Source organism: Labrus mixtus, chromosome 21, assembly GCF_963584025.1.
Source record: "Labrus mixtus chromosome 21, fLabMix1.1, whole genome shotgun sequence".
Classification (NCBI taxonomy): Eukaryota; Metazoa; Chordata; class Actinopteri; order Labriformes; family Labridae; genus Labrus; species Labrus mixtus.
The window spans coordinates 5,008,111-5,080,199 of NC_083632.1; the positions used below are offsets into that span (position 1 = coordinate 5,008,111).

Here is a 72,089-nt window from a genome sequence, read left to right on the forward strand (position 1 = left end):
ACCTCCTGGTCAGCAAAATGTTATTGTTCAAGGAAATGAAACTCTGCCACGAAACAGATGACCATACTGTTTTTTATTATCTTTACTTCAATGAAGCAAGGCTGCAAAGTGAAAGCAGTGGAGGGAGTATTAATCAGAGGGTTTCCATCTTGTTGGCCGTGGCAGCCAGGGCCAACAAGATGATCACACACATAAATAACAGGCCAAACAGCATGGGCCAGTCAGAGGACACACAAGGGCAGGAGACAAAAGGCCAGACGTTGAATTAGACAGCAATTTTGAAATAAGTGAATCATGTCTACAACTCAGATTTATTGGTCATTGGCACAGGTTTTTCTGGTATTCTGGGTTTCTATGGAAGTAAAACTCCAGCTTGTGTTTATTTTTAAGTAAACACAGCTGAACTGAGTTAAGTTTCTCAGGTGTTAAAGCCATAAAAAAAGCATGGCTTTCTCTACTGTTTCAGTGTTGTGAATTAGTGGATATGAGGACCAAGATGTGAAAGGTATTCATATACTTTTATGACATTAAATGTTGCGCTCCAGTGAAAAAGAGCGGAAGCGCTATTTCACAGAAAATGTCATGTAGCCCATTTAACAAGTGTGGCTGCTTTTTATCCTGTTATCGTTTAACTATGAGATGTTCTGCAGTCATTTTTCACAGCAGATATTTTGTTTTGTCCACAGAAAAACACTAGTAAAAATTGATAGCTGCATTCTTTTCAAGTGTGATATTAAGCCACGGTGTTTAGCCTGCATGCAATAGTCAAGACGTAAAACGATGATTACACCCCTTAACAATATTTACACATCGTGAACTATGACACATAAAAAAGTTCCTACATTGCAGTGTCAGGTCGGGGCTTAAAGAAAACAGAAATAAAATCACTGAAGAATTAAGTTAATTCCTGATGACATAAACACAATACAATATATAATTTAACTCAAACTAACTTCAGAGCATTATTTCCCCCTGAATGTTTAGGCTTACAATTTTTTTGTCTATTATTTAATGAACATAATTCCTTATTAAATCTATTAGCTGTTTTTAAGCAGTAGCGATTTGTTATTTGTTATTTTGTATTTGTTATATAATATAACTGTACGGTTTAGGTTTTAATAAATATATGCACTTTGTATTCAGGAAATATGATCGATGGAGTTCCTTTTTTTATTTTATGCTTGGATTAAGTTTTAAAACTCTTTAAAACTGAAAATATGTTACACAACAGGTAGCCTAATATCAGCCTATAACACAACAGCAGACAAAGAGGAATAATAAGAAAGTAAAGTGCAGTGGCACTCCGTCTCTTTCTTCGTCCTCTGTACCACTTGTTGGAGTCAACTCACAGTATTTGCAACGCGAGCGAAAAGACAGGACAACTTTCCTTCTTTTTAAAAGGTTTACTGAAAAAACTTCAAAGTAAAATACAGGTCTAATGCACGGTCAAAAAACTGTATAGCTTCCATCAATATCAGACTCGGACTGTCATAACATAAACATCCAAAAACATAAAAAAAATAACCTTTTTATCATTTATAAATGACTAAATTATGCCTTTAAAACAATTTTAAACATTATGAATTTACATTAAATTACTGTTATCAGATTTTAATCATTTTCAACTAGATATTTAGTATGAATCAATTATTTGCATAAAGAAAACAAAAGTCTTCTTTTATGGTAAGTAAACTGTATAATCATAATTATTTTTATATAATTTATTTATTTACACTTACATAACATAATTCATATAACTGTATCAACACTTGTTGTTGTGTTTTTACTTTAGATTTACTTAAAAAAAAAACCAATTACTGCACAAATACGTGATATTCCCATAGACACTTTAGCCTTTACTATGGAAACGGGCAGGCTGACGTCACGTACCCCGGAAGTCTTTCTCTTTACCTAACGAGGTCACAATGGCGGCGCGCTGCATGTGAAGCGGGGTCGGAAGAGGTGAACGGGAGCCGGCTTTATGATACGAGAACATGTTTAAAACGCCATGTAGCAGACTGTCAGGTAACGCACCGTGGGATGGGATATCACATTACATTTCAGAGTTATTTATCTTTCATAACATCTGTAAATAGACGTTGAAGCTAAAGCGGAAGCTAGCAGCTAGCACATAGCTGTGCCTGAGATGTTTGTTTGGAGGCTAACAGTGACCTTAAATAGAAGTCAGACACATCTGCAGACACTAAAATTAGCCTATTAAAGCCTGTTTTTATAATGACATCGCTTAACCCATGAGTTAACATGTAAAGTGAAATATTACTGTTACATGTCCAGTACACTTCGACTGTCTCCATTATGTTATAATGTGGTTTAATTTGTGTATAAACTACAAGTTAAACCTCACAATATAACTGCAGGAAGAACTTAGGTTGAAGCAAACACATGTTCAGCACAAGTCTTACATTATAGCTCTTGAAAAAGTGAGTTATTTCCACTCTGGGGTTACTTTGAATTCCTTATAAGACAAGTTTACTCCATAAACTAGAAGCTCTTAGTTTGTAAATCGTGCAAATAAGTACATATCACAACAGTAGTTTTCAAGTTTTGAGTATCAACAAAATCTTGACATGAGCTGAGGACGTATCAGAAGGTTTAAAGTGGGCATGATGAGGATTTAAAGTTATTATAAGATAAGATATACTTTATTTTATTAAATTTAGGTGTTCCAGCAGCGAGCATACATACAAACACACAACACAACACATATATACATACAAACACACAACACATATATACACACAAACACACAACACATATTTACACACATATCCCACCCATACAAAAAAACATGAGCCCACAATACATAGTCAGGATAAAAAAGTGGTATGGATGGTCCATGTGCATAAGTAGCTGTTACTCATAGATAACAGTATAAAATAGTAGCTCTGCCAGTGCATAGTATGATAGATAAATAAAGAATTATTATAAAAAAGCAGTCAAGTGTGTAAAATACAGTTTGATATATGCAGCTCAGGCTAAAGTTTAAAAGTTTAAATGTCTTCTGTCCTTACTTAAAGGGGAGTTGTTATAAAGTGCAATTGCAGTAGGTAAAAAAGTATTTTTAACGAATCATTATGATTTGATGATGATGATGGTAATGACGATGGTTTTTGTTTGATAACGACGACTTATAAGATGCTTTCTATACTGATTAGAGCTCTCAAGAACTGCCCTCAATGTTGTGCTTTGCCTCTGGTCACTTCCTGTCAGCACCTGTGTGTCCAATCAGACTCAGAGCTGATCGTTTGCTCTTACTGACATTGTTCCCTTTTTTCTAGATCCTTGCTTGTGTTGTACTCACTCTCTGATGTACGTCACTTTGGATAAAAGCGTCTGAACAGTGAATTGTAGAATTGTAGATTTGCTTTTATGAAGGATGGAACCATCAAAATAAGTTAATCTTAAAGGACCAATCTGTAAGATATCGACTGACTTAAATCACAACTTGATGTGACTACATAATGAGACATTAAGGACAACATGCTGTGTTGAAGTGTTAACTACACAGCAGCCAGTTTGTCCTCCTCCTAAGTTTTGATTCTGGTGTAGAATGGTTTGTTTTTGTTTTGATCAGAGAAGTTAGGCAGCTTTAAGGCATCCCCTCTCAGCTGTTTTGGACACCTGTTGGTTTGCCAGGCAAACAGCAAACAAACAGGTGTTGCAGCGATGGAAGCGGGCAAGAGAACTGATTTAGATACAACTGAATCTACACGACTTAAAAAGCCTCAGCATCTTTCTAAAATGCTCTGGAGACGTGGTAAAACTAGGATAAACATTGGAGATGCTTTTGAAAAATGGAGAGAGGTTTGAGCACAGAAAGGTTTCAAGATTCAAGATTTTTATTTGTCACATGCTCATACAGATGTGCAGTGAAATGTAAAGACTGTTCCGCAAGGCCATGCAATAAACACTCAAATTACTAATACACATAAATACAGTAAAAATAGAAATATAATGTAAAATTAAAAAAATAAATATTTGAATATACAAAATATAGAATAATGTAAACAGTGTAACGTGTCAGTGTGTGAAGTGTCCAGGGTGTCAAAGTGCAATGTGCAGATTGGAATGTGTGGTGTGTGTGCATCATGTAATCACAGTTCTGTTTTGTTTTTAACTGAGGAGAGAGAAGTTAACAGTGACTGATGCAGAGCTGGCTAAACACTGAAGCATCCTTGTAATAGCAACCTATGTGCACATCAGCTCTATGGCAGAGAGGGCGGGGGGGAGACAGGTCACTCCAATGTTTTGAATTTGGACTGCGGTACAACTTTTTAAACGCTACGTCAGGGTTACAAAGTCCTCCTTGAAGTTACTTGTTGCGTGCATTGAACACTGTCTGTGCATGCTGTTTATTGTTTGTTTTTTGATGCTGTGTATATCTTTGCATGTCCATGTTCTAAGTAAGATTGATTCTGTTCTTTAGTCTTATCTATTTTCTTTTTAGTATTTGTCTTTAAAGAAAGTGTAGACACACATAATTGGCGGTGTTGATAGTTTTCACATCTTATTGCTTAGTTGCTTGGTCCAAAAACATGACACAATGCTGAAAATAAATGTTGTTGACCACAACCAATATATTTTAATTTACTGTATTAGAGCAGTATAGAAACCGGAAGTGACAGCTCTATCTGTTTTATAATAGAAAGTATTAAACCAGTATATATAAGTGACTTTACTTTTTTTCTTTCAACATTTCTTGTAGGTTTAGTCGGTGTAAGTGTGAAACAGAAACTCATTCGATGTAACCAAAGTGCTCGCAGCCTCATTCAGCTGCACAGAAGAGATCCGTCAAACTGGCTGACGTACCAGCATCTCAACTTCCTCAAACGCCAGGTAACTTTCACCGTGCTCTATATCTCCTTTTTTTTTGTCTTTTAACTGTTTGCATTGTGTGATATTCAATTGATTTATCCCATAAATCTCATCGCCCTCCTGTTTTCTTTTCAGTATGTAACAAAGAAGAACAGCGAGCTTCACCAGCGGGCCATCCCCAAACAGGCTCCCGTTCTCACCATCGTGGACGAGAGAGAGGACAGCATCGAGCGACAGGTGCAGAGAATACCAACTATTGATGCTGAGGTCACAGATGCAGTTTCACATCCAGCAGACTTCACCAGTAAAGCACAGCCAGAATTATCCTCCTTGAAGGATGCCTCCTCAGAAGATGGGGCACTACAAAACGATTCTGTGTCCAGTACGGATTTGAATTCAGACGAGACTCCTCATGTCCACGTGGAGACGGACGAGGCGAGGGAGGCACGGCTGGACAAACAGTGGAAGATGCTGAAAGTGGATGTGGCTGACTTGCCAGATGTTTACGCCAAGCTCGCCAAAATCAAACTTACAGGTAGATTGTATAGATCGTATTTAATTTGTCATAAAAGATAACATATTTTATATCTATGAAAATACTTGTGTTTGGTAACGAGCCCAAGGAATATACCATGATTGTGATTTTTATCTTTGGTATTGATTTTTCTGTGAAAATGAAAAATGATTTTCCCACCAAAGAGATTAATGTCACAATCAAAACAATTACAATTACAAAAATATATATGACCCCTCCCCCAAATAAATCTTGAATCAAAGTAAAGTCACTGAGAAAAATAAATTACGCTGAATTATACATTTCTCCACTTTTGATCCAAATACTCGTTGGATCCAATCTACTCTTGTTTTCGTAATAAATCATTAAATGTGTAATCTAAGGTGCCACTTCAGAGCTTCAGTAGCCCCTGGATAGTTGTATAAAGACTGATATTCATTTTAAAATAGATAAGTCCATAAAGAGGCATTTCAGTTGATATTTTTTAAAAGATATTTTTGCCCTTGCAAAAAAAAAATCCTGCTTGGCTGCCTTCTGTTTCAAGTAAACCTGACTTCTACAGCAATGAAACATTTCCCTTGTACCTGTAACTAAAGAAAGGTTACTCTTAAAGACATCATGGGTTTTTATTTTATTCTCGTTTGCTTTGTGGTTTCAGCTCTGGTGGTAACAACTGCAGCGGCTGGCTATGCGATGGCTCCAGTGCCGTTTGATCCTCTCATGTTCTTTGTGTCGTGTCTGGGAACCGGCCTCGCCTCGTGCACTGCCAATTCAATCAACCAGGTCAGTTATCCTGAAGGAGCTTTTACACCTGTAGAGTGGGTGATGTGGTCTGCATGGCTACTTTTCACACGCACAGAACTGAAAACCAAATGAGCCAGCCAATGTGATAAGTATCACTGAAGTAGGAGACACTGCTGGTACAGGTGTATTTAATAAACTCTGTGTTAAATGAATGAGTAAACACAGCTTATTTACTCACACTGCAAACATCCCACACAGTATTCAACACATGGTTTGTGTAATTGTTTCAAGACTTCCAGTAAACAATACAGATGTTCCTGCTCATAAATCTGTGTATTTATAAGTACCAATCCATTTCCTCTTGGAAAGAAAATGTTGATGATTAGAGTCAGAACTGGCAGGATATCTGTTGGTATTATAATGTGTAATGCATTTGAGTTGACATGTCATACAGTCGTGAATTTGCTTGTTGGACGCTTTCATCCACTGTTATAACAGTTAAAATCATTTCTTTGTTCTTAAAGAATCAGCACATCCCCTCTTTTTGTTATCACTCTGCATTCCTCTTTAGCTACGTATTTCAGAAATGCACCTAGCTGACTGTAACGCTGTTATTATTTCTCTGCTGAAAGCATTTTTTGGAGCTGCAAACCAAGGACAGCTAGTGAACAAAGACACTTAGAGCTAGTTCTGTAGGTACGGCCCCCTTGTGCCGTCTAGTGTTGACGTTGTTTGGAAGAATTTGCTCCATAACTCAAGAATATTACTATCACGGGTGACCTCTCCCTCAGCCTCAGATTGAACTCTTATTGGAGTCTTTGGTCTGTAATTTGGCAAATACCTGGATTTTGCTGCTAGTTCTTGCCCTTGGGGCCAACCCCCACCCACCCTCCACGCACACAATCTCTCCACAATGTTCCAGTTGATGTCTATATTGTTTTTAAGAGATGTTCCTGTACTCCAATACAGCCAAAAATGTGGAGTCTGGTATTGGCAGATACATTTTATAAATAATCAGCATACCCCCGAGAGTGCATAGGGCCGAATTTTACTTACCAAATGTATCCAGAATTTCCTGCCATCCTCGTAGTTGCATTTTTTCCAAGAAGTCAGGGTGCGCGGTTGTGAAAGCAGCTGGTAATATTCAGGAACATTTACCATTATGGAGTGAGCAGGGGTGATGATGTTTATCATCTGAACGTATGCGTTTCTGGTTGGAATCCCCGTGAGCATCGGGATGCTGCTTCGTTCTCTTTGTCTGCTCACCTGTGTGTTCTTTCCCCCTCTTGTTGGTACTTTGGAAACGTCCAATCAGATGTGGCGTTAATATAGAGACAAAAACTTTCATCATGGCGAGGGACTCTGTTGCTTTGTCCAACATCTTGAAACGGTCGATAATGTTAACCTGTGACTTTCAGGGGCTGGCTGCCCTGACATTTTCTGGAAACCATCAGGAGTGCATGTGTGAACGGGGTTTATGATGAAGCACAGTGATACAGCTGATCCTGATCCTGAACTTGCTTGCTGTAATGTAGGTACAGTGTGACCCCCCCCTTTGTGTCACCTCAGGGAGTCAGACAGTGGATATAAATGTGCAAATGTTTGCACACTTTTGTTGTTGTAGTCGTGTCTGAATAGTGTCAATCAGCCCAGCGCTCAGGTTGAAAATGTGTTGGCTCTCCTGAAACAGAGCCGCTCTAACTCCTCGGTGCTCCTCCACCTCACACTGAGCAGGTGTGTAAATACCCTTCAGGTATTTGAAAAATGTCCCCCCCCCCCCTCTCCTCATGCCGCTGAGAGTAGCGGTAGACTCGAGCTCCGAGACGTTCAAAGCGATGAGTGATGAAGAGGCGGCTGCCTCTGTTCTTCCCCTGCTCGTACCCTGGGTGTCCCTTATTGCGGGCCCACCCTCACATCAGTCCTGTCAGTCTTCATTTTCCCCCACTTACGCAGCCTGAGGTTAGGATGCCCACACGGCTTCACATTTCACATCGAAACAATGTTGTTAGCATTTCCCCGCGTTTCTTTTTGGCCTCCTCGAGTCCGGTCCAGCTTCAAACCGACAGAAAAAGGTGAAGTTTAGAGCACGTGTAGCTCAAATAGCAAATTACGTAAGTGTGTGTTAAAACCTGCAGGAAGTACAGAAAGTCAGGGCTTCTAAAAATCTGGATTTTTGAAGACCTTTTGTAAGATCTGCATCGTTAGAGAAAAAGATTATTCACAGCTTTCAGAAGTATAATTATAAGCTTTAATTTGTGGGATGTAGAGGCAACATCATGTATTACTTCTCAAGCTCTAGAATGAAATACAACTTTTTAAGTGTTTCTTCATGAAGTCAAGCATTAGAAGATATGAGAGCTTTTAATATTTGGTAGTATGAATCGACCCTCTTCATCATGTTGACATGAAAGAGGCTCAACTACACAAAACTGCATAAAAAAAATGTCATTATGAATTAAACATGTGCGGGAAAAAAGCACTCTGTGTATGGCATTATAGGAATGCTCCACATGCTTTCTGTAGATAAATATACTTTGAATTGTAAAAAGATCTTGGTGGAATATCTCTTCCAACATTTCTCTGTGTTTTCACAAATGGTCTGGGGCGTTTTAGCCTGAAATTCATCAGTGCTCGCTCCGTTTGAGGCCAAGAACTCCTTTTTTTTTGTGGCTTGTATCTGGTATGTGAGCCCGAGCCTTCCCATTAGCCGGCTTCATTCTGCTCCCTAATCCCTCGTTCTATGAGGGGGCATTTTGCGTGTCATCATAGTCTTAATTTGCGAGAATGTAAAATGGGTTTATTGTTTCAGAAAATGAGCCACCTGTTTTGAAGTGAGGCTGACTTTGAAGTTTCTTTTTTTTTTTTTTTGGGACAATGTCGTGCAAAGGTAGATCTTCGGTGCAAAGGATAAACATCATTAAGAAAGGTAAACGTATTTGTTGTTGGTTGTTTCTTGTCTCGCTCGTCTGGTATGAAAAGTATTCGTCTTTGTACACACGATGCTGGTGTTGCTTTGTTTGGAGAAGAATGTCATTTTCCTTCGCTGTAATTACACACACACACACACAGCGGCTCCAAGGATGTCATGTGTGACACATAATTACCTGTTGCACCGCCACAGTGGCCGTACTCTGCACTTTTTTTTGCAACAGACCAACACACGCTTTTCAGCTCTTTTTTTTTTGTCAAAGACACACCCGCACCTGTGTGTGTGTGTCTGATGCCAACACTTTACTCATCTGTTTGTTTTCATAATCCCTTAAAGAGAAAAATCAATCTACAATTTACCTTCAGATCTTCGGCCAGTTTTCTTTTTGATTTAAATTTTCCTTTCATCGTGCTTTAGCATTAGTGCGTTTAATCCCGATTAAAGCTTGATGTCTATTTCATACGAAAAAATCAAACAAAACCTTGACAAACAAAATCAAAGCAGAGAAAGTCTCCAGTGAAGATCACTTCCTATGGATTCTCTCGCTCGGCCCTAATCCCTTAATGCTCTGCATCTAAAGAGGCAGAGGAGTGTGCGAGTATGCGACCACACAGCTGTCGAATTACCTTGAGGAAAGGCGGAAAAGGGCCTGGAGGGAGAGAAAAATGATTTGGCTCTATGAAGTGGCAGCCAGACCTTCAGCAGAAGCTGTCAAAAGCCAAGGCTGCTCTTTGTCCCATCGGGGGAAGTGGCCGTAGGGCAAACAGAAATGTTGTGGTTTCCCCTTTAAAATGTTTCTCCATTTGGGAAAACTGACGGAAGGGTGTAAGCGCTCGCAGTCACGTAACAAAGGCATTTCAGCGTCTACGGTTTCTCACCACAGTCAGAAGTCTTTACGCTGTCATGTCTTGACTTCAAATCAGGGAGGACAGTCAGCTCCGACAGCAAAGGGATGTTATTATCTCAACATCCCGTTCAAGACGCTCTCGTGAGTTGGCAATAATGAAATTCTTTTTGGCAAGCAGTGTTTTTTTTTAAGTTTATGTTTTGCGGCTTCGACCGCCTTTGAAATATGAGGAGATGTATAAGTTTTGATTTCAAATCCAAGATTGATCAAAATGATTTCTGTCATTAAAATTGAAGGCAGGATCGATGAGTTTCAGTATCGTTTTCCTCAGCTCGTTTGTTAATAACAAGCCTATTTCAGGATATCTAAACAAAATGCTCTTAAAGTTCTTCACTTTATTGCTTCTCATTTTAGTGTTCTACTCGTCTTAATTGACATTCTTCACATCTGGGATATTTTTTAGATACTTTTCTTGATTCCACATCTGTAGTGTCAGAGTCACAACTCACGATCATATCTCAGATAATCAATTTCTCTTAATAGTTCAGATAATGTCTGTGAGTTTATTCGTTTCTGCCACTCTTTTCAGGCTGCTGTAAAATACCCTTGTGGCTAATTTTTACAGCAATGTATTGCTCAGCACTTCCATTTAGAATTAAAAAAAAAAATCAACCAATATAATAAAAATTGAGACTCCTGAAATTCTAGAAATGCATATATTTATATTAGTATTGGAAAATTAGGTTGCGTTCAATTTGTGTTGTGCTTAAAATAATGTTGTTTATATTCAGGCACTTTTCAAGATAATCAAAGTCAAATCAGATTTACATTTAGAGACATGACACCTTTAGATTTAGAGGCACTGGTCACCTCTAGAAATGAGACATGCTTTTTGGATGAGCAGTATTTTATTCAGTCATTTTTGAACAATTCCCCTCCTCCAGCCAAAAATACACGTCAGATTTGACATAAAATATATATTTAGGGATTAACTTGAACAAAGGACAACCATAAATGGCTGACAGAAAAGGTGTAGGTTTGAGTTTAATACAAAATCTTCACATAACATATTCTCGTAGGAAAACCTCACATGGTTTACTCTGAGAGAAATAGGTCGGCTGGTAAAAAGTCTCACCAGAGGTTTCACTACAGAGCTCCTTCTGTTCTAGCTAGTATTGGGATTCTGGTTGTTCTGGTCTTCAGGACCCGCGGGCCCCACACCGGGCGTCACCTCCGCAGGTGTTCCAGCCGTCATCGCCTCACAGTCTGGTCCCTGCTCGAGCTAATTGGATAATTGGGTCAGACGAAAGTTTCAGTCTCAACCTTAAAGACCCGTGGGCAGTCAGAATACCCCAGCGGTGTATCAAAAGACCCGATCGGGTGTTTGACTGTCACACAAGTCCTGCTCGACTGTTTTGACAGCGGCTGCAGTGTAAGTCGCACTCTGTCAGCCCCACGTTTGTTTTGACGAAAATTCGAGCTGGCGTGCTCTGTGGCTGCCGACTGTCATTCCTGCCTTCGTGACCATGACAGTCGGTCTCCTTTTGTGTCTGCGTCTCTCTGGCGGTGAGCTGTCTGAGGCTGGCACGCACAAGCGAGCCCCCACAAGCCCCCAGCCCATCCTCTCCTACCTCTTCAAGCTACGCCCTCCTTCTCTTGTCCTGTGCAGACATGTATTATTTACCCTCCTGCATGCCTCCTTCTGTCTTCTTGGTCAGTCCCTGACACAGTGTGGGTACATGACTGAACACATGGGTAGGTTATGTGATGATAACATGTTTTTACTTTGTAAACACATTGAAAGATTTATCCTGCCATCAAAAACCATTCTCTAAACATATTGGAACAGGGTGATAGGATTTCATAACCTTTTACAAGAACAGTTCCTTTTTTGAGTAAACCAGGCATAAACTACGGAAGCCCTAAGCTGACATGCATCAACACATTTTATTTACTTCATTTTCAAGTGATGACAAGTCCTGGTTGTTTTCTCAAGGTCGTAACTAATTTTTCTTGTGATCTTGGGATAACAGAAGTTGTTTTCCCATTTTAATAGATTAATTAATTTAGTCATCTCGAGATAAGGAAGCTTGTTTCCTCAGGAGACAGGATATGTTTCTGGCAGTCTAGTAAACAAAACCATCGGCTAGTCACTCTAATATGTCAGACCAGGACATGCCATTTTGCCATTGAGAACACTAATGATGTTAGTTAAGCCTATATGATTGATTGATAGACATGGTCTGAAATTTGTCTTGCATCACAGCGGCTACATTTGCGACATAAAAATCAAGACAAGATACAAAGATCCAAACATTTGACCCAAGATTCAACTTGCTTTGCTCGGGGATTCAGCTCTGCATTCAATTTCAGAATTGACTGGTGAACAAAGGATTGTTTCAGTCTAACCTTATTAAAACGTGGGGCCCTGTATCTCCAGTTTGATGGTAATAATTCCGATGTATGTGTGCCCATGTTTGTTATATGCCTTCGCAAACCGTGGGGTAGGAAAGTACAAGTCGAGATCTCAAGAAAACAACTCGGATGCAGAAAAGCCACTTTTTGTAGCACACCAAAGCCATGAAAAAGGTATTAAATAAGCATTTAGACCATGATTAAGATGATTTGTACAGATGCATTTAGAAGCTTTTATCCATCCAACTAGTAAAAGTGATTTGAATTGATAGCTCTCTGGCACTCTTCTCGTTATACAAACTGCCCTGTCATATAAAATCAAACTATCAAGTGGTAGCTTATGCTTTAAATTTTAAAAGCGGTGTCAGGCGCCTCAGAGTCTAATGATGGCACAGAAAACCATTTTAAGAACACTCTAATGCAACACAGGCTTGTTGTCACAGTCGGGAGCTTCATCCTCACCATATTACTCCCCTATTGTTTGCAGTGGCAGTCGTCTTCGTAGACTCCACATATTTGGAGGTCAGGCTGGTGTGCTTCCACTCAAAATGAGATTTTAACTGAGCCAGGAAATTCCCGTTTTGTTATGTTTCATTTTAAGTCCACTCTTGAGTCATATTGAGTGTGATATATGAATGTGCAAATTTACAAGCTGCACTTGTTGAAAGTCCTTCAATTACACTCGGGTAAATTGGTCAACATTAGCATGGTGTAATGTTTATATTACAGTACAGTCACTTATGACACATTTTCTCTGTTTTGGCGCTGTACTGTAAGTGTATTTGATCTAAAATGAAACACTTACTATGAAATTCAGACGCTTGCTGTCAGCGACATATTGGAATCGTACCCTCTGGTATATTGTCCTCGGTTTCAGGGTGAGTAACATTATCAGACATGTCAACATCAACTGAGAGCCTTTTCTCGCTCCTTAGTCATCAAATAACGACACTTTGTCATGCCCCTCTGCAGCTCATGCACATATGACATGGAAGCATTTAGCTGTGAGCCATCTTGGGGAACACTTAAGAGAAACAGTGAACTCAAGTGACATGGTAGAAGACTGAACCTTGAGTGCTGTTTCTCTACATGTTATATTGAATATTACACCTTTGTGGAATCAATATGAAAGTACAAAGATGTAATGATGGCGAAGTTTTGTTTCGGCGCTGTTTTGGAATCTTACTCTGAAACTGGCTGGTTAGAAAAAATATCCCATCCTGAATAGTTGAGCATATTTACAGTCGAGACCATGTCAACGAACTATGGGAGCAAAAACCAAAAAAAATCTTTCATTAATTGTAATCGAGGTAAAATGTTCAATCAATCGTGATATCGCTCAGTCCGTTGGGACTTGGGTTGGGAACCAAAGGGTCTGGATGCGGACCATTATATGGAAGTTGGTCTGGTAGCTGGAGAGGTGCCAGGTCACTTCCTGAGCAATGGCGAGGTTCACTTGAGCGCAGACCGCTCTGGTGCGCTCCCTGCATAGCTGCAGGTTTTATGTTCCACTGATACATGTGATCTATTCCTCTGACTTCTTAAAGAGTTGGCTATTACTGTAATAATTCTTGCCAGCTTTACTACCCCAGTGTTTTCTGCAGACCGGAGGTGTAGATAGCGCTCCATCAGCTGCACAGCATGCGGTCGTCGTCTACATCAGTCCAGGGTGGCGTCACATTTTCTGCGCCTCAACAGTCAAAGCTGCCTCGACAATGTTCCAGCCTCGCGCTCTGCTCGTTGTAGTTTGGGGTACCTCACATAACACGGTGCCTCTTAAGAGGATCATTAGTTGTAACAAGACCTCATAGCCGCTAAAAACCCCACCAACTACGGGCCCTTCAAAGACGATGAAAACCTTCCACCGCTGGATTCGCGTCTGTTCCCTGCTGAGAAAGAGCGACAGAAGATACGGTTTCAAACGCACGCTGTAGAATACCTATGCCATGATGACATAGTTGTATTTTTGTGCAACTTATATCTCTTCTCCTTGAGAACTACCCCCCACTGTACTACTACCACTGTCCATATGATGAATAGCAGGGGAGACCTTCTAAATAACCCCCATAAAATGTGTTCTGTATTTGTTTCTGAAGTCCAAAGATGTTTCAAATCGGATGGAGTTGTAAAAGTGTCGGTGCTTGTCATGTTGGTTCCACTAGCTGTGTGCTGTGACTGACTGGTTAAAAGTGTTTTTCTATAAAAAGGATGTTTTTTGGGGTTGCTTCTTCAAGTCGAAGGCCAAACACATCAAAGTATTAGCCAAATGAATGTTTTAACAAAAACAAAACCCTTTCCTTGGTGCAGATGCTGCCCTTAAGCTCCTTCTTCTGACAGCTTTGTTAAAACAAAAGAGCTAGCTGATCTTTGACACTGACACTTGACAGCTTTTTGTTTCACACTCTCCACCAAGCTGTTACTTCAGCCCGGGAGAATGACGAAACTCCTTTTTTAATTGCCAAGCAAGATGGCACTGAAAGGGCTCGATGGGTATCTTGTCTCTCAGCGCTGGATTAAACTGAATATTTAACCAGACAGCCCTGTTTAATAGTTAATTTCTTTAAAGGCTTTTGTCTTTGTCGACCACGGGGTGCCAATCCGCTTCAAACTGTACAAATGAATCTCCTGCAGCCTCAGACGGAGACAGATGCTTTCCTCTGATAAAGTCATGAAGGGTAAATCCATCTATTAAATACCCCCATGATAATGCCTGAGGGGGGGTCAGAGCAATCACTGTTGCCAGGCAGAGTGTTGGTTAGCAGCAAACACAGAGATGGTAATACTCTGGTTTCCAGTTATTTCTATTATTTTTAATGGGTTTTTAATTGGACTATTCCATACAAAAGAAATTGCACTTATTTCAGAATCTCATCAAACTTGAACATAGTTCATCTGTGTTTAACACAAACGTAAAGTATTAAGAAACAGGGCCAAAGTAGTCGTGATTCTTTCATTAAACACGGATAAAGAAAGCTGTTTGTGATTGACGTTTCCCAGATAAGATCGGTCCTTTGCAATCCTAGAGAAGGGATCAAAACATCTAAATGTGAAGGAGAAACTTAATGAAGTGGGTGGACACAAAGCGAGAGGTGATTAGTTTAAAGTCGAGTTTAGTTTTTATTCAATCCTGCTTTATGCTGCTTCTTTACTTATAACAGCCTCGCTTAGTCACCGGTATGAGTCATATGAATATCTGTCCATCTCATGCAGTTAATAGAGCCTTTCATTTCAAATTTACAGATTAAAATAGAGGGGATTTATAGACTTTTAGTAGAAATGTCTTACTGTCACATTATTTACAATAATTCCGTCCTTAAATGGGGACAAGGACTGCAACTTAGCCGTGGCTATAAGTAGAGATGGGACTGATCCGATCTTATGATACCGACGTAATTTACGGATTGGATATCCGACTGACAGCGCTGATCCCGACACCGATTAAGAGAGATTTTTGGGAACTTTAAACATTCTCAACTCGCACAGTCTCGCTTTGAAGACGTTCAGACTGAACTGTAAGAAGTGACCACAAATCCTCATTATCATATTCAAGACATTCAGACAAGATCAAATGATCATTTTAATCATTGCAGTTGAATTTCAGCAGCTGTTAGATCCACATTAACATTTAGAAGAATGCTAATAGACGTAAAGCTGATATTAATAGTTGGGCAGATCCACAGCAGCAGTCCACACCAACGATCCAGAGCAATTACATTACATTTCTTTAATTCAACCCTTGTTTCATATCAAAGAAAACAAGATAGCATATAATACTATGAGCTTGATCTCGGTATTTAAAGACCCGCCAAAATTGTTCCATAAGTAACATGTAAATATGGCATGTAAGACTATACTCTGATTTTCAAACTCATGAAATTAAACTCTTTCAGTTGCCATTTAGTTGTAGAAAAATCTACTTCTAGGTGTTAATAATTATTTTACTTCAAGATACGCTCTTGGCCCCAACGAATTTCAAACCCTTCATTTTCCATGGAGACAAAAGAAAAGAAAAGGCAAAAATAGTCCCTATGACATAACATACCTTTCAACACAATCCTCATTTCTGATTGTGTGTCTTATAGGGTAATACATGTTTATGGGTTTTTTTTTTCTCTCTTTGATCTCTGTATACTCCAACCTTGACAATTAGAGAACAACCTTCAGTGACTTCAAAAGAAGACAAGAACGTGGCCCGTCAACAACATGTCGTCATCCTTTTGTGAAGATCACACCGCTCACACGCGAGGTGTCTCTCTGAGCTTTCGGTGCTGCAGCTTGTTTGGGCAAACACGCCTCACCACAATACACAGACCTCCACCCGAGGGGATGAACATGAGTGACTGATGGGGCAGGTGGAGTGCCTCCTCTTCAACTCCCTGATTAGCCTTTAGTTTCTGACAAAACACTGTGATTATGGGCTTCAGTGGTCGACAAGGGGGATGCAGACACCATTGAGACCTGAGTCAGAAGAAGAGGGGGGGGAAACCACCCACCTCAGCTCTGTCTGGCTCCACTGAACCTTTCTACACCTCTGCTGTATGAGGGAATGCCTGACCTCATACAAGCTGAGTAAATGCTGTTACAACAATTACCACACGCCATCTGATGTATTTGTTTTCTCTACTACTACTTCATGCTTGTAGCGGTGTTTTTCTGGGTTAAATACAGTCTGGATGTTTATGGTCTACAAATGAGGACATCATTTCTTTCTATCAGAATCTATCTTAAACCCTGAGTATACTTCCATTACATCAGACTTGTGTATCCTGCAGTAGTTCGGAGCATTGGTTGTGCATGTCCTTAGAAATAAATGCTACTCGTCCATGAGATGCAGTATGCATGTAACGGCCAGTAGCAGTGTAGAGATGAATGGTGATGAGACCGGAAATTACAACATCAGAGACACCAGAGTGCCGCTACAACAATGGTGGAAAGTTTTGAAGAACAGTTAACAAATCGAGTCTGCAACTACCCGCACTATGATGTGTTATTGCCGTTGCATTGCATCCAAAAATGCGTGCCAAAATATCTGGCGATAGATCGTTTCTACTTTGGTGTTTAACGCCGTCTTATTTATGTGGTGCTCCCTCTAGAGGAATCCTCCACTAACACGCGTTGTACATAGGCAAGTTGTTTACCCACATGCGTGGTTAAAAAGCAAGTATATTTGAGCCCTTAGATTCACCGGTTCAGTGTAGAGGTTCTTGTATGTCTATAGGACTCACTGTTGCCCTGGTACCAGTCCCTGAACTCATCAGCTACTGTCTGATGTCGACCGACAATAGCTATATTTATGATGTGATGACATCACTGATGTGTGCACAATCTCTTTGTCTTACACCTTTTTCAGGACTGAAGTAGTCAGATACAAAAAAAAATATTGCTTGAATATAAAAAAACATGGAAGTTTAATAGTTTTACAGTATAAAACCAATGAAAATAGTGGTGGTTTTTTTGTTGCAAGAATGAAGACTGCACTGTTTCAGGAAAAAAGACATGCATTCAGGGCATCAACCTAAGTCAATACATTCATGTATTTGTCTGCATTTTGTTGTTAATTTTCCACAAAATTCAAGACTTCCCTCTCTATCTGAAGGTAACTTAGCCAAAGGCAAGTTAGAACAGTCTTTGTCAAGCTGAGATCCGTGGATAATTAACAAAAGCTGGCCTGTTTATGGCGTGCCCGTGAGCCAACACTGAATGCTAATTTCATCCTAATGGAGGAGCGTTTTTGGGGCAGGGGTAATCGTTGCTGGAAAACAAATATGGTTACCAACAGGCACCAAGAATGAAAGGTTTTACGGATTGTAAATATCTCAGTTTAACAAAGTCTTGGTTTAATAATTTGATGATTAAATCGAATAAGGGCTTCACAACAAGTACAGCAGACGACATTTTAGTTTCTAAACATAATTGGTTTGATATGATGTGATCATTGGACGGCATATGGAGGATTAAATGAATTAGCCTTTTCATCCTTCCAATGGTAAAAGAGGAATATATTATTCCACAGCTTGGTAATAGGGATATTAATTAAACCCAAATTTGCATTTTTTTGGTCATTGTCATGTCTCAAATCAACACATAAAGTAAATGTGTTTTGTTGGTTATTATCTACAACTTTAATTCCTTAAATAATTTTCTCTATCGCAGCCATTGGTCCCATCTCCCTGTAGTCTTTTAATAAGTATGCATTACAATGCACCTCATCTATTTATGAAAAGTCTCAAAGTAACTATTGAAAGTGCTCTGTATTGCTGAGTATTATGGAGGCCGAAACCCTCGATTTTAGGGTTGGGAATCTTTGGGTGACTCATGATTCCATTCAATTTCAATGCTTGGAGTCACGATTCAGAATCTGTTTCCGATTTCCGATTCTGGATACATGGATTCAAAGTCAATTTTTTAATTAGAACATAATTCAGGATCTACTCCAGTCCTCTGTGAGACTGGCTGAATTTCTAGTTGCTCCATTTGGCATTCTACTCAGTTAAAGAGCTATCCTTAGCACTTAGCAGTGAGTGACTGATTAGTCAAACTTCCCAAAAAAATGTTTTTTTTGGAAGTTAGGAATCTATTTAAAAATCTTGATTTTTACATGAATTGATTTTTCCCCCACCTCTACTCGATTTAGACTGTCATTGCTCACGACTCTGTATTTTATGTAATTGCCTCCGTGATTTCAGCTCCTGTACTCTGCCTTCTTGAATTTTAAGAAAGGCTTTTAGCTGTTCTCCAAGGACTATTATTCAGACTGAATTCCCTGAATCTTAACTGCCACCCATGTCTTTAGTCCTTCATTATGTAATCACGCAGCATACCTTGAAGAGTTCAGGAAGTCACAGTTGATCTTTGGCATACAAAAAGAGGTTTTGCCTGACATTGGCTTTTTTTTTTTTCTCATTACAGTCACGTTAAAAAGTAGATTTTAGATAGTGCAAAGACTTGAAATATTCCACACTTTATGAATCTAACTCGTGAATTTAAGATTGCAGCACAGTTTGATGTACTCAGATCTCTTCCACTTATTCTTCTGTAAACACAGCCACGATGTAGCTTCTCATCGCCTCCTTTTATAGGTTATAAGCCCTTAAATCAATGTGATCCATTCAATAAAATGTGCTTTTGCACTAAACACACTGGAATCTTTTTACTTTATAGTTTGTGAAAAACTTTCCAATGCACATTTGTTCTGAGAATGGCAGCACCCACAAGCACAAAAGGCTTAGTAAGTCTGCCTTTGTGTGTCTACCTCAGTGTAGCATTACTGTTGGTCCACCTGTCGTCTGTCACTAGCCAATCCTCTCTCACCTGCGGAAGTCATCTTGCTTGGTTGGGTGTGGACCCCCCGTCTTTCTGTCTGTCAAAGGAAGCACTTCAGATGATGACACGGCAGTGTGTCAGACTCTGTCATGTAATAACGGATGATTACTTTTCAGATGACAGACCAAAGTGTGTGTCTCTGGGTGTGTGCTGCTTGCACCAACTCTGCCTCACTGTACCAATGGGTGTACATATCCTCTTCTTCTCTTCATATGTTGCAAAGCTGGCTAAACCAACATCGAGGTAAAATGTAGAAATCTTGTGGAACTTAACCCCCTCTATGCTTTCCATCTTGATGACTTTTCTTTCTTTGCCCAAACAACCTGAAAACCAGCCTTCAGAAATATCGCTGCATCATCGGCATACATACCATACCAAATATGCTTTGAAGTGGCTTCTGCCATTAATATCTATATCAAAGATACACAAAATTTCTCCTCTTCCTGTACAATATTGTTCCATGCTGTGAAGGAGACCATGTACACTTTTTTAATATCCAATTTGTGCTACACTCTTCTTTTACGGCGTCATTTATCTGCCCACATGCATCAAACACAGCAGCTATCAAAAGGGCCTTGAAGCTCAGCATGTGTGCGTTTTGTCTCTGAACACTGTTAATATCACCACACAGCCGCTCAATCAAGTAGAGGGAAGTAAGCACTGCTGTTCCCATTCATTTTACACCCACACAAATACAATCAGCCTGAGAATGATAGACATCGAGGTGCTCGAGTAGTTATAACCCACACTTGTGTGTATTTACCCTGAACCTCTTTGTCTCGCTAATCCAGATCCTGGGGATTAAACGTTTCCGTTGTGCTCTGTAGTGGTACTGTGAGGGGAGGGTGGGGGGGGGTTTGTCCTGTTCTTTGCTCTTTCTCCCACTTGTAGACCTTTTATCTGTATGTGCTCTGCTAGTAATTGCTTATGAAGAGACGGGGTGGGTAGAGGAAGAGTGGCTCCAATTTCACCAGCCCACAATTGATAATGGTACTTCACTGCTTTGAAATGCTGCCTCTGTTTAGGACTGCTTCATCCTTTATTCAAAGATACATTGATCTTTAAGCTTTATTGGTGAAAAGGTTGTACGACTAAATCGTTGACGGGACTCGACCAAAGCTCAAGATTTATGCGCTCAAACTGTACGACCAGAATGTGCAGCACAACCTGAGAGCTCACGCTTAACCAGAAATCTGTGACGGAGCATTCACAATCGTCAGTAAAGTTTCCTTTGAAATCTCCCATAGATGGAGATTGAAGTCAGTTGTGTGTGTATTACAGATTTAAAAACATATTTTCTACTTTTCAAATGCAGCTTACCTCAGGGTATTCTTGGCTGATTATTTTTAATTGTTGGCTGCAAGTGGGGAGACAAAAGTTACTTTTTTCTCTAACTCCGACAACATTGACCTCTAGCTTTGTAAATTCTGTATAAAATGATCTTCATATACATATTTGGAAGACTTTTCTGATGTAGTTGTCTTTTGTTAATCTGTTCTTGTAGACACATTTTAAGCATCATTGCGAGTCACCTTAAGGAACTGTGCAGCCTCTAACTCTTCCCCATCCAGACACACTGAGAGCTGTCTCATGTGAAATCCTGCCAAAAAGAATTTGTCTCACATTTTAAAGGAAAGATGGCTGACATCTTACTTTCAGACCCTGTCTAGCAGCTAACTGGTTTGCTTTTCTACTTAAGGGGATAACAAGGGAGGCGTGGGGACAGAGAAGATGTCAGAAAGAAGGATAGTTCTCGGGAGGGCAAAGCTCCAGTGGTGAAAGAGGAAAGACTCTGACAGGAACTTTGTCACTCTGTTCACACACATTCCCATCCCATTTCCTCCTGCAAACAAGACTGGAACTCGCAGATAAATTATTTACTGCTGCCTTTTGTCGCTGTTTACTATCTGTTCCCTAGCGTTGAGCGTGTCAGCAAATTCTCCAGCTCGATATCAAAAAGGGGATATCTTTTACTTCTTCCAAGTTTGTCTTCTTCAAGTGAGAGGAAAGGGAATAAGAAGTTAGACACAGCAGGAGAAGTTTTAAGGTAGAAAACCAAAACTTATTTCTAGTTGAAAATCAGCGATGAAACGCTTGGAAGAACTTTTTTCTAGTTCTTGGGGCCAGTTCAGAGCGTGTTCTTTATATTAACTATGAGCTCTCTTTGTCTTTTCATACTTGGATCAAAAAGTTTGTGAAGCTCTGTAAAACTTCTCTTTTAACTTTGCTGCAAAAACTCAAGATTTGAAGCATGCAAATTTACCAAACTGTCTTTGCACACATCTTTCCAGTCTTCTCTCTTCTTGCCCGTAACCCTCACTGCTTTGCACTCCACCATGCTGAGCTGCACGTGCATTATCAGGAGTCTAGTTTACGGAACATGCTGGCGAGGAGAAAGCGAGGGAGAATAAAAGACGCTGATTGAAGAGCGTAAAGCCCACCTTGTGTTCAGTTTGTTGCAGCTGCAGGATGTTTTCACAAACAACCTTTCCTTGGACAAAGCAGGCGGTATAAGACCGGTGACCCATGTCCCAGAATGCAAAGAACTCACCGCAATCTGGAGATGAGTGAAAACAAAACCTCCAAAACAAACTGAACAGTTGTCACAGATTTGTTTGAGAATGTCCAAAGCCTCAACTGCTGTGTTGTTTTTTTTTTGCCATTGGCATCTTCACAAATCCAGGTGAGAGTGAAATTGAGCTAGTTGAAGCTCCCCAGCTCAGTCAAAGACCCATGTGATGGATACATCAGTTAAACAGCTGAGATGAACTCCCATGCAGCAATCATGACTTGTGTTCTAAGTTGAGTCCAAATAAATTTGATACCTGGGCATGCCTCTACATGTTAATATCTACTGGAGACCTGGGCTTTTATTTTACAAAGGTCTATGAAGATCAAGTGGCCGTTTCAGGAACTGCAGGTTTTGATATCTTGCATTTGCTCTTTTGTTCAGATTGGTTTAAAAACCTGCTTTTCTCATTACAGGCATCCTGTGTTGTTCCTTAAAAAAAGGAATGTATTTTATGTATAAGACGACATTAAGAATTTGAACTAGATATCCTTACATGTAGAGCTCTGAATAGATGACACTGTCTGCTCTCTGCACACAGAGAACCTGGACCTCACTATGAGTGATTGTCTCTTTCTGAGGTCCTCCTCATTTTGATTTGAAAGGCTTGTTGAATGAGCCCTACTGAATGAAGGGTAGGACTTTACCACGGGGTCACTGCCTCAAATACAAATCTGCCAGAGGTGCTGACGGCTACTGTCATGTTTAAGGGAACAGTGAGGGCCTTCATATGCAGCCACACTTTTATCACTTCTCATATCCAAGAGGTGCATTTCTTCAGGATCATCGGGACTGGAGCAGTGTCGGAGCAGTATTAGAGCAGACACACACACACACACACACACATACACACACTCAGTCTTTTTGTGGTCAGACACAGCTGCAAAAGAAAAACCTAAACACTCACATTCCCTCAAACATACACACTGTCATGCACATGCCTCTTTTTCCAACTGCAGCCAAACTGTTGAGAGGCTTTCAAACTGTATGTCATGTCAGTCACACCCGCGCAGATATTTGGGAATACCCACTGATGGCGGAAAAGGACTGTTTATTTCTCTTTAAACAAGTGACCACACACTCGCACACTCGGTTTTTATGTATTCAGCTTCCACAGATATCTTCTTCCATAGTGGGTCAGACTGAATAGAGAGCAGTCAAGAGTGTGCAGAGTTTATGGTGATCGGGAACTGGATTCAAATCCTCTTCATAATTTAACAATACAACCATGTGCGCACATTTCCAGGTGGATTTTGATTTCATTATCTTTTATCTTTTTGTGTGTGGGGGTGCCATGGAACTGAATATTCACTGTCATGCCAAACTGCCTCCTACTTAGAGTTTAACTTGTAGTCTGAATCCTCCCTCACACTAGGAGGCACTGTGGCCTGACATGCAGCAGCATTAATGATACACACGCGCACACACTCTCACACTCACACAAACACTCAGACAAGCTAGGGCAGCACTTCTCAAAAACCAGACCTCCTGCCTTAAGAGCTTTAAACAGTCTTCTACACCAAACAGAAATAGACAACACTAATTTATCTTCAGCTTTAAATCAAAAACTTGTCTTTATTTTTGGATGAAAAGAAGCCGTCTGTCGGTGCTTACTTTGATCAGACGAGTTGGAATAAAAAAAGCAGCATGCAAGAATAATCCTCTCCTTTTAAACATTTTTTTTTCACTTTGAAGCTCTGTCTGTCCGCTGCTCCTTTCGTCTCTTCATGACTTAGACATTTAGACTACAGCGTGCCTCCACAGTGCAGTAAGCGTTCCCAGATCCAGCCCATATCTCCACAGGCAGAGGGACTGATTGGGGCAGAGGTAACGTGGCTCTGCTCAGCATTAATTGGCTGATTAACATAAGGACAGTTTAGCACTTCACTGTCCCACACTCAGGCCATTAATCAAGGGAGAGGCTGTGCCAGCTGAACCGCTGCCAACGGCTCCACACAGACCACTAAAAAGAGAGGGAGGAGAGGTGTGGGCTGAGCTCAAAGGGAGATGTGATCCGCTGTTTGGCCAGACAGGGAACTGCAGTCTGTACAGCGGTGCCGAGGAAGAGCGGAAGGAGACTTCAGTGTGTTATTGGAAAAGGAAGAAGTTTGGGTAGTTTACTCTTGGCCAGATGCAAAATATAACAAAATGTCAGATGATTTTTCACACATAAGAGTCATACTGCAGACGTGGAAACTGGAAATTCTGTACCATGATGAGAACGACATAGATTGTGAATATTTTTCTGATTTCTTCTCTCAGGAGTTGCACAGACAATTTGAGCTCTTCATGTCAGATCACACCTTCTGATCCCCAATCATTTCATCACGTTAAAGCTTCTCAGAGGGCGAGGAACCCTCGAGAAACATCTACCAGCTGTCAGACACGTCTCATGGTTTTATCCTCACCTCTGTAGTGGGAACTGATTATTTGTACTTTTTTGCTCGTTGACATAAGGCGAAGTAAAGGAGATGTCCTCGGCCCACTTTTATTTCAGAATCCAGTTCTATTTACATTTAAGTTTATTGAAATTTTGTTTAAAAAAAACTTTGCAACCAAACAATGCAGACTGAGGAAGAAGAAAGGCCCGACCTGAGGTCTTCTTCAGGTGATAATTTTGCTGCTAAGTAGGGGCGACCACACCCATATATAGATTTCAACGTCTATAGGCTCACCGGAAGAAGACCTTTGGTCAAAGCGTTGGAATTAAAACATTTTTGTGGCATTTAAAGATGTGTGCGTGTCTATCTTCTTCCTCAGTCTGTTGTTTTTTGCACTGCCAGCACTTCCGTGATGGTGTGTGTGTAACTACCTCGTTTTTGTAACCAAGCAATGCAACAACAAAAATTCTAAGGGGTCCTTCCAGTATCATGCTTAAAGTTCTCCTTTTTCCTCATTTGAAGATTATAAAATGTGTTTGGTACCTGAAAACATTCAGGTAAATCTATTTGAAAGAGCAGATCTATACTATAGTAACAGTTATACTAATTATAAGCCACAGTTAGTCTTTTTTTTTTAAATGACAAAGCATGCTGCTCGTCTCTTCCTCTGAACTTTTTTCTTTCCACATCAGACTTTTGAACACCTCTGCCCTCCACTTAGACATGCACATGTTCTTGCTAACAGTAAAATGAGTACTTTTAAAAAGTGTTAAACAGGTTCTTCAGGTAAACAGTGTAAAATCAAAGCATTGCTCGCATAACTCTGAGACTATTCATTTGACTCCAGACACATCAATAGCATTTTTGTGAAACACCTTCAAATGACCTCAATCTGCCATACCGATGTTTTTGTGTTTGCTGCATGTGTCGCCTGTTTTTGTTTGGTTTCTTTTCTTTCATTTGACTTCTAAACGTCGTGACTGTCTGCCAGAGCCTCTGAACCGACTTCTGAGGGGGAGCTTAATCTATGTAAATCTTTTGGCTGCTTGTTTGTCAAGTGGCTGATCAGAGACGGTTCACAGTCGGCGTCGAAAGAGGGCTTTGAGAGCCCTCGTGCTTTTTCAAGTAGACTTGGCTCGCCATGCATTGGAGAACCCACCCGCCCCTGTGGATGTTTGATTCTGTGGTTGAACTCCAGTGTGCAAACAGGTGACGAGTCTGACAAGTGTCTTTTTTTTGTTGGGCTGAGCTCGTGCACCTGGGTTTGTCTGTGTGAGCCGAGAGAGACGCGCTGTTTAGACCAGCTGATGTGTCTGTGAGTGGAAGCCGTACAGCTGCTCAGAAAATAAGGCTGCTCAGAGCTGTGTGTGTTTTTGTCTCTGTGTTTCGGTACAGTCTTGCATTTTGGGTAAACAGAGTATGCATAATTTATAGTAACTGTATTGCCCTTTTTCTGAGCTTTGCTGCAGTATTATTGCAAACATTAATTATCACTGCTTCATAAAATCTGTTAAAATGTGTTTTTTTCCCCTCATATGGGGATAAAAAGTAATTTTCTCTCCCCATTAAAGTCAACTGTACAAGTTTACTAACTGAAATAATACACTTTACACTCTTTGACAAAACCATGCAGTCCTTTAACTCCTCCTGTTCCAGACACCATCAAGCATATCATGTTACAAAACCAAGAGATCCTCGTTTTCTTCAGTACAAGAAGAGGAAGTGCCCGCCTGCAGCCTGTTATCAATCGAGCCCCGGTGGTTGGCGCTGGATCACGTTTGGTCTTTGATAGCTCCGAGGATCTGGCAGCTGAACACCCCCCTCTTTTTTGCTTCTCGCTTTGGTCTCGCCTCCTTTCCGTCCTCATCATCTGGCTGATAATTGTTCCTATAGTTATGGGTTTAATGTGTGTGTGTGTGTTTGTGTTCATAAATGAAAGCAGCAGCAGCAAACGCCATGGCTTCCGGTTCAGCCCACACAGTCACCTCTGTATTTGGCATTTATTCAGACATCTTTCCGCAAACTATTGTTATCCGATCCTTTCTTTGTTTGCTGTGGTTACATGGAGCTCCACAGATCAGTGCTTTGTCATAGAGTGAATCATGAATAAACTGCAGAGTGCTCAATGTTAACAGTAGCCAGCTATTCAATATGACGTGTCATGGTGTCAATGAATGATGCAAGCGGAGATGGGGTTATAAAAAACACAGAAAACTGAATCACTCTCCTGCCACTCCCACAGCTCTGTGTGCATATTCAAACAACTGGATACATCACTAAAAATAACTACGAGGGTGAGATATCAAGTTCCAATCCATGCAATAATCTTCATTTAACTTTATAAAAATCTAACGCTTACGGGGAAAAAAGATGTGCAATTTTTAAAATGTAACAAACTCACGACTTAGTACAATACATTTAGCTTTAAAATCATTGCTCCGTGATCATGTAACGATTACAGATTTTTTGGTATAACATTTTTATTTCAAATATGTCTTGGCCTAAATAGTTATAGCAACGTGTGACAGTATTTGCAATGTAGAAACTTCAATTATGAGGGAATGCCTGCTTTGCTTTTTTGCATTTTGTGTGGGCATTGTAAAGGGGATTTTATTTTTTTTGGGTTGTGGGGGTATATTTAGGGACAGGACAGTGGATAGAGTCAGAAATCGGGAGAGAGCGAGTGGGGACAAGCGGGAAAGGATCCACAGGTCGGATTGTCGCCCCCCCACTGGAGGACTACAGCCTCTGTACATGGGGCTTCCCCTGTATGGACATTGTAAATGTTAAGTTTAGGGTGATACTAAGAGCTAATACTAAATGTTATTGTGGTTAATTAAACAGTGAAGTTACCTTGACTCAATGCAGTTAAAGGATTAGTTTTGAGGTGTAAAAATTGATGGACCCTTGAACCCGACCTGCAGACCTACCTGTAGCAGCACACGTGCATGCTCACAAAGAAAACACAAATGGTCCGATCGTTTTCATGCCATCGCTGTAACACATGGCAGTGTTGGGCGGAAATAGTGACATGTGGCTGAGAGAGCTGCTGATGTGAACCAGATGAGGAGCTCTGACATAAAAAGAGAGAGAGAGAGGAAAGAGAGCAGAACTGGACAAACTGTGAAAAGACAACATAGCACACACAGCAGGGAGGACTGTTTGTCTTTGACGTTGACATCAAATCATCCATATACACGAGATACCACTTCATCATAACAATGGCAACACTGTTGTTCTTCTCTTTGGGAAAGTTCCTCCACTTTCTTCTTTTATTTACTGCACAGGTGCATTAAAAAACCTGTGGGGGCTTAATGCACAGAGCAGCGCTGGACACAGAAACAAGCTTTTTATTTATATGATGTTCTTGGAAACTAAGTAGATCCTTTTTTATGGCAGCGGTGTTGCAGCGGGTTTGGCCCCGGGCCCGTCTGTGAGGCCTGGTTCAGCACCACTCTGCTCTGGCTCGGCCACAAAGTGCATTTCTCTCTCTCTCTCTCTCTCTCGCTCGCTCGCTCGCTCTCTCTCTCTCTCTCTCTCTCTCTCTCTCTCTCTCTCTCTCTCTCTCTCTCTCTCTCTCTCTCTCTCTCTCTCTCTCTCTCTCTCTCTCTCTCTCTCTCTCTCTCTCTCTCTCTCTCTCTCTCTCTCTCTCTCTCTCTCTCTCTCTCTCTCAGGCAGCCCCTGACCTCCTGACGCATTTCCTGACCCAGGAAATAGAATTAACACCTCGGCCTGGGCTTTTGGGGTCCCACAGACTCATAACACAGCTGTCCATTAGCCGGGCCCAGTCCAGTCAGAACAAGCGAGCAAGTGCTGCGCTGCAACTGAACCAGAGATGGAAACGGGAAGCAGGAGATTGGCTTTGGAGCTGCGAGAGAGCCGAGCCCATCGCCTGTTTTTAATGCCTTCCAGTGCTTTAATGGTTCAAGTGTCTCTGCAATTTAAGCAGAAACTGGAGCCAAATAAGGAGTATTGTTTATATTCAGTGTTCTTCATTAACTCCACTCTATGGCTGCTGAGGGATTCGACAATCACAAAATCACTGACCGATTGAACTACAGAGTTGCTATTTCAAACTTCAGATTAGGGTTATTGAGCATTAAAGTTGTCTAGCACATTTTTAATTGGAGTATAATTCAAACCAGAAAAACACACACTAAATAAAGCATTTTAAAACTACATTTACTTATTCAAAGCATGTTCAAGGGGGCTGAAAGCTGAGCTGCCACTTAAATGGTCTCAGCTGGTTTCTATGGATTCACTTTTTCAAGTTATGATTACCCAGTGTTCATGGTTCAAAGATCAGTAAAACACTAAGAAAGCAGTTTCAGGTCTCTGCAACACTCCTGGTGGACACAGGATGTCCAACGAGGAGGGCTGCCAGCTGAGCCATTTAAGTCTGATTATTGACATCATGTAAGCATTTGCAGTTAAAGATATCCTCGTCTGGGTAACTAGTTGGCCCAGTGGTTATTTTGCACGCTCCATGTACAGAGGCTGTTGTCCTCGAAGCAGGCGGCTCGGTTTTGAGTCGAAATATCGTTCCCCATTCTCTCTCTCTCTCTCTCTCTCTCTCTCTCTCTCCTGGTTCCCACTCTATACACTGTCCTATGTGAATACAGGCATACATACACAATTTATTTATATATTTTTTTCTCTGTCAATTTGAGTACATTTCCAAAGTTAATCCTTGTTAACGCTGTAAATATGTCCGTATTTGAAACTCACCTCCAGGTCCCGCTCGGTGTTGTAACATATCTTGTTCATCCAAAGTTAACGTTGCAGCCCGCTCTAATGATCCTTAAAATACAAATCTATACCATTGAAATTCTGCACCTTCCTCCAGAGGTCTTTAATATTATGGTGGCTTTCAGATTTTCAAATGTGCGGTATATCTGGGTCTGGGGGTTTTAAAAAGAGAAAAGTGGATTATCTGTTTATTAGATATTTAATGTGGACCATATATCTGAAGATATGGATCTAGATATGCTGCAGTTTAAGTGCTTTATCTGGTTTCTTCATTAGTCAAAGGCTCTTATGCTGGCAAGCAAGCGCACACATCTATGTGCAATTGCTCACTTACACACACTATTACACACACGCACACACACACACACACACACAGATTAGCCAGTTCCTGCTTTTAAGCACCCCATGTGTTTGCATTTTAGTCACACATTGCCAATCTCATGGGAGCACTTTGAAGGGACTCCTCCAGAGCAGATCATAAAACGGGAGTATAAGTAGTTTTTCACATAGTTGTATCCCAGAACGCCCCCAACCACCTCCACCTCCACCTCCCACCCGACAGCTCCGCGCTCCACCTTCCACCTCCAGTCCATTTACTCCTCAAGCAAAAGGGTGAAAACTTGGCTCCCCACTTTATGTTTCTCTCCAGATGTTGCCGGAAAAGATTCACAGAGACAGCTAAGGTGGAAGTCATGTGGTCTTAATAAATTCACACGGTTTATGTACATTTCTGTGAATGTTGAAAGGACCAACACCGGGGAGTGTGAAGGCAATCCACTCCTTCTTGATTGTTTGCATCTTCTCAGTGAGTGCTATAAAAATGTTTGGTTGTGTGCTTTCCTGTAGCCAACATTATCACGTCAGAATTGCTGAAATGTTGCATTTTCTCTCACCACATCTGTGCCTTCTGAGTTGTCGTGCAGAAGATGTGCAAGAACCACATCCAAAAAAACAACAGCAGCATCTGTAGCGTTGTCTGCTCAAACACAGAATTAGACATTATCGCTGCTCTCTGGTGAAGTGTTAGCATCTTGAAGATGAACATGTTGGGGGTTGTGCATTAAAACATGTTTTTTTTGTTTTTGTCTCCACAGTACTTTGAGGTGCCATTCGACTCCAACATGAACCGGACAAAGAACCGTCCACTCGTCAGAGGACAAATCAGGTACCTGTTTTTTAGTATTTGCGGGTGTTTTGGAAAAGCCAGCCTATTTTCACAGTGGTTGCGTTTTAAAAAGACAGTAAATGGTGAGTAGACAATGACTGAGAGCAGAGTGACACAACAGCTCAGCGTGAGTCGGAGTTCAGCTCAGTGCAGAAGCAGCTAAGCATCACTACATGACAGCCAACGAGTCTCCAAAGCTGCCCTTTTTTAAAAAAAATGTACAATTCATCCTGGACACATGACAAAGTCTGCTCCTGTTTTCACACTCACTGACCTTATTATTACCTTGTCCTGCTGAGGGAGCATGAACTAACAGCTTGTGATGCCAAAGAGAATGTGTGTATCCAGGCAGTATTAGATCGCAGCTTAAATAAGATGCCAGCCACATCTCCCAGCTTTCAGTTATTCTGGCACTGATACCAATTACAGCAGTGCACGCTAGAGCAGTAACCATCCACGGCTTTACATCTGTCAGGTGCAAAAAAAACAGCATGTTATCAGATAATGTGGGTTGAGGTCAGAGTGTAGTTTACCTCCTCTGCTACTTCCTCTGTTTAGATCTCAGATAACCTCTGTATCAGTGCTCAGTGAACTGCGTGTAACTCTGGATACGCTTGTCTCTAAATGCCGCTTTAGGTGGACTGCCACCTTTAAGCAGCAAGACAAATAGATATTCACTGATGCATGGACTAAAAGAACACACACACACACACACACAAACAAACCAACAACATGTCACAGCTTGTTATCGTCCATGTCAGGAAACTGCTTTCATTGCAGTTTACTCTTACAGTGAAAGCTTCTTTTTTTATTTTCAGTTAGGCACAACAACCTACTAACAAGAGAATGAATAACAATGAACATACGCCTCAGTACCTCTGGTTCCTATTGATTTATACCAGCAACATATAGCCATTATTGCATACTGATGTTGTTTGTAGATTTTGGTTTAAAATGTAAAGCAACTGTTTATGTCGACACTGATTTCTAAAGCACTTTCTAAAATAATCAAAAGGGGAGTTCATATTTATCTGATTGTCTTCATTGATGAAAAAGTAGCCATGTGCAGTAATAAAACATGTTGAAGATGCAACCCATCGTGGTGCATCGCGATATGGAATCGAATAATTGACAGGATCATTGAATCATGATTCCGGTGAAGCTGCACAGCGATCGGGTCTTTATGACTCAACAGCTTGTTAGTGCCATAACTGGACTTTGACCTGCTGCCATCTCATCCCAGTTTGAGGAATTCTTCCCTGACATGCTGTTTAGAAGTGCTGGTGCTCTTGAAATGTTGATTGAAGACGTTCTCTCTATCCAAACACGTCTCTGTAGCTCTCAGTCGGTCTCCTGACGAGAGGCGCGTGTCTGTCTCTAAGAAGAAACATTAGCTCTCTCTCTCTCTCTCTCTCTCTCTCTCTCTTTGTCTCTTCGCTCTCACTCGTCTAATCTTGTGTAGAGACAGCGAGCAGATGTGAGGCGGGACTGTCCTGTCAAACAGAACATCAGAAGGACACATTTTACATCACTGGGCCACATGTTAGCCCAGTGATGCCCTCCACCACATCTGTGTTACTGCAGAGTCTGTGTGTGCATGATGGTAGTCTGTCTTTGTATGTCAGGACTACAATAGTGTATCATCTTTCCCACCTTTTGAGTCTTCATCTGTATTAAAGGCATGGCAGCCCCACCCCCACCCCCCCCCCCCCCCCCCTCCTCTCTTTGTAGTGGTCTTGTTCAGCCACTTCCTAACTGACTACCACTAAGCAGTAAGTAGGAGGGTACTGAGGGCAAACTCTTAGTCGGTCGGGACCCAAAGGTGGGCTGGCATGTGCCTGGAAAAAACCTGGTGTCAAATAGTTTGTCAAGCGCTTTAAAAAAAACAAAAACATGTTTGTTTTGTTCAGTTTGTTGCATCCGTCAGATGTTTCGCATCGTCTGAGCTACCAAACATTTGATGGGAGCTGCAATCTGAGATTTAGTTTCAGATTGCGGTTTTTCAGAGAGGAGTTGGTGGTGGGTCCTGAGGCTAGACGAGTTGAAAACTACTGCTGTAGAGTAAGGTACTGATAGGAGCTAAATAATGACTAATAAGCCAGTATGCTACTAACTAGCATGCTAATAACCAACTAGATATTGTGACTTTAATTTCAAGTTTAACCAAAAATACATTAAGAAAAAAGAAACACAGAGACCACACAGGTACTTTGTCATGTTTCTATTTTAAGCACTGTTGCTGACAGTCAGAATCCTGCAGATAGCAGAATGAATAATACATCATTTAGCTTTTACTGGAACTGCAAATGGTTCAACAGTGCATGATGCAGTGATTTGATTTGTAATTGTTTTAGTTGAAGTTTGAGAACACAACCACAGACCAGCTAAATGTTTCCTCGGTCTTATTTAATTTTCTCACCTCAACCTCTCTCCTCTGAGTTTAACCATCTCATCCACACGTAACTTTGTCTTTGTCTCGTTGCTATTTTTAATACATTTGGGAAGGGACACTTTTTCACGGGATGTCTTGCAGGATGAGACAAGAGTTTCCTTCTTTGCTGTCATCACCAAAAAAAAAAATCTGCGTATGGTTTTGTCCGTCTTGCCTTTGTAGGTTTTATAGTCTATCCCCAGTTTAACGACGTTCCCTTGAGCTGCTGTATTTGAAGTCTTTTACAGATTTGCAAAGTCCAGAACTGTTGTTTTGCACAGTTTGTTTTTTCCCTTTCATGACTACTCGACCGATAACAATAGAATCATCCTGTTTCTTTAAGAAATAAATCCTCTTGTGTTTTACTTTGTAAGCTCTGGTCTTCCTGTTGGCTCTAAGGATAAACTGTAACATAGACGTCGTCTCAGTGACTTCAGACCTAAAAAGTTATTTGTATAGATTTTTATTTGTACCTGGCAGGAATCTTTATTTCTGCTTTAAAAGTGGACATTCTTTTTTTTGGGGGATTCTTTATCTTTTTGAGTCAGCCTCATGTGGGCAGTCAAGGAACTGCAGTTTTTTTTTTGCACTTGCACTTGGTTTCATTTTTCAACTCTGGAAGGTTGCTGCTTGAATCTAACCAGAGGAGCACATGTTTGCCTTTCTTAAGACTCTGTTTCACAATGTAAGCATTGGCCATTACACCCACCTCAGGCTGTGTGACACACTTTCCCCCCCCCCCCCCGACCCCCACTGAGCTAACTCACAGCCACATTGTCGACAGCCCCTCGTCAGCCTGCACGGCCCCACCTCAGCCCACATGAAACAGACATAACACCACTAATCACATTAATACCCCAATCTCTCTGCAGGGCGACACCACCACCAAAAGAAAAAAAGAAGAAGCCGCCGTGCTTGCTTTTTGAAGCAAAAGGCCTGCGTTTGGTCAAGATTTTAATCTAGCCCTCTCTTTAATTTATGGAGCATTTACTGGTGAATTTGAACCAGACCTCGCCGTCACTGCTTTCAATAAAAGACGTGAAGAGGAGGAGGAGGAGGAGGAGGAGGAAGTCTTCATCCGGCTAAAAGCCTGAGCCTCAGTGGTTTTTCCTCAGCTAGTTTTGATCTCTGGAGTGTGCACATGCTCTTCATCTTGTAGGGCTACTTTTATTCCTGGCAACATCTTATCAGATGAGCTTCCTCTGAGCCTCCCGTTTTGAGACTCAGCCATGCACGGCTGCTGACTGTCAGTGAGTGTGTGGCCCCCATGGGTCTATATATGTGTGTGTGTGTGTGTGTGTGTGTGTGTGTGTGTGTGTTGACCATGTGGAGCTATCTTTGTCTTATCTGCAGTCTGCACAAGCCCACAAAACTTTATCATCCTGAAGTTCCCATGGCGGTGATGGGCTTTTGTCTGAGCCTGATCTTTATATTGTATCCCACCTTTCCCCTCTCCCCCCCCCAAACCCTCATCTTCTAAACTTGCCAACTGTGTTTTTCCCGTCTCTTTTCATTGAACCGATTCTTATATTCTGTACTTCTTTCTTTTGTCCCTTCCTCTTATCAGTCCCCTCCATGCGGTCTGCTTTGCTCTGGCCTGTGGAGTTCCCGGAGTCACTTTGCTCACGCTGGCAGTAAACCCCCTCACGGGCCTCCTGGGCGCCCTCAACATCTTCCTCTACACCTGCTGCTACACCCCACTCAAGAGGCTCAGCATCGCCAACACCTGGGTGGGAGCCCTGGTGGGTGCGATTCCTCCCGTCATGGGCTGGACGGCTGCCACAGGTTGTCTGGAGCCAGGTACGACTCACAATGTCAGATACCAGGAAGTCACAATACCAGATCTTTTTGAACCAGGCCCCCTAGTAAGATTTCATGCGTGAAGTCCGTGCAAGATGATGAAAACAGCAGGTTATTATCAGGAAAATTCACAGCAGGGTAGCGTGTGAGGTGACGAGGTTTATATCCAACCTTAGTGCATGTGAAGCTGCTTTAAACTCTTCTCTGCTCACAAGTATTTACCATTCATTTGTTGATACTATGAAAACACATCCAAATACTCCAAATAACACTGATATAAAGGTACAATTCTTGTAAAGCTAAAGCGTCGAGCTTCAGTTATAGACGTACTCATTGATCACTATGGAAAGATAAAGATGTTACTTTAAATCCCAAAGTTCACACAACTTTGATTCCAGCACTTGGCCTTTAATTCTGCTTGCTGAGAGTGAATTAGAGGCGCAGCACATTAGTTTAAGTCCTTCACACTCGCTTCATTAATCCTCTCCCTCCCCCCTTCCTTCCTCCAGGTGCCTTGTTGCTGGGTGCTTTACTGTACAGCTGGCAGTTCCCCCACTTCAACGCCCTCAGCTGGAACCTGAGGGAAGACTACTCCCGCGGCGGCTACCGCATGATGTCCGTCACCCACCCGGGCATGTGCAAGCGGGTGGCCCTGCGTCACAGCGTGGGTCTGATCGGCCTGTCCTCCCTGGCCCCCGTCTTGGACGTCACCACCTGGACCTTCCCCGTCATCTCCCTCCCCATCAACCTGTACATCAGCTACCTGGCCTTCAACTTCTACCGCAAGGGAGACCGCAGCAGCGCCCGAAAGCTGTTCTTCTGCAGCCTGTGGCACCTGCCCATGCTGCTGCTGCTGGCGCTCACTTGTAAGAAGCCCCGCAAAGATGCAGAGGATCCAGCTCTACCTCCAGCTCCTATAGCCATGACACTGCAAAGCTAGTTAGCCTTACACAGTAGATAGAGACCCCTCGATTTAACGAAGGTCTTTAACCACTTGATGTTCTCAGAGCAGACACATGTGACAGACACATTATTTAATCTGCGTTTAATTGAATCCAGAGGTGCTCGGTGCAGATCAGGAAATGATCGGATCAAAATTAACAGACAACACAGAATTATTGCATCAGGTTGTAATCATTTCACCACTCACTGTATATATTCTGTATTTATTTATGTAAGGGTCCAGCTGTTCCCTCTCCATGTTGTACATGACTGATGTTAAATTACCTTGTACAGTGTAAATTGCTCCTCTGATTTCTCACAAGGAAACGCTGTCTGCAGACCATGTATTGTACAAATGCAACACAGAGGAAGAGAATATGACTATCAAAGTTAGGGCTGCACCTGACTACCTATTAAGTCGGTCGTTACCAGTTCAGCGCCACACAGAACTCCAGTTTAAGTCTTCTCAAATCTTCTCCTGACTCATGTTTATTGATGAGCAAAGGCTGTCAGACAGGCATTCATAATATTCTGTCAAGTGAGGCTCTCGTTGTTGGATATTGAACCTGATAATGGATTCAGCAGCTCAGCCCCCAGTCCCCTAAAACACTGCCAAAGAGCATCAGAAAAATCACAGATTTCAATGTGACTCTGCTTCTTTGAGTAGTTCTATCAGTTACATTTACAGTGTTTGTTTCTTTTTGGGGATGTGTGGACTGACCTGGATAAATCGGCTTACTGTAAAACCTCGTGAAAGAGAAACACGCAGGGAGACTTAACCGTAAAACATTCTCGCTGCAGCTCGGCTCACAGCCCCTCCTGACGTCCTGAGCCGACTGAAGGTATCAAAGATGTTTGATTGCTTAATTGAGTGTTTTTTTTTTTTTTTTTAAACCAGTTTTGATTAACTGGTCAGCTTTTTTTAGGAGGGAAATTTGGCTCCTGGTGAAAAAAAAAAGTTTGTGAACAATGAAACTTTGCCTGTCAGGCTGTCGATTTAGAACTAACACAAAACGCGAGCGTACTCTGGGTCTTCTCCACTTATTCTTCCAATCATGGACTTTTAGGCGACAGCCCTAATGGAAATGTTATGTAAGGATGTAAAGTTTGTTTGAATATAGTACACCCATATAAACTTATTGTGGAGCAGCTGTGGTTTGAAAGTGACCTCAGCCCTGTTACTTGACAGTTCGGATGCCTCATTGTATTTGTGCTGCTCTGCAAACGCTCTGATGGCTCATTTATCTAATGCAACACGGTTAATTCAACACGGTTGTGATGCACCAAAACAAAGGGGGGATACTTAACCTCTGTGAGAAACACAGCGGGGAATATTCTCCTAACAATAAAAACACGTCATGATTGTGATTCTGTCTTCTGTGTCATCATTTACTCCTCCGATGTTTGCCCTTAAAAGTCTATTTAAAAGTCATCAATTGTGCGGCGTATGGTAGAACCACACACACACCTCCAACACGCCTCGTTAGGCGGCGGTGCAGACTCCACCTAATATTTGGATTTAAGTTTCAATTAAAGCCTTAGTGGATCTGCTGCCTTTAAGCACCAGGGCCACCTCTGCACCTGTCACTCAACATGTGCGCCCCTTCCGCCCTTTACCCCTAGTTTTGGTATTTGGTTACATTTCTATCACCGCACTCGCAGAAACAAGCGGCCCCTCTTCCCCCCCCCTCTCGCTGCCATCCTCCCTCCATAAAAAGGGGGGGGGGGGGGGTGAGGGATTTAGCCAAGGCCGGGAGACCTGAAACAGGCTTCGACATCCTCGTAAAGTGTCCGACCGGATATCAGAGGGTGAAAGGCGAGCGATGGAGCCAGCTGTTACAGTCAGGAGAAAAAACACACACATGTACACCCAAACCTGCGCTTGGATTGAATGTCGGATACAAAACCTCCACGGATCAGTGTGTGACGGTCCGTCCTGGTTTACGACATCCGCTCCTGCAGGGACCCAGTGGTGGCTTTTGGTGCTGTCTGGTCCTGTCAGCCAGAAAGTACAACTTCCACTCCATTTTTCAGAGTTCTTCAGTGTTGCACTTTTGTTAAATATCACTTTTGTTAAATATCACTTCTGATGCGGATATGGTTGAGCTTAAAAATTTATCTTAGTCGTGAGTGATCGGCCTGAAGCTGAGTGGTGTCTTTGAGCTGCTGAAAGTTCAGTTAAAAAATGTCATGGAAGTTATTCAGGAACTTAAAGAAATTCAGATGTGTCTCAAAAGTTTTAGGACAAAGTGGCTTTTTTTTTTTTTTAAAGGCCCCTCTCTGCTCTAAAATGTGTTTTCCATTTTTGCAAATTCACTTAGATGCTTGAGCCTTATTTTCCAGAATTGTACCCTGATGAAGTCAATTTAAATCTAAGATCATGTTGCATATCTACGGTCAGAAATTTGTGACATCACATCTAGTTTTGGAAGCCGGGAATGGCGAGATATACACAAGTGCAAAATGGAAACTTGAAACCTTTACTGCGCTCAAAGAATGGACTTTAAAGTAAAGTTGGAAACAGCCTTTGGTCACATAATTAAACTTCTGAAAAAATAAAGATCAGCATATTTAAGTATTTTTTAGTAAAGCTAAAGAAATAAATGTTTGATTTTATTTTTTTTGTGAGACACAAACTTATTCAATCACTTTTATATGGACATTGAATTCACTTTATTTGACAGGGACGGTGTCATTTAATATAGGAGTATTAAACTTATGTACTGCACAGAGTAGCTTTTACTATTTTCCAACTGTTGTCCCTTGTTGGAATATAATTCAGTGTTTTAGTCAATTATGCATTAAGACCATAAAGCTCTGCAAGGCACCATTTATCACCTAACATTAAAGAACAATTCAAGACTTTTTTTTATTTTGCTAATTCATGACCAACATTTCTTACTTTTCTCCTTTATTAAACTTCCTTCCATGCATTAAAAACACTGAGGTCTCTCTCTTTCCCTTTGCTAATATGAGGTCATTAAATCACTCGTGTTATTCGCCGGTTCACAGTCTGAGTTTTAACGCCAGAGTCAACAAAGTGAAGAGTAAAACATATGATTGTGTAAACAGGAGACGGTCCCCGAACAGCCCCGGAGCCACAGCTTTTAATGCCCGCACTTCACAGGAGGAAATACAGTACAAGAGCTCCGATTCCTCCAAACCCAGCTCTGAAATCTCAGGATGACGGATGACCTCTGGCCTCTCTTCAAAAAGGTTGGTCGTTGCGAAATAGAACCCAAAGAGCTGCAGTGTAATCGTAAAGCAATATTTAGACTGAAGCCGAAGAGTAAGCTGAAAGTATCCTTACTGGAATAGTAGAGTGAAAGTTTGATATTTAGGAAAGTTAAACTATCGAACTTTATCGCATGCAACAAGTCGTCCTACTTGGGATTTTTTCTGATTAACAAAATAGACCATTCAAACCAAACCTCATTTTAAAAAATCACATTTTTACAGTTCATTCATGTCGCGGTTTATTTCCACATAATGTCGTCATCCAGTGTTCTTATAATGACGCAGGACGTAATTCGGCGTCACTTTAAACTGTGTTAACTGCAGCCAAAACTGCGAAAGCAGAAGCCTACATGTTCAAAGGCTTTATATAAATAAATAAAAAACATCTAAGTGTGCTTCATGGTGTTCACATTCAGTCTATCTGTTCGTTTTTAAAACACAGCCTGTCAGTGAGTCTTGTTTCATGCAGCGGCTGAAGCTCCCGGGATTTAAATTACAGGACTGATGTGACTCATCTACAACTCTCATTAAAGATATTTTTCTTTTCCTCAGTTTAAATAAAGTGCACATTTCTTATGTTAAGATTCTACAACAGAAGTTTTAAATGTCTCTTAGTGTGCTCTGAGATTTTTTTTTTTTTTTTTTAAATGTGAGTGTGGGCTGTTTGAAGCCAAAAATACAAAAAGTTAAAGAGAGTTGAATCCATTTAGTTTCAATTAGAGGGTTAACTTTATACAGCCTCAACCTTGTTCAGACTCAATATGTCATGATTAAGAGGATAACTTTAATAATTAGGCTATTTAAAAGAAAAAGAAAAAAGGCATTAATAGGCTACATGCATGCTGAACTAATTATTAGGTTTATAAAGTTGCCTCTTGTGCTAATATGGGCTTCCTCCATTGGCATTAATAACACAACAAACCCGTGGAGAGTATTACTTAATTAATTATTATTATAGCATAATAATAAAAGGAGCAGAGGTGTCTCTGTCTTTAAAAACATTGAACCTGTTGAAATCATTTTATATGTAATGACAGTTTCCTTCACGTGTGCCATGTGCTTTGTGAGACTTTAGTGTTGAATTATTAAACTGCTGCAGAAGTTCAGAGAGTGACTTTATAACCACGTTAAAATATATCCAATCAGGTCAGGTCACATCATGTTGAATAAAAAGTTTGAAAATGAATACAAACGCATTCAAAGTTGCTCTTTTTTTGTGGTTCATTTGCCATTTATGATTATGAAAAATATATTCATGAATTAACTTTTATTTTAAAAGTTTTCCAAGGGTAACTTTCAGCATTTAGGAGGAGGTAAATTAATTATGAATTGTTATTTAATTAATTTGTATATTTAACACAATTACACGTTTTGAGTTGGGATTATTTTTTAGTTTTAGTTTCCAATCATTTTACAAGAAAACAGAACCTTTACTAACAATGTGTGAACTCCAGGAGTGTCACACATAAAGTCAAACAAACGTATTATTCACAAAGTCTGTTTTCTGGACTCAAATTGGATGTTAAAAATTGTGGGTATTATTTTTCCTAACACATCCGTATTTTTAAATCTTCTTATAAACTAAATTTAAAGATTAATTTATTCATTCCATAATTTAAAAAATGGCACAAAAGGTCTTAAATGTGTTTTTAACTTCGGGATAAAACTGCTACAATCAGTTAAAGTCGTCTAAAGTGGTTTGAACGATTTGACAGCGACTCTAGAAACGCGGGTTAATTGGCTTCTACGCCTCATAAGAAAAGTTTTCCAAACTCTCAGCATACTGAGGCTCCCACGGCCGGGACCGCCCACTTTCTGCCTCTGATTGGTCGGCTTCTATCACCATATTAACTCCCCGCGCTGCTATTGGCTGCTGCTGCCGTCACTCCCGCGCGTGTGTCTGTATAAGGTCTCCTGCTCCAGCGGCTGCTTTAACAAACCTGAGATGAGCCCGGAGCTGCACCGCGCTGCACATTTTCCACTTTTAAGCCACAAATATGACTGAAAAGTCCTCCATGCCTTTTCATTCCTGGATGTATGATGCTTCTCGGGTTTATTTAGAGTAGTTTTTTGTTGTTTTTATTTGTCATTTTGTATTTATTTTGACGCGTCAGGTGAGCATGTGTTTAATTCTGCGGGGATTGCCGAGGTGCCACCCGGAGTGAGTTGGGCGACATGCGCCGCTGGGAGATGATTTTTAACCGACAGGCTTATGGAATATAGCCCGGTTTGTCACAGCCTGTATGCCCCCTGGTCCAGCCCCGTGAAGAAGAAACTACTCCTCCTCAGCATCATGTTTTTCATCTGGGTTTACATGCTGTACTCCTGCGTGGGCTACTGCTCCACCATGCCCAGTTTGGTGGTGGACGGTTACCGGGGCAAGGAGACCGGCTCCGGGCTGGGTAAGAGGACAGAGGGCGGCAGGACGGACCTGGTGTCCAGACTGCTCGCGAAGCCGCAGCCGTGGGAGGATATAGAGAGCGACTACGAGGAGCCGTCCATCAGGACCGCCGCGTCCAGGGACCTGCTCAATAACGAGCTGGACACGGACTGGGAGGAGATGCGGGACGACCTGCGGGGCGAGCAGCAGCAGCAGAGAGCCCCGGAGCCCAGCGCCATGTCCAGCTTCTCCAACGGCTCCGGGAGCAAGAAGCTGCCGCAGGCGATCATCATCGGGGTGAAGAAAGGAGGGACCCGGGCCCTGCTGGAGTTTCTCCGGGTTCATCCGGACATCAGGGCCGTGGGAGCGGAGCCGCACTTCTTCGACCGAAACTATGACAACGGACTGGAGTGGTACAGGTAAATACAAAACTTATTTCATGCTTAACACATGTGGAGGATAATTTAACGTGTTGAGAAAACAAAATGTGAAGACGTGAGTGATTATAAGGCGTCTTAATAAAATAGATTTATTGGAGAGTTGGCAACGAGCTGCAGATGAAGGGGAATGATTTTATCGATCACTGAGATAATTATACATATTTTAAATTAGTTTGAGTTTATTTGTTGTCATTTTAAAGAATTTATAGATTTCTTTGAGTCCATTCAGTAGCATTATCACCGTGGGATTAACCCACTGACTCTCTGCAAACTGCTTCACGAGAACAACAATTTCAACATAAGGCTAATTAATATTTCCTAATTAAAAAAATAAAAAAAACACCCCCCCCCCCTTCAGTGATTATTGACTAACCTTGGAGATTATTGCAAACGCAGTCTGTTCCTTCAAATAAACGCGGTGACAAGTGATTCAGTGTTTCTGTCTGTTTACACACCAGGCTGATGACTCCTCCTTGATGAGCCTTTATTAGTTAATTGAAGGGATCTGATTGCAGTCATATATTAGTAATTAAAAGAGAAGGGTCTTTGTGACACTGTGAGTTGTTTCCCGGTGATCACACACAGTGAGGGGCTGGTCTGTTTCTGCGACGTGCAGTGATCTCTATTGGACGCAGAGCAACATTACACCTTCACGGTGACGATCAGCAGACTGAAACATTTTTAAATTCAGCAGTTTTTTTTTTTTTTTTTGTTAGAACTGATTTCTGATTTTTTTTGTTGTTGTTGTTATGTGGAGCAGCTGCTGGTGGTGTTGTTTGGACTTGTGCTGAATGACCCATTGTTAGATTGTGGTGAGCGCCTGTGTGGGACAAAGTGATCCCAAAAATCACGGTTTTCAACTTTGACACAACGTCGTTGTAGAGTTTAAGAGTGGACGTGGACACAAAAAAAACAAAAAAAACCACAAAAGTTTGCAGCAAATCTGCCAAATCCAAATGTAAGAAGATCCAAATGTGCGAGAATCTCCACACATGCTCTTTCTGAAATGTTGAGAATCTAAAGAGCTGATTAAAGTAGTGTTTCTGTCGTTTAAAGCTATTAGTGTCTGTAGAGCTGAGTGGGTTTAACCCGTGTGGATCATTGTCATGTCAATGGGCTCCACGGGCCTTACTGCCCACGCTGCAAAAAAAAAAAAAAAAAAAAACTGCATCTGCAAGACAAAGTGAGGATCCTTCTCAGAACAAATCCTGCAACAAAAACAGTTTAAAGTCTTTAGAGGTTTACAAACTTGTTATTTACATCACACAGTGTTCATATGGAGCTCTGAAGCTTTAAGTCTTTGACACCTCCATGTGTTATTTTAAAATGTGTTTGAGAAGCCTAATAATAATTATATCAGATGAATATGAGTGTTGGATCAGACTGGTAATGATCGTATTGTGACCCACAAACAAAAAAAAAGGGGGGGGTTAGTTTATATCTTTAAATGAATGATTCGATCAATTTATTGATTTCACTACTGACTGGAATCCCACTGCAATTCTCTGTAATTGTTTTCACATTTCTGGAGATTTTTCCTCCAATAAAACTCTCAAATATCAAAGTTCTTTTTTTTTTTTTAGCTCGCTGAAGTTTTGTGCGAGTTTCCAAAAAAGTTGAGTCTAATGTGGGGAAATTAGGGAAACATCTTCTGACGGATGATTAAATAAAATAAAAAAAAAGAGAAGGGGGTTTGAAATTCAGTGCAGTTTTTTTTTCCTACTCATTAAATATGCAAAACCCGGCAGAAGAGAGGCTCAACAATGTTCAGCAGAGGGAAACAGAAGAGCCGAGTTGGGGGGGAGGCAAGTGTTGGCAGTGTTCAGATTAAAGACACTGCTCCTTCATTTGGGCAAACTTTCCCCCGTGTTGGCTCTGAGAGAAACACAGATTTATCTTCAGGCCCATACTCAGTTCTTTTTTTTTTTTTTTTTCAGAGGAGTGCTGTTATTTAACTAACTTCTTTGGATGGGGGGGGGGGGGGGGGGGGGGGGTCGTGGAAAAGTTGCTGTCTGCTACTTCTTAGGCCATGAAATCTAATACATCTCCAGTCATGACTCAAGGTTTTTCTGCTGAGATAGAGTGGGAGCAGATTGTCTTTCATTTTTACTCTTTTCCTGTTGGTGCCAGAGAAATAACCTCATGTGCTGGGCTTCACCCTCTCTCACACACACACACACACACACACACACACACACACGCATACATGACGACTAAAAAAAGAAACAATTGTGGAGCTTTGATTTCATTTCCCACTCACTTCAGCGGTGTGCAGCTCCAGATAATGTTTCTGATATGAGGAATTATATGCTGCGACGGGATATCTGAAGAGTGTCAAATCCATTCAAGAGTTTTTCTCTCTTATGGAAGTGCTTTTAGAGACGTATTTTAAAACCGTGAAAACTTCTTTAATGGATGATTCTTTAAAAAAAATGTTTGTTTCTGTGGGGGGGAGAAACCAGCTGATGCAAGCGGTCCCTGCGGTGGAAGAGAAGTAATGATTTTTATTTTATCCTGAGAGGAAGATGCACCTTAGAAAAAAGAAAGCATGCATCATTCATGGCTGATCTTCCAAAGTTTCCCATTAGGAGAGAGAGAGAGAGAGAGAGAGAGAGCTGAAATGTTCCAGACGGAGGCAAAATTGCGTGGCATTGAAATCTATTCTGTGGGAATATGATCTGATCACAGCGAGGGTCGTATACGGAGGCGGTTACAGACATGTCTGTCTGTGTGTGTGTGTGTGTGTGTGTGTGTTTTTTTAAGTTGAGCAATTCCCCCTCATGTTTGTTCATTTGCTCAATCTCTCTCTCTCTCTCTCTCTCTCTTTGCCATCCACTTTTGTAACGAGCTTGCACCATCTTTCCCCTCGACGGACTCACATTTAGAGGCGGAATTCCACCAAGTAAATGTGCCCATAGAGCGAGCAGAAAAGGACTTTTATGAGGGGGTGGGGTGGGGGGTGTTGAGGGGGGGGGTGGGGAGAGAAAGTTTCAGATTGAATGGCAGTGGCGATAACAAGTCTTATTGTGGATTTCTGATGTACTTTGACAGTTTTTTATTTGTTGCCAACGACAAACACATGATTCATGCTTTTGACCGAGGGGTCCTTGTATCAGGAGGTACACATTTTCCCAGTGAGGTCATGCATGAACCGGCCCCGAGGAACACACACACACACACACACACACACACACACACACACACACATAAAAAGAGAGTCAGGGCTCAGTGGGACGGTGCGAACAGGAACACGGGTTCATTATTTCTCGTTTTGTGTTTGCACCTGTGTGGTGAAAGTCGACTATCAGACAGTTTCTGAGTTAATGATTCTATGAAACGTTTAAAATCGATGAGTTAAGCCCTGAAAGGGTTAAAAGCTCATATGCAGTATCTGTCAGAGGTCAGGGACAGCAGTGTGAGCATTTAAAAAAAAATCGTTTTAGCCAAAAAACAAATGAACTTATCCGGTATTTGTGCCATTAGAGATTTTGTAACAGGCACATTTTTTAAACATGTTTCAAAAGTATTAAAGTGACTTTGAGCGAGGGGGGAGAGAAAAGGTATAAAGGGCAGAAAGAAGAGTTTTCAAACAAGGTGATAAAGTGGTGAATCAACAAAAAAAAAATCAAGTATAGTCCACACACAAAAAACGACAAGTCACTTTCAGCACTATGACTTTTGCAATTTTTAAAGATGGAATAAAAGACAAGAAAAATCAGTTAAACAAACAAACAGAAGACAGTTTAGACCGAGTGTACAAACTACAAAATCTAAAGTTAAGGAGTTCTGAAACAAGGAATGAAAGCTTTTAAAGAATCTGGCGGTGATTTTGACCATTTTTGAAGATTTAAAAAGTGAGTCCCTTAAGTGTAGTTTCAAAGTTAAGTGTGTGATTTAAGACTTTTAGACTTCATGTTGAAGGCCTCATGCTGAAATGAGAGTAGCAGTTCAGTGGAGTTTTTCTATGATTTTTTAAATACGTTAACCCTTCTCCAAAGATCACCTCTAACAAACTCTGAGTCCACACTGTCCTCCTGTCTTCACATTAAAATACCTAAAATTGTCATTTCTCCATAATGCAGTTTGTCTGAGTGATGACGTCACGTCTCTGTGAGTCATGCAGTTAGTTTAAAGTTCTCCACCCCTGGGTGCAGACTTCATAAGCGAGAGGTGTTTTATTTACTCCTAACTCTTGTTGACTGCAGCCTCCGTCCCGTGCTGTCAGTCTGCGGTGCGCGTCGCTCTGTTCATATTCCATTTAGTGCTATTGGCTATGAAGGGGCTTTGATATGTAATTACTGTTGTGTGGTTTTGCTGTCGTGTCGCGGGCTCCGCTCTGTGCTCGCTGTCAGGGCCCCGGCAGCGTCGACGCTGCTGCTGCTGCTGCTCCTCCCTCGGAGCGACTTTAGCATTAAAACGAGGAGCTGAAAAACATGTTACAGAAGGCGAGCTAAACTTTTTACAGACATATGGGCTGCTTGTGTTACACTTTGTTTGTCATATTGTCTCCAGATATTTGATGATTGGACATTTTCACAGTTTCTTCGTCTCCCAATTTTCTTTTTTTTTTTTTCTTTTTTTGTTTTGACTGTTCTAATAATGAACTGTACAAGTTAAAGGCAGCAACATACCGACCTATATAATCATCAGTCCGTATGTGATGTGGTCTGCGATCAAAGGTTAGGCTTCAGTCGGCGTAGAGAGAGAGAGAGAGAGAGAGACTGCTGGGATTGAATCGGCGCCGTGTCTGGGCAGGATGTGTCTCTACGGTCAACCTTTTGTATGGAGGCCGTGATGAAACGCCGTGGAGGTGAACAGGCGTCAGTAAAGACACACACACACACACACACACACACAAACACACAAGAAGGACAAGTGGAGCTTTGTTGAAAAAAAGGGGGCTCCCTTTAAAAAAAAAAAAATCCATGTTCCACTATAAGAACAGTCTGCCCCCCCCCCCCCCCGCGGAGCCAGGCTGCAGCCTCTCGCCGCGTCGGGGACAAGTTCTGGATGGGTGCACGTCCCCTTTATCTGCTCGCTGCAGGGGTTGCTCCTATTTTCCACGTAGGTGACCCGTCCACTGACCTCGCCCTTCTTCCTCTTCCTCTGTGCGGCTACAAAAAAAAAAAAAGGAGCCACCTGGTTCTATAGAAGCTGCAGTCAAAGGCAACCAAAAAACACAGCGTGCTGATGTTTGCACACACTGAGGGTGTTGTGTCAGATAAAGAAGAAAGAGAGTCCGGCTCAGCTGTGACGCCACAAATAGTTTTAATTTTTTTATCTGCAGTCACAAAAGAATGAAACACTCACACTCTGATGTCGCTGCAGCCCCCCCCCCTCTCCGGCTCCTCTGGGACTTTCTCCGGTATTGATTGGTCAGGCCTGATTGGAGGTAATGTGCAGAGCTGGGTAAAGGGTCTTTGACTGGGGTCAGACCCACGTCTGCTCGCTGACAGGAGTGTGTGTGCTGACCATCTGCAGGGCTACAGAAAGCTGCTGGACGCTACAAGCCCCACGGGGGATTTTTTTTTACAGCCGCTCCTTTGCACAAAACAATAGCATGACTTCAGTTTTTAAAAGCCGACTGATTTTTATATAAATGACTCAGATTTTTTTGGTTTTTGATTTCAAGACTCTGCATCTGACAGGATCAATAAGCGCTGAATCTTTAAGTGGCTCTAACCCAGTCACAGTTCCAGCGAGGACACAGATGAAATCAGATGATTAGATACTTTGGCGCTCCGGTCTTTTTCCCCCCCTAATTCCTGGAACTCCGCGGCTCCTCCGGGGATCGAGCGCCCCCCCGGGCCAGCCAAACCGTCCAGCTGACAGCAGGTTCACATCCTCCTCCGCTCAAATCCTCAGCCGCAGAGGCCAAGAGTTTTGAAACCGTGCCTCTGTGTTGGCTAAACTTTCACTTTTGACTTCCCAAATGAGTGGATCATTTGCCAGTGGTACCCCCTGTTCCCCCCCTGTTCCCCCCCCCATCCACCCCCCCCCCCCCCCCCCCTCTCTGTTCACTCCCCTCTTGAAACCCCTGCTTTTCCCTCCATCCTCCAGCTGTGCACTTTCACTGCCGGGCCGGGCGTGTAAGAATAGTGTCACATGTCGTGCTCGGTTTTTTTGTCCGATCTTGGGCGGGGCTCGCTTGCAGGCCTCGCTGACCACGAGAAGCCTCTGGTCAGCGTGTAAAAAAACTCTCTCTCTCCACTGCTTAAGCCTGCACGGTTCATCTAAAATAGAGAGTGACCAGAGGGGGGGGGGGGGGGGGGGGGGTGGAGAGACAGAGAAAAGGCCGCTTTGACCCCCAAATTACAAGCGGTTAATTGTGAAAGGGGAGACCTGTGGAGAGGGGGAGTGGCAGCTTTCTTCCCCCCCTTCCCTTTTTTTTACCTCCTCATGGTGTCCACTGAGCTCTACCCACGCTGGTGAAGACAATATGGCCGCCGCAGACAGGAACCTCCTGCTGGAGCAGAGGATAAAAGCCTGACAGGAACTTGCTTTCGAACACTCGCACAGCTGATGCAAACAGAAAGAGAGAGGAAAAAAAAAAGGTGTGGACTATTGTTTGGACTCATTCACTCACACAATCTTGTGACACATGCTGCAGTGTGCCTTTTGCCTTCCTATATGGCCTACGCAATCCTAATAAAGAAGTCTTAATGAAGTGGATTCAGGGGAAGGAACTGGTGCACAAACTCTCCCTCTGTGCTGCGTGTGAATTTGCCTCTTTTTTAACAAGGTGATAATTTGGATGTATAGTCAGAACAGAGCCGGGGCGTCCTCCCTCCGGAGTTTAACGGTCATTCACCGCTGCTAAATAAACACTCTTTAGCACATTATTAAGGTTCCCCCCGGAGGCTGAAGAAACAAACACCCTTAATATGGTTTTGTTAATTATCCCAGTTAAAGGGAAGTTAGTCGGGGGAAGTCGTTGCTGCTTCACAAAGAAAGGGAAATGTAGTCGAGGAGAAGGTGGAAGAAGAGGAGAAAGTGATGACCTGCAAGGCTTCATGTGTCCCAGGTATTAAGTCCCAGAGGTAGCCATTAAGGTGCTGGAGAGTGTGCCATGCCTCTGGGAAAGAAAAAAAAAAAGGACACACACAGAAGAAAAGAGAGAGAGAGAGTGTAGCTGAGGTCTCCTGAGGTTTCCATTAGCCTGGCAGTAAAAAGAGCAGAGCCTCATTAGAAGCCCTGAGTTGTCTCTGTGCACCGTGGCTTGCTCGACACTCGTCACTCTCTCCATTTAGATGAACTCCCAGAGCCGCCGGGGCTGCCTCTCTCCTAAGAACCTGTAAGAACACTTTCAGCTTCAACTCCAAGACAACCTGGCCAAACTCAGCTCACGTCCAATTATTTTCCACCACGAGTAGTTTTTTTTTTTTTTTTTTTTCTTTCTCTCTCTCTCTCTCTCTCTCTCTCGCTTGTTTTAACTGATCAGAATCAGAAGGCAGTCCTGGAAAACTGTGCTGCGTGTCTTTTTGGAAGCAGAAAAAGAAACGCATCACTCTACATCTGATGAGTTTCTGTGACTGTGAACACTTGGAAACACATCCAAAAAAAAAAAAAAAATAGGTCATGGAGTTAGGAACCAGTGAGGTAACGTGATCATTAACCTCGCACTTCTAGGAAACAAGTGTCATGATTTTTAGAAACTACAAAACCCTGAAAATCTTAACCTTGTTACTTAGAAACGTTTTGCTTTATGACCTGAATTATCGCTCTGAACTTTTCCACTTGTATTGAATATCTTTATTTAGTTACCCTAAACATAGTTATGTATTAACTTTCAAAGTTTTTTTTTAACTATAACCACCCCTCAACAGGTATACAAAGCTACCATCAACATTTTAACTTAGTTACCCACGACGATTTGACTTACCCAAAACATTTAACTTTGGTTATCCTAAATGATTTTCACCAGTTACCATGATCACAGACTTACTCTGAAAGTTTTTCTTAGTATATTTGAACCCTGAACTTTACACATTGTATTCTTACTGTTTGAACTTGGTAACATTTTTACTTGATTATTCTAAATGTTATGAACTTGTTATTTTGAACATTTAAAAAAATGAACTGTAGAATCTGTTGGAGGCAGGTTGTCTCTGTGTTTCCAGTTTTTTTCCCCCCCCACATAACTTTAATTGTTTCTTTACTTTGTCGATACTTTTCTTTGGCCACATCTCGTTATTCTTAGAGAATAATCTGGTGTCAAAGAGACCAACCAGGTGAAGTAAAGAAATACAGAAGGAATGTGGAGAAACTCTGTGATTTGTGCTTTTATTTTGAAATAATTCCAAAATCAGGCTGAAAAATTCTTTTAATAATTCAATAACAACAATCCTGGAGGATAGTACAATTTTGGCAGAGGTTTGTGAGAACGTTCCACCTCTGGATGTTTCACTGTCGAGGAGAAACACTTAATTTAGCTGTTGAAAGGATTTATGAAAACATACATCGTCTGCAAGCCAAGGGCTGACATATAGCATTAAGCTAGCTTTTCTCAAATGTCATTCTTTTTGAGCCTGCGCTCCTTTTTTTTTTTTTTTTTTTACAAAAATAGCTGGCACAGAGTTAGAGCAGATCCTGTTTCACTTCTAACCGAGAGGCTTGCTGATAGAGATACAGCGGAGGGGTGAAAACATTTGTCATCGTGATCCGCGAAACCACAAAAACCTTAGCCTGAACTTCTACCTCCCATGTCTGCCTTTTGGCACAACCTCGTATCAGAAAATGGTTAAAACTGTCTCTAACAATCATTATATTGTCTTCGAGGTGCGCCGGGATGTTGTGCCAGACAACGTCTCGGCAGAAAACCCGAGGATTTGCCTGAGGATCTCAGCTGCCACTCTTTCCATCTCCAGGTTAATTGTCATGACTGGCGCTATCCTCACTCAATTTGGCTAATTATAGGTTAGCTCGCGAGGCGGGCTGCCTTCAGGAATTTGTAAACCATTAACCTGCGCCAACAGCTGCAGTGTGATTAATGGAAGTGAAATAATAGTCTCCACACACACAGGAAGATGGTTTTGTGCTCACTGAGTGACATACAGTAGAGAGGAAATCCCCTCTTTCTCTCTCACACACTTTGTAGTTCACCTGTCTTCAAAAAAGGTGTGCAGGCTGTTACGCTTGACAGCCAATTCAAACAGGATGCAAAGTAGCTAGCTCGCTCAGTCTGTGTGTGTGTGTGTGTGTGTGTTAGTGTGCGACTGTGTGTGCGTCTAGGGAGTGGGGGCGGTGGCATCTATGTTCTTCTGGAGTCTGTTTCATCTTTTATTCATCTTTGCTGTAGCTAGATCAAGGAGTCATGTGCCTCTTGGTGCATGTCAAGTGTCAGGAAATCAGTCAGAATGGCTGATTCTGCCTGCACTGCCACAAAAAAGAAATGCAAACACACACACACACACACACTCAAGCCATGTCTCCACCTGCAGCCCTTCATTGTTGTTCGCCCTCTTGTTGTTTTTTTTTGTTTTTTTTTTATACTTTCCACGGTTCATCTGTTTATTCCGACAGAGCCGTCAGTCAGTCGCACCCTGGTTCCCGATGCAGCAGTGGAATGTGTGCCTAGCATCGCTCTAACACCTTCGGCAAACACCAAACACCAAACACAAACACGCTGATTAAAGGGGATTACTAGCGCTAAACAAATTCCTGGGGTTATATCTCCAATGGCGGATTTCGCTGGAGTTCTTTTTTTTTTTGTGTGAGAGTTTGTCGAGTGTTTGGCCCGCTGAGGAACACACAATGGGGTGGCCTCGATTGTTGCGGCGGTTTCAGGTGGCTCATCTTGTATCGCATGTCAAACAAAGTGGTAAGACGTTGTGTTCAGTGTAACCAAAACAAAGACATCTTTCACCTCCTTTAATGCCGGGAAAATTACGCTTTTTTTTTTTTTTTTTTTTTTTTTGGCGGGGGCGGAATTCTTGCAAGCAGGAAGAAAAGAAAAAGACACTTCTGTAAGCTGTTGCACATTCATGAGGGGGGGGGGGGGGGGAAGAAGTCGAGGGGAGGAGGTATTTCTTCTTTTCCAGCCTCCGCCATCCCTTTCACCAACTCCTCTGTTTTATTTATACCACATGGTGGGCTCCCTCGCTTCACTGCAGGGTTATTAACACTCGGTAATTCCAGGCAGCCGCCTATGGCCACAGGCCGATGTGGTTCCATCCAGGGCCCTCATGGCACCGCACATTCCTGCGTTGTTTTCCGAAGGTGCCAAGTAGCAACAGAAATACTTAAAAACAGATTTTCCGAGTTGGGGAAAAATGATAGTTACTTATTGAATTGAATAATTTGTGCTTGTCACGCCTGTGCGATGCTGCCCATCACAATGTGACCACAATGGTAAGAGAGAAGTATGTCTCGGCCTCAGTTAAGTATTTTGAAGACATGACGGGGGGGGGGGGGGGAGTATGTGAAGCTGTGGTAACATGCTGTTGGGGTGTCTGACATGTAGTCCATGACATTATATGCGGTGGTTAGGTCTCTATTTATTTATTCTACTCCACTACCGTCTGATGTTGCCTCCAAAACCAGGCTGGGTACGAGCCCAAAACCAGTTTAGATGGTCTCTGACCGCAACCCTGACTCCCCCTTTCTCCATCTATTCGGACTCGCATTCTCGCCGTCATTCACTCTCCCTTCTCCTACACGCTCTTTTTTTTTTTTTAAACACACACTCGCACTGTAGTAGTAGTAGACTCTGAGATAAAAATGCAACACTCTGGAAAAGCTTTGACTCCCTGATTCCGGTTGGGGGAAAAAATAAAATAAAATGATGGATGGACGGGGTTGCCTTCGTGTGGGTTAACTGCTTTGTTGACGTGGAGGGTCAGTGGATTCCCAGGCTGCTCTGACACGGCGCAACTTTCTTGATGGAGTCAAGGGTCCGGGAGCTGCATTTATCAACCAGATTAGAGAGTCCAGCACAGGGGCAGTCGGTGTCAAAGTGAGACTCCTGCCGGGTTTTTCCGCAATTGCACTGAAGGATATGTCGTTCTGGATAAGCTTAAAATGTTAGCTCCTTCATTCAACTTTCACCTCCGATCCTGTTGCGCAGTCATTGACCGTTTCCTCCCTTCTTTTCCTTCTTGTTAGTAGAAATGTTCTTATCAAAGCTTGTATATTCCTTGTTTTTGGAACCATTTGTATCAACTGGCTTCATTGGCAAAAGCCCTCTCAGCTCCCTTTCTAAAAGACCCCACCATCCCATGCAGGGCCCCCCCCTTCCATCCAGGTCTGACTGTGTGATACTAGGCCAGCCTGCATTATTAATACTTCCAGCAGACGGATGATTCGGAGGGGCTTCCACTCCAGCCACCTTCCCCGAGTTTCCAGTGACACCATTATTCAGTGGAGCCTGTTAATTTGAAACCGCAGACCTTCGGACGAGCGCTGACAAATGACTCTGATCAGGCTGACGGAGCCGAAAGCATCACTTTCGGGGTTCAACGCCCGGCGAGTTGTCGGTGTGAAGTTACAAGAAGGTGTGACGGATGTTGTAGAAATGGAGACTTTCTCAACAACAGGTGCGAATGTATACCGGCACTTTTTGGTGCCAAAACAAGTATCCAGACAAAACCAGACGTACAAGCCATAAAAAAAAAAAAAAAAAAAAACCTCTCTGAACACACTCCTGTAAGATCTAATGTCTAATCCCTGACTCTTCGCGCACAGGAAATGAACTGTCAGAAACCTCTTAAGTGGCCACATTCTAACACCTGGCCTCCACTCCAAGTGCTTGACAGAGAAAGCAGACGACGCTTCTGGGAGCCCAGCCGGAGCTCGTCTCCCTCTCTGTGCTATAAACCATCCGCTCTATTCTTTAATTTACAGCCAAAGCCACGCACTGTGGTTAAATATAATGTCAGACTCCAGGCACATTGGAGTATATTTCAAAATGTCTGGCTTCCGTAAGTGCTACTTTGAAAATATTCAGCGGGCCAGTGGCGGCGTGCAAGCTTGCTTCCCTTGTTGTAGCCTGATTGAGTGTGTTAGATAAACATGATGCTCTCTTTAATTTTATTTCATAGCATGTAGGCTTTTCCCACCGGGAGCCGGAAGTTACATGAGGGAACTGATAACGAACACTTATTTGTTGATGAAAACTCTATATTTACGAGCGCATCATCCATGAATTCATGCGACGAGCCCTTCCAAATTTGCATGTTCCATCTATCATCCCTTCCATAGGGTTTCCAAGGCACGAGGGAAGCATCACTTTGTTGTATGCGTGTGTGCTAAAAAACACTCAAGCTTGTTGTCTCTGATGGTAAAAGACCCAAATTGAGAACACGTTCAACTGTGAAGGAACAAGCGCTTGTCGAGATCGTTATCGTCCGATTGAGGAATAAAGATGTTTCTTTGTGTTTCCCGCAAACGCTTGTACGTCCACCACACTGGTTTCATGTGAAGGGTTTCAGTTAAGAGGCCTCTCGGAAAAGAAAGGGACTCTTTCAGTACTACTTCACTCATTTCCTCCCTCTCCTTCTTCCCACTTGTGAAGTGTCACTTTGCTATCGGACCTCAAGGCCTGGTCGTCGAGGGGTCGAGGGAACCCTTGGCGATCAATGGAAAGGATGCTAGTGGGGGGGGGGGGGGGGGGGTGAGGGGTACGGTGTGGTTTGATGTAAAGAAAAACTCAGCACATTAAAGAACTGATTCCCCAAAATGCAACAGATTTATTTGACTTTATCTTGATTATTTCAGACTCTGCTTGTTTGGTCTACACTCTTGTTTTGCACCTTGTAACTTCCCCATGGGAGCTGTACACTCAAGCCTCAAGAGACCCACACATCTCTAGCTTTTAATGCCCGGAAGAGTAAGGCCACACCCTCCCTCCCTTCTTCTCGTAGATACAAAATGCCTCCTGATTTGTCTGTATTCAAATAAACCAACCCTAGTTTGAGATTCAAATGCTTTCAACCTCCAGACATGCGAGACAATTGAGCACCATTTGTATCGAACAGAGAAATCGACAGGCACATGCCAAATAGCGCTTTCCCTTTTGTCTCTTAGCAAACTAGTCATTTTGCGAGGGACGCTGAGACACAGACGGCACCGTGGCAGCCCGTTATCATCAAATCAAACATGACAGGAGGGGAGGCAGAAGCATCAGACAGAAATAACCCCTTTTTTTTCCCTGTCTGCTGTTTATCTCCAGCGGGATGAGGGCTCTTTAAGACACAGGCCAAAGGGCCACTCTGCTGGGCCCCCCTGTTTGATGCTGTCATGTGACAAGGGCTTCTGCTTTGTGTCTTATTGCTGTTTTTGGCATGTCAATGGACAAAGGTGCAGAGACGGAGAGAGAGAGAGAGAGAAAAAGGGAAGCTGTGAGTACTTGCACACAGAAGCAAAGAAGTTTTGCGCTAAGATATCCGCGATCAAGTTGCTTAGTAGCTTTTTTTTTTTTTTCAATCACTGTAACCAAAAGTCACTGGAGTTCTTGGTATCTAAGGGAAACGGGGGGTTGTTTGCAGGGCAATTTTGGCACACGTTCCACTTAAGAGCCCTCCAAAAGGCCTCTCTTACTTGAGGTTGAGAAGCTCCACTCAGCCCTTGATAAGCACCCCCCCCCCCCTCCCCTCCTTCTCCTCTATCTGCCCCCCCTCTCTACCCTGCCCCCAACCCCGCCCCCAGTGCCCTGACCACTGCCCTGCTCACCCCTCACGCCCAGGGACAATGGCTCACTTTCAAAGAAAAGCAGGAAAAAAGAAGAGCCCGGTGTCACAGAATTGCCTGTTTGCTGACGGAATCTTTGAAAGCAGCACCTCATAAATCAAAAAGGAGCATAATAGGCATTGTTTCTCTAAGAGCTACTTGTCCCACTAAAATTCCCTTCCTCTGTTCCCATTTTCTGTCTCTTTTTCTTCTGCAGAAAGAGTGGGCCAAGTCAGAGGTGGAGATTTTTTTTTAATAGGGGCGGGTGGGGGGGGGGGGGGGGGTGGGGTCTCTTCTTGCAAATTTGGCGCCTTTTAAAGGATTCCTCACCACTTTCTTTTTTCCCTCGCTATCCAACCATCTCGCTGTTTTTTTTTTTTTTTTTTTTTTTTTAACGCTCCTCCAACCCCCAACACTCAAGGATTCCCCGAGCTTGGATCAGCATAATCTATCACTATGCACATTGTAACTCAGGGCCTCCTCCCTATCTCCGCGCCGCATTGTCATTTTGAAATCGGATTAGACGGGAAGCCATTTGCCTCTTCTGTGTCGGCCCCGGACTCTTTTTGTATGTTAGCACAAGGAATGACAAAAAAACGCTTGCAGGCACTGTCGCCATTGTGCATGGAGAGAATGACGAATAGCGTGCAGTCTTACCCCAAGCATGTTCGGTTCATGTATTCCTTGAAGTATCCAAGAGCTGTTGTATTTGCAGTTTAAAGTTGTGGCAAAAGAAATTGATGTGCGTTTGCTGATAGCATGTTGTTTGCATTTATATCTCCAGAAATGTTTTTCTGCTGCTGAAAAGATCAGTCAGACTCTTGCATTAAACCACATGCTGTATCTGTTTTGGTTTTCAACACTCTATTAATGAGCTCGGGCCCCGGACTGCGTTCACCCTTCTGATGTGTCAGCAATCAGGGAAGATATTATCATAATTAGATCACTGGCACTGCATTAGGATTACACAAATCTGCCAACACCATTTCCATGAGGCGTTTTATTGGTTACCTGATGTTACCCTGGGTATTTTCTCTTCTACCCCACCATTCCCTTCTTCTTGCGCACAAATGTGGGCCTAGATGGAGAGCTGATGTTACATGAATTAGCCATGAGGTAGATGGACGTGAACTAGATTTCAGCTTTTAGATAATATATCTAAAGGAATGGCTGAAGCTCTTGGGATGAATTGAGTATTACAGACTTCTGGTTGTACAGAATAGGATTGACATTGTAGTTTTTTTTCGTACCTTTCTCAGTGTTTAAGTACTCGGTGTAGGATTACACAGTGTTTGAATGGGGTGGACTACAATAGTACTGTCCACACAATGGTGTATCAGTGCCCCTGTAGTAACAACAGAGGCAAGGTTCAGGATACAACAGGCTAACGTGAGTCTTATCTGTGAGAGTGTGTTCTCCCTGATAGACCAGTGTCCTCTTATCTCTCCTGTCTTTTGTTTTTTTTCAATAGTTGGGTGATTTTAATTGCTTATTTGTTGTTTTTGGTCATCGGCGTTGGTGGTTCTTGAGTGTCTTTTTGAGTCGACTCTCTCCGTCACAAAGCGGAATTTACTTGTGTGTAATGTTTGAGCTGTTGGTGATTCCAGTCCTCAATCTGCACTCTCTGTAAATGTTTGAGTTGATTTTTTTAATCTAAATAAAGTTGGATGTTCTTGAAGACATGGCCACATGTAATTGATAAGTTGCTACCAGACTAGCCTATTAACCAGGAAAGAGACTTACAATTGTCCAAATTTGGTCTCGTCCAAAGTCGGTCCTTTCCAAATATGGTAACTTCTGATTTTAAAGACACAAGGTCTCAACGACCCAAAATGCTACATTACTACATTGGTACAACCAAGTCAACCAATCTGTTACATCATTATGCTTTATCCACTTATTTTATATTTTTGGGACTGTGAAAGGTGATCCAATGCCCCAATGTGAGTCAAACCACTCTTATCGCCTCCACCATAATCTAGACTCTGCGGCTGGCCACCAACTCTGAAACCTAATGCTGAGAGCCGAGTGCGTTCACTTTCCCTTTAAAACCCAGTTGTTCTCAAGTACCTCTTGATTATATGTTTGCATGTAACATATCTGTGTAGAGCTCAACAGACAGCCCTCAACCAAAACCAAACCCACTCTTGTCAAAAAACAGATTCCCTTTCTGAAACAAGCCTCATCTTCTTTCAGCGATGAAGCTTTTTTATTTTTTATTTATGTGGGCTGGATTGGGGGCGGGGCATGGCGGCATGGCGATGCCTGATTCAGCATAGCAGACATAGTTTTTATTTATTCAGTAGTGCAGAGGCTGAATTTTGATTAGGTAGAACCAGTTTGGATTCTTGGATCCAGATGTGAGGACTGAAAAAAGATGAGCATATATGTAGAAAAGGCATCAGATTATGGAATTCACAGATGTACTGAGCCAAGTTTAAAAAGAAATGATAGATGGATGAATGGGCTTTATGGCTGGAGGAGGTTACAGAGCTGCCAAGCTGGATTTGAACAGTGTAGTATTCAGGAGTCTGAGCAGAGGTGGGGAATTCTTAACGTAATCCCTAATATGGATAAGTCAGGGTCCGTCATGGTAAGAAATTTCTGTAAATGTTTCCCTTTGTTTGATTAGGTTGTAAATAAAAAGGGATTTCTGTTTTCTGTCAGGAGTGAGATATCTGATGAGTGAGTGAGCATGTTGATGTTGGAGAGCTGCCTGCACTAATAGGCTTTCAGAGCCCTATAATAAAGCTAAACAGGCTCAGTGAGTCATTGATTACAGAGCACTGTACACTCCATCAACTTGATTACATTATGCAAGACTTTCTCCACCTTACCCTCTTTCTAACCTCCTCATTTTTTTCTTCTTCTGCAGGGATCTAATGCCCAAGACTCTGGAGGGGCAGATCACCATGGAGAAAACCCCCAGCTACTTTGTGACCAGGGAGGCTCCAGCCAGGATCTCCGCCATGTCCCGGGACACTAAGCTGATCGTGGTCGTGAGGGACCCGGTCACCAGGGCTATCTCAGACTACACACAGACTCTGTCCAAGAAGCCTGACATTCCCTCTTTTGAGAGCCTTACCTTCAAAAACAGGACTACAGGGCTCATCGACACCTCGTGGAGCGCCATCCAGATCGGCATCTACGCCAAGCACCTGGACAACTGGCTGCAGTACTTCCCCATGGACCAGATCCTGTTCGTGAGCGGCGAGCGTCTGATCAGCGACCCGGCCGGAGAGCTGGGCCGCGTGCAGGACTTCCTGGGGCTCAAGAGGATCATCACGGACAAACACTTTTACTTCAACCAGACCAAGGGTTTCCCGTGCCTCAAGAAGGCCGAGGGCAGCAGCAAGCCTCACTGCCTGGGCAAAACCAAAGGGCGGACCCACCCGAACATTGATCCTGAGGTGGTCCAGAGGCTACGGGACTTCTACCGGCCCTTCAACATGAAGTTCTACCAGATGACAGGACATAACTTTGGTTGGGATTGATGTGAAGTGACAAAAGACTTTTTTTTGTTTTGTTAATTTGTTGAGAAGTTATTTTTTGTCTTCTGTGATTTAATGGCAAGATGTTGAGATATTGCTATATATATGTAAAATGTACAGAAATCTATTTTATAATAATTTATTTTTATTTCTAAGCAATTAATTCACTAAGCTGCCTAACCATATTTGTACATAACATCAACCCCACATGTTGTTTTTTTTAACATTCCTCATTTTTATTATGAACTCTCTCGCTTCTCCCTCATGGTCCTGTAAACTCAGTGGATTTATCGGTGCTTGGTTATGCGAATAATCAGCGACGAATAGAGTAGAATTAAGGGTGGAAAGTGTAAAAAAAAAAAAAAGCACCAAATTACGGGTACAGAGTGCTCACAGAGAAGTGGAGATAACCTTGTCATGAACATCCTCATTATATATGCATCATCGTCCTTACCAATCCTTGTCATTCTGAGTCTGCGTTTCACTACAACACAAATTTTCCGGTTAAGTTTTCTACAATCCAATTTTCCTACACTTGCATTGGCCTGAGCTACAGATCGTACGTCCCTTTCCACTCAATAACAGCTTGATCAATAGGCCTAATTGATCCTCATTGTGTCACTCATGCTTAAAGTATACAGCTGCCCTTTCATTCTCAGTGCTCCTGCTGCCTGCTCTAATGAATGGCCCATCCATCAAACGGTAAATCCCATCTTGGACTGCATAAGAGCCCATGTTAACATTATGCTAATCGGGTAAAGGTAGCGGGCAGATCGATCGAGCCTCCGCTCTCTTACTCCCCATTAGTAGCGGTTGTTGGCTGAGAGCCAGGCTCCTGCCCTATCTGCTTGGTTCAAAGGTCACACAAAGTCTCAATCAAATTTCCTTGAGAGGCATTTGATTTGTTGAGGAGAGCAGGGGGGGTGACTTGTTTTCACGGTAAAATGGAAAATCTTTGCATGAGGTCGCACAGAGATATCTGTCGGAGGATAAAGATCGAAAAGATGACAGAAAACAGAGCCAAGACGTCGCCTCGTTGAAATCGCTCCTCTTCAAACAGATACCACGTCTTAGATCCTAGACTAAAGACATGAAAGGGACAGGAAAGGTTTTTTGTGAAGCAACTCTCAGCACAGCAAGATCAGCCTCAGGCGAGGTTTTAGTGTCTAACCATCCCAGTGATCGTCGGGGGGGGGGGGGGGGAACAAAAACCTCATGTGCCATCTTCCATGGCTGATATACTTTATGCCTTATTCGCTCTCATCATCCTCACACATCTCATCTCTCCACAGCAGATCTCAACTCTCTCCTTATTGCCAAAAAAAGAAAAAAAAAAAAAACCTTTGGGTTGCTATCATGTTTCACACAGCTTGAATCTCTATCTCAGCCCTTTCTCCCCTCGCATTGCTTCTTTGTTTTTTTTTTTTCGTCTTTCTACTTGAATTCTTGATATGCAAGAGAGAGAAAATGCGTGGCTATGATTCTTTGACGTGCTGCCCCGTGTCTCTGCAGCGGGTGGCGCGCTGCAATAAGGGCACAGGAAGGCGTCCGTGCTATGCCGTGCTACGCTTTGCTATGCATGCTCAATTGGGTGGCCGTTAACTAAAACGCAGGGATAATATGGAGGGATAATTAGCATCCAGAGGAGGGCTTCAGAATGAATGTAGACAACCGATCCTCACAACTAAAGCCCCTCAAATCCTTTTTTTTTTTTAAAGAGATCCGATTGTCACAGTTCAAAGTTAAATTCGATTGTCCCTGCTTTCTTTTGAAGTAAAGAAAATGTTGTGCCTCTTTAACTTTCCAATCCAACACAGTTAGCCTGCTTTTTGTCTTTTTAGCAGATAATCACTCTAATTCAACTGTTCAGTTCAAACCAGCTGCCTGGTTTAACCTCAAACCAATGGTTGATAGCAGGGGAGATGGAGGCTTGTTGCACTGCATTCTGTTTCAATGCTATCCTTTACGTTTGGGGCCTATGCGACGAAGTGGAGAAAGCCTTCATCCCCCCTCCTCTCATTAGTGCAATGTGTGATTTTAACAAAGCATTTATGGTGACCTCTCGTAGCTAGGTGTCACACCCTGGAAGGAAAGTCTGTTATTTTCCCCGTAACTGATGGAGAAACTGCATCACGTCACTGAAGGGAAATCTGAAATAAACAACAGGCACCCATGGGTTAACCTCGTGCTGCCACATCGGTTATGGTTGAGTTTTATTCAACCAGTTTCGAGATCTAAAAAAATGTTAAGAAACGTTTGTCTTACCCACATATAATATGTATTTAGACTAGCAAATCTGTATGTACAAAGATGAGAAAAGAAATGTAAATCAAGTATTTTGTGGTATGTACATCAAAGGAGTTAATTTTACACAATGCAAAAATGGAACAGATGTTTCTAGATGATTAAATACTGAACATTCATAAGATTTCTTTGTATGAAGAAATAAATAAAAAAGTATATATTTTACCAAAACCTTTTTGTGCTTTGTACTTTTATTTCCTTTTTGTTCTTAATGAGCCTTATTTTTCAGGCCGTTTCTTAATGTCAAGAATGCAAAGAGTCCGTTCTTAGGAGTTGTTCTTGGAAGACCTTCTTGCAAGCTCACATGTTGCAGCTGACTGTTTGGGACTCGACCGCTAAAGATGAAGTTTCACGGGTATGCAAGAACACAAGTACAGACATGAACGCATATTGAGAAATTACCTTAAGGTTTGATTTTATGCACAAAAATAAATCATAAATGCTTTGACACAATGAGCCTTAAAAGAACCAGAACATAAACTGTCAATCTATTTTCCTACATAACTTCTTTTATATATCTAAGTAATCGTGTGTTTACATTTATATATTTTTCTCACCCTAATAAATAAAGGTGAATGGGATATTTTCTGAATGTATAGGACATTGGTGTTTTTTTACCAAGTCCCTTTTGAGGTTTAATTAAGCATATTAAATTAATTTTGCCTTTGGTAGACTTTTTCTGTTTGTAAATTCCATTTTAAATGTATATAGTAAATATTTAGCCAGATCTCCCTAGAAAAAAGATTAAATTACAATAGGACTCTTCTGGTAACTAAAAAGGTACATGAACAGATACATAGGCTTAGGAAATAACTAGTAACTTCCATTTCCAGTCGGTTTATTCTCTGCCACATGGTTTATTAAAAGCAACAGGTACATGCTGTTTCTGAAGCTCTCTTCAATGCTGTTCAATTTTTTAATTGGGAATTAACTATGCTTTGAGCACCACTTGTATGAGATGGAGGAATAAACCTCAGTCTGGCTAAATGACATCAAAAGTTTCCACATGACACCGAACTGTAGGCCCAGTTGTGAAGTGACTGATGCCTGACAGTCAAGACAGATGGGCTGCTTTGCTGCCTTCAACTAGCTAATGTAGTATTTCATTAACAAGCTAGCCCTGACCAGTTGTATTGTCTTACTGCAGAGGACAATTTTAAGGAAATAAACACGATACCCTGATGCTGTAGTTGCTTGGATTCAGAGTTTCTTGACATTTGTTCATCAAACGTGTCCAACTCAAGCTGGAAGTCAGCGTTTTTCTGTCAATGATGTAGCAGCTTGGTACCAGCAAACATTTCGATAAGGGTTTACCCTGCCAAGAAAACAGGGACAGTTGCCCTGCTGAACTAAGGTTGTGTTTGCTAACTTGTGCTAACAGATATTCAATACAAAGCTAAATTCAATCTGTTTTTGATGTGTTTGAGGAAGAAACCTCTGAATAAACCCTCAATCTGGCTAAATGACACCAAAAGTTTCCACATAGGCCCAGATTTGAATTAACCGGCCCTCTGAAGTGACTGATGCCTCATCAGGGCTGCTCTGTTGCCTGCAGCTAGCTAATGTAGTATTTCATTAAGCTAGCCAGCAACAAACACTTGACACCCTGCTGCTGCATTTGCTTAGATTCAGAAAGTTTCTTTACCTTTTCCTTTTTCAGATGTGGCAGACTCAAGCTGGAAGTCAGCGTTTTTCTGTCAGTGATGAAGCAGCTTGGTACCAGTGTAAGGGTTCACCCTGCCAAGAAACCAGGGACGTCTGCCCTGCTGAACCAAGGTAAGCTAACTTATTACTGACTGCTTACTGCTTGTGCTAACAGAAGGTAGCTGCTGGTTGTTTATTCTGCTATATTTATGCTCATTATTGGCACAAATTTGAGCAGGGAATCTGTTTTCTTTGGTGAACATTGTGAGTGTGTGTGCATGTGTGTGTATGGCTCTGTTTGAGATGTGTATGGCTGTGTAAAAAAAAAAACCCTGTCCTGGCTTAATTTTAGTTGTGTGTTTCCTGCTCGGCCTGGCACAGCGGTTGTGGAGGTGGGGGGTCTGTGTGGTTTCAGGTGACCCATATAGCTGTGTGGGAGGTTTGGTTGCTGCTGCTGGTGCTGCTGGTGGTGGTGGTGGGTCTGCCATGCTTATCGGAAATGCCCCCTCCCCATTAACCCACACCCTCACTCCCTATAAAAGCAGCCAATGTTTCCTCATGGCTCATAATGAGATACACCTCCAGGGCTGTTTATTTACAAGGCTCTGAAGCACACCTCTGTGTATTCACAGGGCTGCCTTTCACAATATAAGAGGCGATGTGTTTACAAACCTGACCCATGACCAGGATGTTGATATCGTGCAGTAAAAATGTTGCTGAACTTTTCCTGGTCGAGGGGTTTTTGGCACTTTTAAATTCCGGCTTGTAGATAAATATCCCACTGAGTTTCAGATCATAAAATGGTGCAAACTACTTCCTGTTTGCAGCAGTTGTGATTGGCCCAGCGTAATATGAGAAAAACAAGTGATGGGTAATAACATTGTTCAAAAATGATGTACCGCATGATACAAAAGAAAACAGAGTGCATATAAGCTATAACTGAGTCTCTATATGTTTATCTGCTGTTCTTCATGTTGTAAATGTTGTTTTTTTCCTCCACTAAATTAGCACTAATAAATCCAAGGGTAGCTCAAAACTAGCTTCAGCTTCACCTGACTGCATCAAGATGTTGTGGAAGCATGGCCCTTACACTCAGACCTCCAACCAATAGGTGCAATGTTCACATGCTGAGTGAGAAAGCACTGCTTGACCACATGAAAAGTGTTTTTTTTATTTATTGGCATAAATTAAAAAATGACGCAATGTTTTTATCACAAATTTTCACGTCTCATTACGGATCAAATTGTGATTAAAGGCAGGGTTGGTAAAAAACAAGCATGATTTTGAAAGTGGCATTCCCTCAGTGCATCGTCTGCACCCACCCCCTCCCCTCTGTGCTCCCTCAAAAGCCACGCCCCCTCACTTACACGCAAGAGCGCTGTTGCTCCAAAAGCGAAATTCGTCGTCTCATGTCTCATTCAGCGGTGAGTAAAGACTAAACTTTATCATAATACATGTTAAAAAAAAAGTCTACTACTCACAACGGCCAACGACAAACTCACAGTATAAACCCTGTCATCGGTGACGTACTTTGAGTGTAGGCTATAGCATGCAAGGGGTAAAGAACGAGCAGGGAGACAGGGAGGCGTGATTGGTTCATCAGATTGGTACCTCGTGGCAGATATTGGTCAAAGCATTTTGACAGGCTTACAACTGCTACAGATGACAGATTTTCTTCGTTCCTTTTTCAGAGCACGAGTTATTTATTTCTGTCAGGACGTAAAGACATTTTCAACCAAAATCCAAAGAGAAAATTACCAACCATGCCTTTAATCCTGCAGCTCAAGTTGTGACACAATTCGATAATCATTTGCATATTTTTTCTTCAAATGGTCACAAAAAAAAAACACAACAAAAGCCAGTGAAACAATGAGATTTCCATAAGTGTGCAGCCATACTTGAAGATACTTTTAAGTCGCGTGTACTAGGACTGATCTAGATTTCTAAAGTTAAAATTAGCTCTGGATCATTGTTTTCTCTTTGTGTTCTCAGGGGTATAGCTGCTCTATATCTGACTGACACATCCTGCTGCTTGTTTTGTTGGTTTTGTTTGTGCAAACCTAAAAGAGACCCATGCACACAAAGATCCCTCCTGCAAGATGCAGCTTTAAACGGGGCCTATTCGAATCAGGAATACTTTGAAATATTTCTCTAATGGGACCAATATGCAACAGTATACAGAATATTTAAGTCCACATGTGCTTTGCCAGGGCAGTCTTGAATGGAATTAAGCAATTTAAAAAAAAAAAAATGCGATTAAACTTCCCATCCCGGTTTGAATTGGCTGAAGTCAACAAACAGTCCTGTTCATGCTTTCCAGCCCTTAAGGAAGAGGTGGGCTGTAATGAGTGGAACAGAGCAGAAATCCCCACAGAGAGCACGCTGTGATGTATTGGCAAATAAAAAAAGGCAGGTAAACTATTTCCTTCCTGTCAGTCACTGACTCCATCCTGAGGGAATAAAAACACTGTGATATAGGTAACAACAAGATGTCAGTGGGGTTTCCACACAGGAATTAGGTTAGAATATATCTGCAATAAAACTGAACTTGACTCAATCCTTTAGAGGCTTTTGTTGTGAAAATCTTGATCTTGCCAACACGTGGCCAAAGTTAATCCTATATTCCTTTAAAAATATATATTATTAGCTATCAGCTTTATAAAACTGATGTGTCCATGAGGTGCCGTGGAAGATTTTGTGCTAAAATATGACAACTGTCAAACTGTAAAATGTTTGTAGTAATAGTTGTAGTAGTAATTAGTTTCACACCATACAACATGCAGCACACACCACACACTCAACCATCAGCCAACACACTAACTACCTGACAAACACACTTCCCTCCTGTTGTAAATTGTTATTTTTTGGGGTATATTTTGTAATAAACTTTATCACCGTTTAGTTAAACCGTCAGTTTCCCTGGTTTTTGTGTTTGTCAAGAGCTGGGTCATGACAAATTGGGAGCTTGTCCAATAACTAGTTGCTTATTTCCATGCATATTTGTAGCACATTGGCTTCTTATTAGTCTTTAAAAAGCACTTACATGTCTTATTTTTCACAGCTATGACCCGTTAAATAAGAGTGTTTTTCTCAAAGAAACTCTGGACTGCTTTAAAGTTGTTTCACACTGATAGTAGTTTATCATATACATTTTAAAATGTTGTTTATAACAACCCTATAGGCTGAGACTCTGCCACTAGGAAATATCTGCTAATACAGCTTTGGGGAAAGTCTTTGCTAGTGGCACTGCTTCTTCTCAGAGCTGTTTAACCTAAATGGAAAATGTATTGAAACAAAGTAACTGCAGTGTATGTTACAGCACAAAATGATACAGTGCAAACACAGCTATCAGTATCCATTGAAGCTCAGCTGAATGTGGTTTTCAAACCCGGGCCCCCCCTTCCCTTCTCCGTAGGCAGGTAATGACTTGCTTTCATCAGAAACCATCGCCGATATTTACAGGTCTGGGGCAGGATAATTGCTCAGCTGGAACATTGAAAGACACACCGCAGAGGAAGACAAACAGGATGTGGTGTGAATGACTGAGAGAGAAAAAAAGAAAAAAAGAAAAGAGCCCAGCTTGGCAGGTTGAAGTGGAGCATGTTCTCTTGGCGCTCACCCAGCTTGTCCCCTGAATCCCTGCCACCTGTATTAACTCATGACTAACCTGATTAACCTGTTCATGGATCCGACAGACGCAGATACAGGAGTGATAGATTTCCGGGCTGGCAGCCAAGCGAGCCATCTTGAAGGAAATGGTTTGTGTAATTAACAGGGCAACTCAGCAGAATGACAGGGGGTAATTGTACCGTATGCAGATGATGTCTTATTGTCATCATGAGTGCCTCCCGGGTTGTTTTGGGTACAGACGGCGGCTGCTCTCAGGATGGGAACAGACACCTGGCAGCGCTAGACACGCGATCCCCCCTTTATTGACTACATTCACCTCCTCCTCCCTCCTCTCTGATCAAAAACCCCCTCTCCACCCTCCCCCTCCCCCTCACATCCCTCGATACTACCTCCGGAGCAGGATGGTGTGTTTGATCATATTAGCTTCACGCTGCCGCAGACCAATTGCACAATATCCAAACAGTCTTGTCACAATGGCTGGAAACATGGCAAAGAGGCTGCAGGGGGTGGCATTAAAAATTTAGCTGTCTACCCAGCTCTCCCTAAAGAGCTCAACATGGAGACGCTCTTTAAGAAGGAAATGGTGGCTTATAGTGGGCGGCTTCACACGCAACCTTAAATTTTAAGGCCTGTACCCGTTGTTTGTTTTGCAACCTGTGCACCCTTGGCCAGTCTGAAAATAAATAAATGAAAAAACATAATTCTTCACTTATCCGGTAAATGGCACTACAGTTAGTTTTAGGTTTATTTCAAGAGGTTTGGAATTATCGTTCTTCAAGATCAATATCATTTGATCAGCTGCATTAACAGTCAGTATATGTCACCACATCATGAACAAGCACCGGCATGACGGGCTGCTGATAGCCGGCATACACTCTTATCGAATTTGTAATTGAGCGTCTGGCTCTGGCTACATGCAGGTGTATGTGTGACGGCAGCAGCGTCACCTGTAACCTGATACCTTTTTAACTTGCAGGGGTAATTTCTCTGACTACTGATGGTGATGTCAGGCAGACTTTAATTGTAGATTCATCATGGAAATGAGAAAACTGGCGGTTTATATTTTGCATCAAATAACACAAAAGAGGCAGTATGACGTGCTTCGGGTCCTGGACTTTGTGCTGTAGGCCTGTGGCGTCTGGGCTCTTTTGTTTTTGCAGTGGTTGGAATCAGGAACAGGTTCTAACAGACAAGCAGTCATAAGTTGTCTCATCCAATATGATGTTGCATCTCCATGCTCATCAGCACCTTCTTATTATGTTTGCACGTTTTCTTTTCTTGCATATTGTAAACTCAGACTTTGAAATTTGTTTATTTGTTATCTCATTCTTTGAGTCACAATAAAAACGTTGTGTTGATGGTGGAAACCTCTGTAAACCCTTTTTTTAAATTCATAAATTGATGAATCATGAAGAATTTGACTAGTGGAATCAAGGAAATTGGAAAAAAGAAAATCATATCCAATGTTATCTATAGTGGTTGGATTTTAAAATGCTGATAAAAACCTGTTTTTTTATTTGTGCTACCTTTCTGATGTTTTTGGTGCCCTGGATGCAGTGTTGCAGAAACACATCAACACAATCCTTGATTGGGTCAAAGGCTTCTGCACAAATATAAATGACATGTAGCAAAAAATAGAAACAGTACATTTAGACTTGCATACATAAATGTATCCGTGGAGTTGGCGGGAAAAGAAGGAGAAAGAAGTGTCTGCACACATCAAAGGAGGCAGGATTGTCTCAGTGGAATTCCCCACAGTCTACAAAACAGCAGAAGAGATTAAAAAGTGACCTGCTTCAATAAAACACAAAAGTTCTAAAGGAAGGAAGGGATTTTTTTTTTTTGCTGCTTAGCTGATCTTAAATCCAATTTTAGATCATAAAGACACCTATTTGCATGTGAATTAACATTTTTAGGGAAAAGAGTTGAGCAAAATGATTTCAGGTGGAGGTCCACTAAAAGCCAAATAATACCCCTACATCTTAGAAGGCCTCACTGGATCATGCTCATTGCTCCCCCCCCCCCCACTATTTCCTCTGTCTGACAGACGTGCTGCGACAGGCTCAGCCCCAGAGCGGTTAAGGGTTGAGAGGAAACGCAGGGATCAAGAGGGAGTCTATCTTATCACCGCAGGTATAAAAGCAGATTAGCCGACACACCTGAGGAGGAGAAGCCCGAGCTGGTTTTACACAGGGGTGTAATGTCCGCTTAAACAAAGGTGATGTTAAGGGCCTATCAGGTTTGCTTTTCTTCAGATCAGTCAGTTACACCTCACCTCTGTCGTCTTTATCGAGCCGAGATCAGGTTTTGGCTCGTCTTCTCCCTAGCCCCTTCCCTTCTGTGCAGGATGATGGGTTGAATTTGGATACCTGCTGACAGGAAACTCAGAACATTAAATGTTATGGATAACACGTTCCATACAGCAAACCTCACAGTCCACAGTTCCTGCTCAATTTGGATAACCATGGGTTCGACATAATTCATTATTTAATTATAAATGCCATTACTGAAGATGGAGAAATTGATTTGAAGGGATTGATTTGTATCTGCGTGTTTGGAAGCCCCAGAGAAATCACTCACATCCTTATCTCGTTTACATCAGTCAGTTTACAGTCAGTCATATCCTGTGATTTCTGAATGTAGCTTCGTGTTTCCTTCATGTCTGTGCCCTCACTTGACAGGGTATCTGACAGGAGTAATGTTTGCTTCACTGGTGTAAAAACCTCCCTTTTGCTTACATGTACTGTATCACACTCTGCAAAAGATTAGTCCCTGTCGGCAGGAAGCAGGAAGCTAGCTCACACACCTGTGCGTCTTTAAAACGAGGAAATGTAAAGGTGGAGTGTAAAGGGCGGGTGGGCTCCAAATGATTAAAGAGAATGAATGAAATATCTGAGTGTTGAACAGATGTGTTGATGCACCTGCAAGCGCTGCCTCGGTTTGAGTACGCCTCAGCCTGTTTCTTTTTTATTGTGTCTGCTTTCCCCATTTGTGTTTGAGTGATTTTACTGTTTATGTTAGGCTTCAACGTGCAGTCCATTCAGCTCCTGCTCAGGAAGAAAGCATTACTGTTCAGATGTGTGATTTATTTGCCTTTTTTTATAGCCGCTGCTTGTTTGTGTCAGCGCTAACGTTCTGCCCGAGTCCATTAGTAATGTAGCTGGTGTGTGGAGGTTCATACATGCTGCACACATGTGTGAACACAGCAGTTGGTACACTGTGGGTATACAACGCCTCTGAAGCTAATGGCATACAAACACATTTATAGACATTTTTGTCTTTGCATGTAGTAGTTGGCGGGGAAAACCAATTACATAAGTACAGAAGAGATAGGGAAAAAATAGAGTAGCTAAAATATCTGGATTTTTTTTTTGGGGGGGGAAGAGGTGAGTTTCTTGGGATCAATATTCTTACAAAATTAGGTCAGATTAGTTTGCAGAAAAACAGCCAGCGTGATCTAAAAGCAGCCAATTGTTGAACAAAAAGCAATGCCTTCCTTGTTCCTCAAAAGCTCAATGTCTTTTAGGTTATTAATAAAACTGAAACTCTGGGTCATTCCCCTTCAGTTTCTCTGACTGACTCGACAACTAAATGACCTTTTGTCTCACCTCGGTGACCGGTGAGTTTTTTTAAGTAGAGACGTCCCAACGTCAGCCGACCATCCACAAAAGAATATCTTTTTTGCAAAGTTCTGAAATTTGTACAGAAGTTTGGAACGATTTTAACAGAAGAAATTTAACACACATTCAAACAAGCAAAGGAAAGGAAAACAATAACACTGATTAGGCCAAACAAAAGCCTGCCGACCCTTGTACGGTGAAAATCTAGTCTGTAAACACATCCCTGTTTGCAGCCCCTCCCTGAATCCTTGTGTGTATTTGTTTGTATGAAAACATCACTTGTGAGTGCCAGTTTCAATGTGCTGATGCACACTTGATGATGGAGTGTGTGACAGAGTGTGAGCGAGCTGAAGACAGTGCAGTGTGTGTGTGTGTGTGTGTGTGTGTGTGTGTGTGTGTATTTCGATTACTGCAGCACCCCCATGCTGAGACACTTTAATGTGGTCGGACGCACGGCGACTGATGGCCATCAATAATGCACATGGCGTTGGGATCCGGCAGCTTCCGAGCTATCATCAGGGACAATTGGGTCCGTCCCTGCTGGAAGCCCCCCCCCCCACCTCAGCACAGACGGATGGCTTCAATTTCCTATCGGATGAGGAAGAAACGCCTGGAAGAAAAAAAAGAACCTCCACCGGCATCATGGTCCCATCTAATGTGTGATTATTAACATTAGGCCCCTGCGAGAGACAGCCGGGGTGTTAGCGCTGGAAAAATGGAGCTTTATAATGGTGAAAGCATCCACTAACAGATGAGGCAATATCTCACAGTTTGTCAGCAGTAGTCCTTGCCCAGCTGTTGGCATGATAATGTGTGGGAGAGAGAGGGAGAGAGAAAGAGAGAGGGAGGTAAAGAGCTTCATGGATTTAGGGTGTCAATTTTTTTTTTGTGATTAAAGCGAAGAAAATGTAAAAAGATTCAGTATGTCGGCACATCATTTCAGCCTCGGTGCTGTTTATATCTAACAGTTATCATTCTGTCACCAGGAATTATGAGTTTATCTGATATCAAAGGAAATCCAAAATCGTTTGAAATTAGATATTTGGAAGTCAGGCAGACGACTGTTTGGGAACCTTTCAAGCGAGACTTGTGTGACAAATTTTTATTTTTTCCTGAAAGATATTTGTCTCTTCTGTCAAAGCTGGCTGTGCTTGCGTGTTGCAAGGCATTTGTCCATCAAAGAAATGAGGAAATGTGGGCAAATCTATTTGTGTGAGCGCATACACATGGGCACGTGCATGCTGCCGTGTGGCCTTCACTGTAAACCACGGCCTCTGCCTCGGGGACAACAGAGCTACATTTCATCTTTTGTTTAGGTGATGTCACATTCAGACTTCAATGGAAGCAAGGTTCCAGTGCTGCACAGTCAATAAGTACCAGTCTTTGGTCTGGAAACCATTGCCGTGCCACTTCCTCCTGCTGGTCCATGAGCAACATCCCACTCACAGCCCTAATCAGGCCCAAATGCGAGCAGCCTGGCGTTCCTACACGGCTGAGGAGACGTTTGAGGTGGTTTGTTCGGGGTGATGGAGGAGGTGGAAACTTCTTAGTGACTCTATCTTCCTGCTCCTGGCATGGAAACAAGCCTTATTTGGTGTTTCCTCTGGAGGCGCGTGGACTATAGGTAGACGCAGTATGGATGCATGTATGGTGAAGTGGTGATGAAAGAAGAATGGGGGGGGGGGGGGGGGTGTATCATTAGCTGAGGCAGTATTAACAGAATATATATGGAGAAAATGTTCACCCTCCAACTTGTGAAGTATGGTAGGTCCATGGCTTGATACTATAGACAGTATAAGACGTGGACGTAGTCTCAGTGACGTCACACCTGCAGGGTGTTTTGATTCCAACAATGGCAGCCCCCATACTGAAAATGCAGAGTCGAACTATCTTTGATCAACCCATACACAAAGGCAAAGAGGTGGCGCTGAGGCCTCTTTACAAACATCTACAATATGCCCACCTGTCAATCTCATCAACCACGCCCCTATTAATGCATAACTCTTAGGCTTAAATCTATCAAAAGCGATAAG

At 42.1% G+C, this 72,089-nt stretch overlaps 2 protein-coding genes across 2 annotated transcripts; both read left to right on the forward strand.

Moving 5' to 3' along the window:
- The first annotated feature begins 1,892 nt into the window (after positions 1 to 1,892).
- On the forward strand, positions 1,893 to 37,013 carry LOC132955120 (protoheme IX farnesyltransferase, mitochondrial). Its single transcript, XM_061027808.1, has 7 exons — positions 1,893 to 2,025; positions 4,727 to 4,857; positions 4,972 to 5,371; positions 6,009 to 6,133; positions 30,402 to 30,472; positions 34,471 to 34,703; positions 35,213 to 37,013. The coding sequence occupies exons 1-7, from the start codon at positions 1,995 to 1,997 to the stop codon at positions 35,641 to 35,643; spliced, it is 1,422 nt and encodes a 473-aa protein (XP_060883791.1). The 5' UTR covers positions 1,893 to 1,994; the 3' UTR covers positions 35,644 to 37,013.
- Positions 37,014 to 40,832: 3,819 nt separating this feature from the next.
- Positions 40,833 to 60,050, forward strand: hs3st3b1b (heparan sulfate (glucosamine) 3-O-sulfotransferase 3B1b). Its single transcript, XM_061027809.1, has 2 exons — positions 40,833 to 41,681; positions 58,243 to 60,050. The coding sequence occupies exons 1-2, from the start codon at positions 41,095 to 41,097 to the stop codon at positions 58,859 to 58,861; spliced, it is 1,206 nt and encodes a 401-aa protein (XP_060883792.1). The 5' UTR covers positions 40,833 to 41,094; the 3' UTR covers positions 58,862 to 60,050.
- Positions 60,051 to 72,089: the final 12,039 nt, after the last annotated feature.

What these genes read in the sequence shown, in the direction of transcription:
- LOC132955120 (XM_061027808.1), top strand. Translation starts at nt 1,995, where the DNA reads ATGTTTAAAACGCCATGTAGCAGACTGTCAG. An exon ending in GCCATGTAGCAGACTGTCAG is followed by an intron (nt 2,026 to 4,726) that starts GTAACGCACCGT and finishes CATTTCTTGTAG; the next exon opens with GTTTAGTCGGTGTAAGTGTG. An exon ending in TCAACTTCCTCAAACGCCAG is followed by an intron (nt 4,858 to 4,971) that starts GTAACTTTCACC and finishes TTTTCTTTTCAG; the next exon opens with TATGTAACAAAGAAGAACAG.
- hs3st3b1b (XM_061027809.1), top strand. Translation starts at nt 41,095, where the DNA reads ATGGAATATAGCCCGGTTTGTCACAGCCTGTATGCCCCCTGGTCCAGC. An exon ending in AACGGACTGGAGTGGTACAG is followed by an intron (nt 41,682 to 58,242) that starts GTAAATACAAAA and finishes CTTCTTCTGCAG; the next exon opens with GGATCTAATGCCCAAGACTC.